Source organism: Diceros bicornis, chromosome 20, assembly GCF_020826845.1.
Source record: "Diceros bicornis minor isolate mBicDic1 chromosome 20, mDicBic1.mat.cur, whole genome shotgun sequence".
Classification (NCBI taxonomy): Eukaryota; Metazoa; Chordata; class Mammalia; order Perissodactyla; family Rhinocerotidae; genus Diceros; species Diceros bicornis.
In genome coordinates, this window is record NC_080759.1 from 3,673,341 (window position 1) to 3,741,906 (window position 68,566).

A 68,566-nucleotide genomic window follows, 5' to 3' on the forward strand; every position below is an offset into this window, starting at 1 on the left:
ATGGCTTTCTTAGCATTGCCATTAAACAATTTTCTTGAGCAAGTGAATCTGGTTGGCTCATCTGCAGTCAGGTAACCACCCCTCATCCAATCAGTGGAGACATCTGCCAAAAGAGGAAGCATGAGTTGGCATGCAAGCTCCCAGGATGGGAGCTCAGGTTAGCCTTGGGGAGACAAGAAGCGCCACCACTACCAGCCCCCACCTTACCTAGACACAGACCAATGACACTGAGTGTTAACTATTCCTTTATTATGTGGTGTGGGTGGTTGGGGCTGTACAATGCAAGGCCTGGGAATTTAGCTACACAGGGATGGTGACCAGAAGCCATATTACAAAAATAGCCTAAAAATACTTCTATTCTGCCATGGGGCTGGGCCAGAGGAGTACAAGGAGGAGGGGGTGCCACCCACGCAGCTCCTTGCCTTCCTACATTTCTGTATTTACAGGGAGACAAAGTGGAATGCACACATATCCCCTGGTCCTCATGTTGCCACCGGCTGCCCCCCTAGTTCCCAAAGGGAGGTAGCCCAGGCTCTAGGGTTGGGAGGGCCTGGGTGTGGGCTCTATGGGCCAGAAGGGCCCTTCTCCCAGCAAAGCTATAGAACAAGTTCCATCTGGAATGCAATGAAGTGAGGGAGGTTGGGGGGAGGCTCCCAAGTCTCGCCTGACCCCTGGCCCTGGAGGGTATGCCTACTTGGTACATACCAGGGTTGTGTACTCAGTACACAGGATCCCGGTCTGCCTGTGTACTTGGTACACAGAATCCAGCTTGGCCGAAGGGGCCCACAGACTCAGCCCCACGGGGGCACTGGGAGGAAGGCAGGGAGGAGGGAGCATGTCCATATATATATTTTGTAAAAAATAACAATAATAATAAGTTCGTTTAAATGAATTTGTTTCTATACAAAACGTAAAAAAAATAATAATAATAATTCACTCGTGTCAGAGCGTGAACAGTGAGAAAGGCCAGAGGAAGTGAGAAAGGAAGAAGGGGGTGGGCGAGGGGGGGGCAGGAGGAGGCCTCAGACACCACAAGACCCAGAGGGTGGGATCAGCCTGCACCCCTATAAATAAAAGAAGACTGAACCCCTAGGCTGGTGACCTATCTGGGTCACACTGCAAGGGGGGTGGGGTACAGGAGGGCTGGTGGAGAGAGGAGGTAATGAGAAGGACTGAAAGGAAAGAGGGGAGAGAGAGAGAGTCAGGATGGGGTGTCTCTTCAGCCCCCCGAAATCCAGGAACTGAGGAGAGTCTCAGGCCAACACCTGCCTCTTGGGGGTGACTTCCCGCTGGGGCCCCAGCTGGGTCTGGGCCTGAGCTAGGGGGCCAGGGACGGACAGGGCCAGTGGCTGGGCAGGCAGTGCTCCAGTGGCTGTGGCCATGGACCCGGTGGCAGTGGCTGGGCTGGGTGTGGAGTCGGACCAGTCCGAGAGGGAGGGAGGCGAGGGGCTGGCCCAGTGCTCGGGGGACTCGGGGGATGGGGTCAGGTAAGGGTGCTCGCTGGGGACCCGCAGGAAGCGGGCCTTGGGGGGGCTGCCATGGGCCCCGGCGGCCGGGTACTCCTCGCCATGTCCCGGGGCTGCCAGGTATGGCGGGGGCCGCTCCTGCGGGGACACAGGGGGCCCGGGGTTCAGCAGCCTGGGTCCCGGGGCCAGCGGCAGCAGGAAGGAGGGGCCTGGTGGGGCAGGCGGGGGCAGCCGGGCCCAGTCGAGGGGAACAGCCACGGGGTTCAGCAGCCCCAGGCTAAGCACGCAGCCCCCGGGGGGCTGGCGCCCAAGACCCGCCCGGCCCGCGCCCCCCAGCGGCGCCAGAGAGACGGCCGTGGCAGCAGCCGCCGGGTAGGGCCCCTCAAGGGGGAAGCCGCCTGGTGACGTGGGGGGCCCCCCGAAGGGCCGCGGGGAGTCCAGCGAGTCCACGGGCGAGAGCGTGACCGAGCTCTCGGCCAGGGGGCCCGGGCAGGCCAGCGTCAGCTTCTTGCCCCGGCCCCGGGCGCCCTGCGGTCCCAGCCCCGCCTTGCCAGGCGGCCTCCGGCTCTTCTTGCCCCCTGCCTGCGCCACCTTGAGGCCCGGGAGGAAAGCCCCAGGCGGGCAGAGCAGGGGTCCCAGGCCATGGGGGCCGGGGGGACTGTGGGGCCCACTAGGCTGGTCCAGCAGGCGTACGATGTCCTGGTGCAGCCGCTCCTGGGCCACGTCCCGTGGCAGCCTGTCCAGGTGATCGGTGATCTCACGGTTGGCGAGGTGGTCCAGCAGCAGCTTGGCAGCCTCGTAGCTGCCCTCCCGGGCGGCCAGGAACAGAGGGGTCTCCTCCTGGGGGAGGTCCAGAACCCACGAGGTGTCAGGGTCACAAGAGCCAGGATCAGCTCCCAGCCAACATCAGCAAGGCTCCCAGCTTCTGGAAAAGCCTAAGAGCTAAGAGTTGGACTTCTCCAGCCCCACAGACCTAGGTTCAAATCCCAGCTCTGGGCAAGTTGTTTCCTTTCAACCATATTCATCAAGTACCTACAAAGCACCAGGCCTTAGGGCCAGGACTAAGGTGAGGAAAGTGAGGTGAGAAAATTTAAGAGGGTGTCAAAAACCTCAGTCATCAAAATAAATGATATTTTAGTGTCACGTTTTTTAAAAAGTTAAGATTAATGCAAAAAAATCCATAATGACTAAAATACGGAAATTTTAAATAAGGACAGAATTGGCCCCTGTATCCCTCTGAGCCTCACTCTTCCCATCTGCAAAATCAAGACAGAGGTACCACCTCACAAGGGTTTTTAAACAAGGATCATATTATCTTTTATTGAGGATCTGCTAAGCACTTTACAAAAGCATTAGCTCACTGAATCCTCAAAGAGGCAATGAGATGGGTACTGTTGCTTCTGCACTTCACAGATGAGGACACTGAGGTTCAGAGGAGTGAAGCAACTTGCCAAAGGTCACACAGCAACTGCTGCACACTTCCTCGCCCGATCTATTGTTGGAACCTTTTGGGCCCAAATCCCACCCCTGAAAGCTGGTTGCAGGCAGAGTGAATGCCCCCACTAGCCCACCCCACCCTGCTCTCTGCCACCTGTGGAGTGCTGTGCCAGGGCTGACCCCCAGGTGGGCCAAGGGCTGGGGCTCACCTTGCTATCCTGCATGTCCTTGTTGGCTCCATTTTTGAGCAGGGCCAAGGTGGCCTCCACGTTGTTGACAGCTGCAGCCCAGTGTAAGGCTGATTTCCCTGGCAGGAGAGGGGAGAGGTCAGGGTCAGGACCAGGCTCATGTCCTGGCTCCCCATGGCAGGGAAACAAGAAGTGCCTGAGATGTGGCCTGCGGGAGGGGCAGAGCTTCCACGAGTATCTGTGCTCCTGTGTTTGGGGGGGTGTGTGTGTGCAGACCTGCAGAATGACTCTCCCTGTCCAAGGGCACCACTGTGCATGGGTGGGCACACCAGTAGATGTGGCTCTTCATACCCGGAGGGCATGGTGACAGCCTCGCTCGGCTATACCTATAGCTATGCTGTCCAGTGCAGCAGCGACCAGTCACATGTGGCTCTTTAGATTTAAAGTAATTAAAATTAAATAAAATAGGTGCCAAGACTATTCAATGGGGAAAGGATAGTTTTCTTAACAAAACTGGGACAACTGGATCTCCACATGCAAAAAAATGAAGTTGGACCCCTACCTCACACCATATACAAAAAATACCTCAAAATGAATCAAAGGTCTAAATGTAAAAGCTCAAACTATAAAACATTTAGAAGAAAATATAGGGGTAAATCTTCATGACATTGAATTAGACAAACAATTCTTAGATATGACACTGAAAACGCAAACAACAGTACAATGACAAAAACATAGATAAATTGGACGTCATCAACATTAAAACTTTTGTGGTTCTCAGGACACCATCAAGAAAATGAAAAGAAAATCTACAAAATGGGAGAAATGTTTATAAGCCTATATCTGATAAAAGACTCATGCCTAGAATACATAAAAAACTCTTATAAATCAATAACAAAAAGACAAGCAACCCACTTTAAAAATGCACAAAGGATCTGAATAGATATTTCTCCAAAGTAGATAGGCAAACGGCCACTAAGTACATGAAAAGATGCTCAACGTAATTAGCCATCAGGGAAATACAAATCAAAACTACAATGAGATAACACTTCACACCCACTAGGGTGGTTATAACAAAAAGACAGACAATAACAAGTGTTGGTGAGGATGTGGAGAACTCTCACACACTGCTGGTGGGAATGTAAAATGGAGCAGCCGCTTTGGAAAACAGTCTGGCCATTCCTCAAAAGGTTAAACAGAGTTAGCATATGACCCAGCAATTTCACTCCTAGGAATATACCTAAGAGAAATGAAAACATATGTCCACATAAAAGCATGTACACAAATGTTCATAACAGCATTATTCATAACAGCCAAAAAGTAGAAAAAACCCAAATGTCCATCAATGGGTGAATAAACAAAATGTGTATATATATAATGGAATATTATTTGGTCATAAAAAATTAAAAATAAATTAAAAGTCCTGATACATGCTACAACATTCGTGAACCTTGAAAACACTGTGCTAAGTGAAAGAAGCCAGTCAAAAAAGACCATATATTGTACGATTCCATTTATATGAAATGTCCAGAACAGGAAAATGCATAGAGACAGAAAGTAGATTAGTGGTTGGCAGGGGCTGGGAAGATGAGGGAATTGGGAAGTGACAGCTAAGAATGAGGGTTTCGTTTTCAGCTGATGAAAATGCTCTAAAATTTTTTGTGATGACAGTTGCACAACTATGTGATCATAATAAAACCCATTAGATTTTATACCTTAAACGGGTGAATTGCATGGTATGTGAATTATATCTAAATAAAGCTTTTTTAAAAAAAAGCAAGCAAAACAAAGGTTAAAAAATTAAATGAAATAAAACATTTAGTTCTTCATACACCCCCAACCACATTTCAAGTGCTCAATAGCGACCACATGTGTCCAGTGGCTATCATATTGGATAGCACAGACAGAATATTTCCATCATCACAGAGGGAAACACATCTGACACATCCCCCCCGCCAGGGGCATTTGGCAATGTCTGGAGACATTTTTGGTTGTCACAGCTGGAGAGTAGCATGCTACTGGCATCTAGTGGGTGAAGGCCAGGGACACTGCTTAACATCCTACACAGCACAGGACGGCCCCCAGCACAAAGAATGATCCACCCCCAAGTGTCAGTGCTGCTGAGGTTGAGAACACCTGCTCCAAAGGATGTTTATGAGCATCTGAGTGTGTCTATAGCTGTGTGAGGTCCTCTGGACACGAGAGCAGGGTGCTGTGAATATGCACAAGTCGAGCCATGTGCAAGCAAGCACCTCCGCAGAGGGAATCGCCATCACATACAGATTTGGCCGATATGCAAATTTATTATACCAGCTGTCCAGCAGATGGCAGCAGAGTAAGTTCTTCTAACAAAGCAAAGGGAAATGCAGCGTCTTGGGGAAGGGCGCCTGTTTCTAAATCACTGAGGCACCTATGGGCTAGCAGCAGCCATAAAAAAAAAATGCATTAAGAGTGTAAGTCTGTTTTGAAACACTGTTATGTGTGTATGAGCTTCAGTGACTGGGTCTCAGTGTGGGTGTGAGTTCACACCAAAAAGATAGTCAGAGCCCAGGTGACACCGTCTCAGGCCCCACCCATGGCTACTTCCCCCGAGCCTACCAAGCTCGTCCACAGCATTGACATCAGCGTGGCTGGCGATGAGCTCCTCCACCATGCCCTCCACCGCCAAGCGGGCTGCCAGGATCAGTGCTGTGGAGCCGTCCACCATGCGGGCATCCAGGTCTGTGGAGCGGTTCCGGATGAGAATCTAAGGGAAGGGGGGAGTAGGAGTCATGGCAGGAACAGGGGACCAGGAGCACCTCTAAGCCTTGAGGTCCCCAACCCCCACGTCCCCTGAAATCAATGAGGTTCAGGGAGCAGCTACTTGCTAGACATCCTACTCCTGTATATCCCATTCTACAAATGAGGAAAATGAGCTCTGGGAGGCAGAACTGGACCTCAAACCCAGATCTGTCTGATGCCCGTCCAGCTCTTAAGTCCAAAGGGGCAGGCCCATCTCACCTGGAAGACACCCTGGGCATCGGCAGTGACAGCTGTGTGCAGGGGGGTGCGGCCCGAGTGGTCCTGGGCATTGGTGTCTGCCCCAGCATCCAGCAGCCGCTTGGCCGCATCAGCCCGGGCATAGCGGGCGGCCAAGTGCAGGGCCGTCTCGCCCGTGCGGTCAGTCCGCGCCCCAAGCTGGGCCCCCTGGCAGATCAGGTCTGAGATGATGCTGGCTGACGTATCTTCTGCCTCATCCTCCTCAGTCGGCATCGGCTCCAGTGCGCCCCCACAGAAGGAGGCCAGCATTAGTGGGGTGAAGCCATCTGCAGGGGATGGGAGTGTGTCACAAGGGAGGTGGGCACAGGGGCCTTTCCAGGGAATACTACTGAGGGCACTGCATTAGGAGGAAGTGGGACACACAGGGCACAGAGGGAGTGGCAAATCTTCCTGTCTGCAGATATGCACGCACGCGCGTGCACACACCCATACACGCACACGTCGGTGCCACGTGCCCCAGAAGCCAACCCACGATGAGGATTCACGGGCATGTGATCTGTCACAGATGGGCGCCTAGGCAGCGGGGGACAAAGGCCAAGGGAGGGAGGAAGTCAAACAAGCACGCAACCTCAGGCAAATTCCCGCAGGGTCATGTCAGCCTAATCCCAAGGGGCACTCTGGAGGCTGAGTGGTACCTCAGAGTTGTCATCCAGCTTGAGGCAAAGGAGCTGTGCCTTTCACACTGCGCACCCACTGGTTTAGAGCCACCCCCAGGACATAAAACCCCAGGTACCTCAGGCCCCCCTAGCCTGAGGAACTCAAAAGGGAGCCCTGGGCGCACAAAGGAGCTGAGGGAGGAATACCCCTAAATGCGGCAAAGAGGGATCCAGGAGGATCCAGGTCATGTGGTCTGCCACCCTCTGCATGCACATGCCCTGGTTTCCCACAGGGAGCCACTTGCACCCCATTCTCCAGCCTCAAGACCTGGGTAGAGCTAAAGCCCCTCCCTCAGGGACAGGCGTGTGGCCCAGGCCTGGGCAATCTGCATATTTTAGCCCCCAGGCCACACTGATTGGTTCAGGGATGGGCATGTGACCCTAGTCCGCCCAATCAGAACTTAATCCTGGTGCAGCTGGGAAAAGGCTTTGTAAGGCTGGTCCCACCTGTGGTCATCATGCCCCCAGGAGAAAGCCTGCTTGGGCTGGAGCCAAGAGGTGGTGAGTCCTGGATCCAAATGTGCCTGCCGCTTCCAGTTACAAGGGCCAATAAATCTTTTGCTTTACTTAAGCTAGTTTGAGTTGGGCTATTATCACTTACAATTAACAGTCCTGATTAACAGCCCCCTCAACAGACAGACACCCAGACACATACAGCTCTCACCAGAACACAGACCCAGATGCAGCCTCGCAAGAGCAAGACAGGTAAGGGGCATCCTGGGGTGGGGGGTGGGGGGTGCCATCACTGACCTGGGCCACGCACATTGACATCCATGCCATCAGCATCCGCGTCGCCCTGCGGTGGTGTCAACGCCATGGCTGGTGCCACGCGGATGTCAGCAGCAACCAGGTGGTGTTGAGTCCACTGGCGGCAATCCACAGCATCTTCAGCCCCCACGCCAGGCTCCTCCACCTGGTGCACAAGGACCCGGGTTCTCACAAGGAGTCAGCAGACAGACAGCGAGAGGGATGGTCCAGGCATCCCCACAGCCTTCTCTCACAGAGACGCAAACCCAGCCTGAGAGAAAGCATGACCATCCTGCTTCTTTTATAGCTAAGGAAATAGGAAGTTGAGTGCTGGGGCTCAGAGAACTCCTAAAAGGAAGAACTGGGATTTTAATCCGGGTTGGAAGGGGAGGGGGTTGGGAACCCAGGGTGGGTGATCAAGGAAGAGACACACCGCACAGCACCCATCAGTACACACCTGTCTATACACCAGACACGGACACACTGAAATGAAACTGAGAAAACAACTCTACTGACAACAGCATCAAGACTTAACTCTTTAGAATTCAATTTAACAGAAGAAATGCAAGACTTGTATTCTGGAAACTACAAATCACTGGTAAAAGAAATGTGGAGGCAGGAGGGTCCTTCACAGATCAGCATTAATCTGGGAAAGGGGTGAACAGGTGGGAGCGAACGAGAGAAGTGGGGAGATGCCCTGGATACCACGTAGGGCTCCCACCCGGTCCCTCGAACAGGAACGTGAGGTCTCAGAATCAAAGAGCCACACACAAATGTATAGATTTAGCTTCGCAAACACAGCACTCGGGCCCCGAGCAGGAGCTGGATAAATTTCAGACTCATGGTCTGAAAGGCATGAGTGATGCTATGGAAACAGAACAGGATATTCTTAACTAGCCTGACAGAGCATTTAAGAGCCTTCCGGCACCTAACACAGAGCCTGATCAAGCCAGACCTGAGCTTACACCCTGTGGGGAGTTGAATTTCAGGAAAGGGGAGAGCCAGGTGATGGAGAGCTAACCAGAAAGGGTCAGGGAGGACAGGACAACATTTGATGAGGTTCCAGTTCTTATACTGTCACCTAGCAGGTTGTGAGCCTGCGCAAATCACATTAGGGCTCTGAGCTTCTCATTAGCAAAATCAGGATGACACTGTCGTTCTGCAAAGCTAAAATGCCGCCAAAAACACACTGCCCTGTCTACTTAATACCTGCTTTGGGATGAGAAAGAAAAAAAATATCCCGGGGTGATCAGGTATCTTCAGCCGTCAATTATAATAGCTGTCTCCATTTCACAAACACTAACACACAGGCGGGGAGAAGCAGCTGGTAACTGAGGTGCGTACCGACAGCTACTGCATGGAGTCCCCATAAAGAGGACATTAGATGCTTCATGTGTCTTCAAGACACTTGGCGAATGTCGAAGTAATGCTAGCAGGAGGCCGTTATGGCCCAGCCCTCAAAAGTCAGATGCTGAAGCCCTAAACGCTAGTGTGACTATATGTGGAGACGGGGCCTTTAAGGAGATAATTAAGGTTAAACAAGGTCATAAGGGTGAAGCCCTGATTCGATAAGACTGATGTCCTTATAAGAGGAAAAGAGACCAGAGCTCACTCGCTCTCTGCCACATGAGGACACAGCGAGGCGGTGACCCTCTGCAAGCCAAGAAAAGAGCCCTCACCCAGAACCAGCCCTGCCAGCACCTCAGTCTTGGACTTCCAGCCTCCAGAACTGTGAGAAAATAAATGACTGCTGTTCAAGCCACTCTGTCTGTGGTGTTTTGTCATGGAGCCCAAGCTAAGACAGAGCCCATGGGTGTGGCCCCGGGAGAGGAAACGGTGCTTGGAACCAGCCAGGAGCACTCTCAGGCTGGGCAAGCTGGACAAAGCTGGACCCAGCAGAGAGAACACAGAGTTGCTGTCTGGGCCAGGGGGTCCCCTCCAGGAAGACCCCAGTCAGGCCTGGCAGCAGGGCCCTGGTTAGAGAAGGGCAGGATGGGGTGGGTGCTCTCCAGAGCTGGGGAGAGCAGAGACTTCCCCTGGGCTCTCCCACTGACCACTGGGGCCTCCACCCAGGACCCCAAGGGCAGGGATGAGAGGAGGGGCACCACCTTCAGTCGCTTGGCCTCCGGGCACTCTGTGTCCATCCAGTCTGTGGCCGCCTCCCCCATCAGACTCTCGCCCTTGGCCATGTTCCTATGGGGACAATGGGAGTGGGGAGGGGAGAGGAGACAATGAAGACACACAACCTGGGAGGAGGATTTGCGTGGGGTCAGAGCAGAGGGGTCTGGAGCTGGGATCCAGGGTCCTAGGTCAGGAGACACAGAGGGAAGGGTCGAGATACTGGGTCCACTGTGGGGATGCAGCACGGAGTCTAGGTCATGGGCGTACAGTCAGGGGTTATGATGGGTGATGGCCAGGGCCTTAAGGTGGAATCAGAGGGGGGACAAGAGTGGGGTCAGGGGTCAGAGCAGCTGGCTACAGGATAGGTGAAGGTCACAAGCATTCAGCAGGGTTATAGAAGATGATGTGAGGGGTCATGGAGAATGGAATTAGCATCATAACAGGTAAGAGATGTAGCCAGGATAAGTGTGTTGAGGAGTCAGGAGGTCCTGGGGTCACAGGAGGGGGTAAATTCAGGGGTTAGGCTAGGGTGGGGTTGAGGGTCTTGAGGGACGGGTCAAGGAGTTGGAGGTGAGGCCCAGGGCCAAGGCTGGGATTGAGGATCATGGGAAATGGACACTGAACTGGGGTGGAAAGGGGGGTCAGAGGTGAGGTCAAAGGTCAGGGTGAATTAAAGCCTGCTAGAGGTGGTATTGAGGGTCATAGAGGATAGGGTCAGGGGGTCAATGAGGGGTTGGGGTGCAGACAGGGGTCATGGGGTCAGCAGTCATGTGGGAACGAATGCTGAGAATTGGGGTGAATTCTGTGAGGCTGGGGTCAGGGTGGGGTCAGGGTGGGGTCAGGGTGGGATTGAGTCAGGGGAACTGGGACATAGGAAATAGGGTCAGGGGAACGAATCAGGAGCAATCCCCAGGAATCATGGAGTCAGTGAAGGGGATGAACACTGGGGTGGAGTCTGAAGTTAGGGTCAGGGTGGGTCAGAGTCAGGTCAAGGTGGCCTCCAGCGCTCACAAAGCCCCCGCAGTCGGGGAACGGGGGAGGGCAGGATCCTCACCTCATGCCCAACGCATCTTGGCCCACAGGTTCCCGCCGGCCCTTGTGGCCAGCGGCCACCTCCTTGTGCAGCGCAAAGCCCTCGGGGAACCAGAGAGTGCTGTGTTCCCGCTTGCGCCGGGCCACCATGACGCCCAGAACGAGGATGACCAGCAGGAAGACAGCGCTCGCAGCCAGCAGGGGCAGCAGCGGCATGCTCGGCTCCGGCAGCTCCAGCGGCTCCCCTGCAGGCAGGAAGCAGGGGCTTCAACCACAGCCCCCACCGCGGGAGCCCCAGCTCCGCCCTGAGCCTGGCGGGCCTCACCCCGCGCCGCCCGCAGTGGGTACGGAAAGTCCAGGCGCTCCACAGCTGACAACGCTCCCAGGTAGTCGGCCGCACTCTGGGCGTCGGGGAAGCAGTGGTCATTCTCGGGCAACTGCAGGCACAGCCGGTTGTCAATCTCCAGCATCACCACAGAGCTGCAGGGACAGGCGGGATCAAGAGAGCACCTGCTGCAAGCCTGGCACCAAACCCCATCCCCCTCCCCAGCGCCAGGCTCACTCAGCGTGTCGTCACAGCCCACCTGCCTCCCATCTGGCATCCAACCCCCTACACCCCCAAAGCCAGTGTCCCCAAGTCATGAACCCGATGGGCATTGGTTTTGTGTCGACGTGTCTAGTGGATGCCGTTGGTGCACATCCAGATCTCCTTCATCCAGCTGGTGCATCCATCTCCCTAACAGCTGACAGCTGCCCCTTCTCCAGAGAACTGGCCTCAGCAAAATGGGCACCCTTCACTCAGGAGGTGACACCTCTCAGGGCCGCCCTCAGCCAGTGACTGGCTGACGTGGTGTGTACAAAAACTGGCCCTCTTGTCTCGGTGGGACAGATTCTGAGTTGCTATTCATGCTCCAGAGCCCTCCAAGTGATTGGGCTGAGGCCCGACCCCGGCTGAGACCACCTCCTGCCTTAGTTTCTCCCCTGCCCACCCTGCTTCCCTCGTTCCCTCCCTCCTGAGAGCACCCCCTCAATACATCGCATATATCTGAATCCCCATCTCAGGCTCTGCTTCCAGGAACCCAACCCTCTAAACTCTCTCTTGCTTTGGGGATCCCCATTACCCCACACCCCGGTTCTCCTATCTCTCTGGCTGCTGCTTCTCCTTCTCTTTTCTGAGCTAATAAGCCCCAAAGTGACCCCTGTTTTTCACCCTGTGTCCTCATCTTGATGAGACTCCCTCCAGTGACTCGGTCACCCCAGCCAGGGACTGGCCCATCAGCCACCCCCTCCAGCTCCCCCATCCCAGGGTACCCAGAGTCCCCACCCCCACCTCTACAATCCCGCCCTCCTCTCTGTCAGGGCTCCACCCTGCTCAGAGGCCACACCTCCCTCCTGCCCCTCTACCAGGCCACCAGCCAGAGTTCTATAATTTCTCTTTCTACAAAAAAAAACAACTACCCATGCCCTAACCACTCTGCCAGACTCTTGCCCCTCTAGAAGGAGGCAGCGCTGGGCCTGGGGCCAGTCTGCTCCCCAGAGGACTCCTGCCACGTCTGGGGGCACTTTTGGTTGTCACCTCTTGGAACGCAGGGAGGGGTGCTACTTGCATCTAGCGGGTGGAGGCCAGAGATGCTCCTGAGCATCCTACAGTGCAAAGGACGGCCCTACAGCAAAAAATGACCTGGCCCCAAATGTCAATGGTGCCAAGGTTGAGACGTGCTGGACATATTGCCCAGGAGCCTCTCCAAGATATTAGGGGGAGTGAAACACACAAGGCCTGACCCACGATGCCCCTCCCGACACCTCTCCCGCCCCGCTCAGGGCCTGCGCAGCTCCCACGGCTCCCTGGGGTGCGGCCGCTCACCCGATCACCTCCGGGGCCAGCTCCCGCCGGTTCCGGGATTTGGAACCAGGACCAGGCCGGTGGTAAGGGAAGACCATGGCCTGGCCATTCTCATCCAGGCGGAAGCGCAGCGAGGTGCGCAGGATGCCGCTGAGCCGCTGCAGGAAGTCGGCGCTGGAGCGCAGCAGTTCCTCAGGCGGCAGCAGTACCGTGAGCACCAGCACACCGCGGGCCAGCAGGGCTGGCACCTCGCCGGCACAGTCCAGCCCATCCCAGCCACACTCCTCCGTGTTGCAACCCTGGTCACAGCGGCCGTCGGCAAAGTGGTCCGCGCAATACTTCTCGTACACCGGGCTGGGGGTGGAGAGGGCCAGTCAGGGGGCCTCCGACCCGCTGCACACACACCACAGAGCACCCACTCCGGATACAGAGGGGCAGACAGCGCAAGCAGAGAACTATACGTAGCCACGTGTCCGGCTTTCTGCAAACCCAGCCATGTGCTCAGTAACTACGAATAAATCAGTGACTATGGACAGATGCCTGCCATGTGTTGGGCACTGCTGTAGGCACTGAGGATATGACCCAGACACAATCCTGGCCATGCCGAGCAGGGATTCCAGTGGGCAGAGATGAATGAGCAGAATGTATAGCATTTCAGTTACACATCGATAAAAGCTACATGTTAACACACACACATTACACACACAGTGCTGTATGGAAGTAAATGCTAAGGAGAAAAATAAAACCAGGGAAGTGCTGGGAGTGGCCAGCGAGGAGCTCACTGAGAAAGTGCTGCTATTTGAGCAAAAACTTGAAGGAGGTGAGGGTGGAGCCATGTAGTTTCCTGAGGGAAAAGCATGACAGACAGAAGGAACAGCCAGTGCAAAGGCCCTGAGGTGCGACCAAGCCTGGGGTATGTGAGAAACGGCAGAGAGGGCAGGGTGGCTGGAGCTGAGTGAGCGAGGGGGGTGGGGGGGATAGGAAGATGAAGGTGAGGGAAGGGTTCTAGGCAGACAAAGGGACACACAGAGGGCCAGAAGGGGCAGAGCACAGGATGGACAGATGGAATACATAGGACAGACAGACTGGGCTCATGAATAGAGAGAGGCAGAAGAGGAGCAGGAATACAGAGGCTGGGGCCTGGTCAGATGGGTGGGCATAGAGAGAGGCAAAAAAGGTGAGTGCATGGACAGAAAGACAGACACAAGAGTCACATGGATGAGCAGGTGGGGCACAAAGATGGACAGATGGACAGATAGATGGGGCACACAGAGGGACAGACTGGCATACAGACAAATAGACAGATGGACAGATGAGGTCCAGGAATAAGCAGGGTGCAGACAGTTGGGTGCACAGAGGGAGGAAAGGAATTCATGGATGGATAGAAAGAGACAAACAGGGCCCAGAGAGGAACAGGTGGAACGCATAGGCAGACAGAAAAACAGACAGGCGGGGCAGATGAATGGACAGGACACAAGGATAGACAAGACACACGGGTAGACAGACAGACAGACAGAAGAGGCATGCGGATGAGCAGACGAAGTGCACAGACAGACAAACACAGCACTGGATGTGCAGACAGGGTACGCCAAGAGACAGACGGGCAAACGAGTGGACAGTCCACCAGACAGTCCAAGGGCGGACTGACAGACAAGGCACGTGGACGGACACGTAGAGTGGCGGGGCCCACGGGCGGTCAGCCGCGGCACACGGAGACGGACGGACGGCTCACTTGCAGGCGCGCTCCCGGCCGCCGGCGCGGCAGTCGAAGTTGTCGTAGAGGCAGGCGGGCGAGCTGCAGGCCGGGTCGCAGCGGCTGTTGTTGAAGAGGCGCCAGCACTGCAGCGCCGCGCACTGCCGCCAGGGGTCGCCCACGCTCAGCGAGCAGTCGCCGCCGTCCCAGCCGCAGCCCGGGCTGTTGCACTCGCGGTCGCAGCGCCGATCCCCGCTCTTGGCCTCGCAGGCGGCGCTCAGGCACCGCGGCTCCTCGGGGGCCTCGGGCGCCGCCGCCGGGACCTCGCAGCGTGACCCAGCCCAGCCCGGCGCGCACGCGCAGCGGTAGAACGGCGCGAGCGGCGCGGGGTGGCAAGAGCCCCCGTGGAGGCAGGGGGAGGCCGCACAGCTGGCGTTGGCGGCCCCCGGCAGCGACCCCCGGGAGCCCCGGCACGCGGGCCCCGACAACCCCGGGGGACAGGCGCAGCGCGGCCCTCGGACCGTCTGCTGGCACCGGACGCCCGCCGGGCACTGCAGCTCCCGGCAGGAGCGCGCCACCCGCTCGCAGCGCAGACCCCAGAACGGCTGGCGGTCCAGAGGGGAGAGGAAAGAAAAGTGCCAAAAGTGCCAGATCAGAGTGAAGGGGAGGAGGGAAGAGGGGGAGGGTGGGAGAGACATGGAAGTGTGGGGAAGAGAATGGAGAGAGGGGAAGGAGAGACGGTCAGGACTTGCGATCGGCTGGGCCTCCCATCTCCCCAGGTCTTGCCTCACCTCTCCCGCTTCCACTGGAGCCCCACTTTGCAGATAATCCCCGCCTTCCCCAGAGGCCACACCTCCAGACCCCAGCCTCACGCACACACCCCCAACCTCCAGGTAATTTCAACATTTCCAGGAAACCCCCTTCGCTTTCACCTCTTCTCCCCTTAAATGCACGCTCTCCCACGAGGCCACACTCCCACCCCGCTCTCAGAGACCCTGATGTGACCGGCTGCCCCCACCTACCGGGACACAGTGGCAGGTGAAGGTCAGCGCACCCCCATGCCCGGGACTAGAACGGCACTGGCCTCCATGCTGGCATGGCTGGGATTCGCAGGGAGACAGGACAGTCTGACAGCGGGGACCTGGACAAGCAGCAGCCGGTGGATCAGCCATGATGGGGGGCACAGGCAGGATCCCAGGCCAGGCCCCTATCCCATGCTTACCTGTGAAGCCAGCTCGGCAAAGACAGTGGAAGCCCCCACCTGGGTCCTGCAGGCAGTCCCGGGTGTGTGCCGCGTGGCAGGCGCTGGGGCGACACTCATTGATGTCTGCCTCGCAGCGCAGGCCAGTGTAACCCGGGGGACAGGTGCAGCGGAAGCCGCCCACCAGGTCCACGCAGGTACCATTGTGCAGGCACCGGGGGCCCAGGGCCAGGGGTGGGCCTGGGCCACAGTCGTCCTCATTAATCTCACAGAGCACGCCTGGGGGAAGAGAGGAGGGGGGAGCAGTCAGGAGGGGGCGGAGACCCAGCCTCCCATCCTGTCCCCCAACCCTGGCCCTGGCATACCCAGCGTCCCCGGGGGGCAGGAGCAGAGATAGCGGGCCACAAGGTCAATGCAGGAGCCCCCGTGCTGGCAGGGCTGGGAGGCGCACTCGTCCACATCATCCTCACAGATGTCACCAGCGTAGCCAGCCGGACACTGTGGTGGGGGTGAGACAGGGACCCACTCAGCCCAGAGGGACATAGATACTCCCCATGAAGACACAGGGAATCCCAGCACAAAAGGACACACACAGTTGTCCACCACCACAGAAACACACACACAGTACAAGAGGACACTCCCAGACATGGAGAGCTACAGACACACACACACATACATACAGATGCACAGGAGAAACACCCAGATACACTCAAGACACACGCAACCAGAGACACAAACTTAGACACTGGCATATGCATTCACACCCAAAGAGCCACCATGCACAGAGAGACACATAGATACACCCAGGAAACAACCAAAGACAGAGGAACACCCAAACAGGCAGAAACACCCCCAGATCTACCCGGAGTGACACCCACAAACATACCCAGAGCCACAAAAGCAAAAGCCCAGACATGCCTAGAGAGAGACACACCCACACAAGGCTGCAGACACACAAAAATGTGTGCCCAGACACATCCGGGCGTGACTAGCTCCCTTCTCCCCTCCTCTGGGCACCTCTTACCTCGCACACATAGCCCCCCATGTAGCCGCGGCAGGTGCCCCCATGCTGGCAGGGCTGGGCCAAGCAGGGGTCCACCTCCTGCTCACAGTGGCTGCCTGTGCGGCCCTCTGGGCACATGCAGTAGTGGGAGCTGTCCTTGTCCACACACTGCCCCCCAGCCTGACACAGCTGCTCCAGCCGCACCCCTGTGCAGAGACAAGCAGGGTCAGGCACACACTCCCCCTCCCTGCTGGCATTACCCACAGCACCACCCAACATCCCTGCTGGCATCAGTCACCAGGGTCTCACCCACACTCCATCAGATTGTCACACATTCCCCCCAAACAGGCACCATCTCAGTCACTCACACACACACGCACACACACACACACAAACACCTTGGCTGCTCACACGAGCTCAATTACACACAGCATTGTAGATGTCACCCCAGCCGTCTCATGGTGTACAGATGCACACACCATCCTGGCCCTGGCTGGCTGTCACCCAACCACACAACACTCAGCCACCCACCCCATCATGCCTGTATGCTGTCGCACCCTCATTCGGCTCACACTAGCAGGAAGGATGTGCACAGACACCCTCCAGCACCCCACACACCCGGCCACTGCACTCCCCTCACCGATCTGGGCTGCAGCCTCCCTGCAGGGCAGGCTCTGGATGTCACAGAGGCGGCCGCTCCACCCCGGGGTACAAAGGCAGTAGAAGGAGGCCCCGGTCCGGGCACAGTGACCCCCGTTCTGACAGGGCACACGGCGGCACCAGTCTACCAGTGTCTGGAGGGGAAGCCCTCAGCATCAGTGCTCCGGGACCCCCTAGAAACTGTGCCCCAGCTTCTCCTCCAGGGTCCTGGGTAGGCCCCAGAACACCACTCCAGGATCCTCCCCCAGGATCCCGAGCAGACCCCTCACCACTGGCCCCCTGCAAACCGCTGCCCAGGATCCGAGGCAGGCCCCTCCCCCAGCACATCCCTTCAGATTCCTCCCCCAGGACCCCAGTGGCCACGCCCACCTGGCACTGAGCGCCAGTGAAGCCCTCGGGGCAGGTGCAGTGGAAGCCAGGGTGGGCTGCAGTGCAGACGCCCCCATGCAGGCAGGGTCGCGAGAGGCAGGGGTCGGCCTCATGTTGGCAGTGTGCGCCAGTGTAGCCGGGGCGGCACAGACAGCTGAACGACTTCACGCCATCCACACAGGTCCCGCCATTGAAGCAGGAGCTAGAGGGGAAGTGAGGGGTGGGTCAGGACCCGGCCTCCCTCCCTGGCCCCTCCTAGCGTTGAGTGGGGGCACTCTGACCCCTACCCCCACCAGAAGCCACAGCCCCAGCAGAGGCCACACCCCATCATGTCCCTTAGCCCGGATTTACCAGGAACTTCAGCGCTAAGGTGGGAGCCACTGCAGGCCCCAACCTGGGCTCACCCCCTCAGGGACCAGCATTCCTCAGGTGACCTCCAAACGGATGCCCTGCCCCTTCCTGGACACTGCTCCATCAGGGATCAGAGTCCTGAGGTGGGTGCCAAGCCGAGGACACCCCCCTTCTTGTCCCCACACCTTCTGAGGCCCTGCGCCCCATCTGATGCCAGGGTCCCTGAGCTCCCAATAGAGGACCCACCCACCTGGGGCTGCAGTCAGGTAGGTCCTGCTCACAGAGGAAGCCTCCATAACCAGGTGGGCAAGTGCAGGTGAAGGAGGCCACGTGGTCGGTGCAGGTGCCTGGGCCACAGGGGCTGCTCAGACACTCATCCACATCATGGGCACAGCGGGGACCAGTGAAGCCAGGGAGGCAGGAGCACGAGAAGGAGCCAACACCATCCTGACACGAGCCACCATTCAGGCAGGGATCTGCAGTCAGAAGAGGGGAGGCCCAGTCACTTGCCTCGCCCGCCATCAGCCCTGCCTGACCCTCCATGCTTGCAAGAAGGGAATCAGAAGGAAACCAGCCTTCAATGGGAGGGCACATTGGGTCAGAGGGATCCAGTTCTGTCCTCTTCTGTGGCCTCATGCCCTCCTTGTCTGGAAGCTTCACCTATGTGGAAGCAAGAGGGCACTGGGGGGTCAAACGGGCCCTCTAAGCAGCCAAGCACGTGCTGCTTGCTGTGTCCTCAGCACAGGAGGCCTCCTCCAGACCTGTGCTGACCAGCAGAGTGGCCACTGGCCACAGGTGGCTACTGAGCCCTTGACGTGGCTGGTCCAAATTGAGACGTGCTGTAAGTGTTAAATACACATGGGATTTCAGATGTTGAAGACAGTATGAAAAAAAAGTAAAATATCTTGATATTTTTTATACTGATTACATGTTGAAATATTGATAATATCAACATTGATATTGATAATGTTGATAATATTTTTATATATTACGCTAAATAAAATATATTATTAAACTTAATATCATCTGGGGTTATTGTTTGCTTTTTTATTTATTTATTTATTTATTTATTTTGTGAGGAGATCAGCCCTGTGCTAACATCTGCCAATCCTCCTCTTTTTTTGCTGAGGAAGACTGGCCCTGGGCTAACATCCGTGCCCATCTTCCTCCACTTTACATGGGACGCCACCTCAGCATGGCTTGCCAAGCAGTGCGTCGCTGCGCGCCCGGGATCCAAACTGGCGAACCCCAGGCCGCCGCAGCGGGGCATGCGCATTTAACCGCTTGCGCCACCGGGCCGGCCCCTTTTTTTGCTTTTTTAATATGGCTATTAGAAACATTTTAATTGCATATGTGGCTTGCATTATTTGTCTATCAGACAGCACTCCTGGAGAACTCACTGGGGGCCTATGATCTCATACTTTACACACAGTCCTAACCTGCTTGCTGCCAGAGGCAGTCTACGGGCTTCAGAGTCAGACCAGCGAAGCCAGGGAGGCAGGAGCACAAAAAGGAGCCAATGCAGCAGACCTGTGCTCCAATCCCAGCTCATCCTCCTAACTTGCTGCGTGACTGTAGGCAAGTCACCTAACCTCCTTGGGGCCTCAGTTTTCATGAGTAAAATGGGGAAATTAGGAGAACTGTGAAGATGAAATGAAAGCACAGTGTGGGCACATGGTACGGGCTTGACGAACATACTCCCTAGGGCAGCACCCCCCCATGAGCTCCACTGAACTCACTGGGGTCACAGTCATCGATGTCCTGATCACAGGAAGGGCCACTGTATCCCCCGTGGCAGGTACAGCTGAAACTCCCCGCCAGGTTGCTGCAGGTACCATGGGGGCCACAGGGTGAGAGGCCGGCACACTCGTCCACATCCTGCTGGCATCGTGGGCCTGGGGGTGGGGAGTAAGGTGAATCTAGAGTGAGAGGGTGCAGGGTAGGGTCTCAGGAAGAACCTGCAGGCTGAGGTAAGTGAATGCAGAATAAGCTGTGCTGTGATTTGCCCCTCGACGTTTCATACATCCTGTCTCAGAACTGCCTGCTCCTTGTTTCAGTGGGTGGTGATGCCTTCTCTGATTGAAGTCTGCTCCCCCAGGAAGCTGTCCCCAAACTCTCAGCCTGAGTCCTAGCTTCTCCATCCCCATATCCTTTCCTCTACTCCAAAACTGACCACATGGGCTGCGAGCATCTGTGTCCAGCGCTGTCCCTTCCTAGAAGGATGCCCGCCTAAAAGGCAAGGCCAGGGGTGAGTCCCCCGTTGGGTTCCCAGCATCACTCAGTATGGGGTAGGGTCCAGAGGTGAAGAGAGGAGGAGGAGGAAGAAGCAGCTGGTGTACCTTGCCAGCCAGGGGGGCAGGAGCAGACAGCCAGCTGGCCAGGGGCAGACTCACAGTGGCCCCCATGCTCACAGGGGTTCGGGGCACACGGGGACAGCAGCTCACACTGACGGCCTGTGGTGAGCAAGCAAAGTGAGATAGTCTTGAGAGATTCCTTGTTCCCATCTCCCCCCCCAGGGTCCCCATCTTGATACCCATCTCCCAAGCTCCTGGGGAGAAAGAGGAAAAGAAAAAAAGGCAAATTCAGAGGAGGAAGAGAGAGTGGAACAGAAGGGAAATGAGAAGGAAGAAGTGGGGAGGTGGGTCCTAGAAGGGCAGGTGGGGACACACACCCTGGACACCAGGGGGACAGGAGCAGTGAAAGCCCATTCCATCACTGGAGCAGGCGCCGCCGGCCTGGCAGGGCTGGGATTCACAGTCATCTTGAGCGAGGCTCTGGCTGCACCGGGGTCCACTCCAGCCAGGTTCACACACACAGCGGAACCTGGAGGTGGAGGCAGTCAGGGCCAGCACGTGGGCAGGGAGGCAGTGGGGGATCGGGGGTTGGGGAGAGGCCTCACCCTCCTGGTGCATCGTGGCAGACACCGTGACTGCAGGGTTCTTGGGCACAGGGATGGCTGGGGGGGAGGCAGAGTGGGGGCAAGGATCCGGGTGGGCAGAGGCAGCGGAAACCGTTTTCCCCGTCCATGCAGGAGCCTCCCTCGCCACACGGGCTGGACGCACACTCGTTGATCTCCACGTTGCAAAGGGGCCCTGGGGAGTATGCAGGCAACCTCGTCCCAGGACAAAGACAGCCGAGCCAACCAGGGAGGGATAACCTTGCCCCATTTAGCATGGCCACCCTCTTGAGCAAGGACAATCGCATTCTCATAATGCACCAGCTCTAGTGCAAATCAGGACAGCCATCTCCTCAACCCAGAGCTGCCCTACCACATCATCCCTGTCCCCAAACTTACATGAAGTCACTTTCATTTCCACCAAGGATTACCTTGGCTCCACTCAGAAACACCCCTCTCCCTGAGTCTGGACACTCATCTATGGTCCCGGATAACCTTGAGCCCATATGAGGACACCTCATGCCAATGAGAGAGAGCACAACCTCAGGGCTACCTGTACACAGTCTCATTTGACAAGTGTGTGCAAGGAGAGGGGCAAAATTCAGCCAAGAAAGATGGGTGACTTCACTCTCACCCCATAAAGACCCCCTTTCCGTGGCAGCCGCTTGCCCACCTGTGAAGCCAGGTTGGCAGACACAGTCGTAGCGGTTGATGCCGTCACGGCAGATCCCAAAGGTGCAGGGGTTGCTGGCACAATCATCGATGTTCACCTCGCAGTTCACACCTGGGGAAAGGGAACAGAGCAGTGGTAGCCACCACTGTGCCCCACCAGGGACACCATTCCCAGCCCTCTGTGCCCCTCCAGATGTACTGTTCCTGCCCCAGCTCAGCCCTTGGCCCCACCTGTGGTGCCAGGAGGGCAGCGGCAGAGGTATTTGTCCACGAGGTCTAGGCATTTGCCCCCGTGGCGGCAAGGCTGGCTGCGGCACTCGTCCACCTGGCTCTCACAGCGCGTGCCCGTGTAGCCCGGTGCACAGGCGCACGAGAAGCTGGCGATGCCGTCCATGCAGCGCCCGTGGTGGCACGGGTCGGGCGAGCAGTCATCCACGTTGAGCTCACACAGCGTGCCCTCAAAGCCTGCGGGGCCAGAGGGTCAGCCTCTGCCCACTTGCCCAGGTCCTGCCCACAGCCGTGGCCTCGGCCCAATCCTGCCTCAGCTCTATCTCAGGCCCTGCCCACCGAGCCAACAGGAGGCGGGCTCAATTCAGGCCCTGCCCCTAGCTGGCCTCCAATCCATCCAGCTACAAGCCCAGGACTCGCTCCTTCCATAGTTAAATCCCACCCCCAGCGTGACCTGGCTTCCAATCCTTACACTATCAGGATTTCCTGTTCTGAAAATGGTGACACGCGGGAGGTGCCTGGGGATAGAAGGAGTTGGACCCACCCCCTCCAGCTACTAGTGCCCTGCATCCTGCGAGACCCCCTCAGCCCCACCCCTAGCCTTACCTCTGCTTAAGTCTATCATTGGCTCCGCCCCCTGGTACTATAATTGGCCCTGCCCTGCTCCTGCCTTGCTGCAGCCCCGCCCCCAACATCAGCCCAAGGCTGTTATTGGCCCTCTCCCCTACTAGCCCCGCCTCCAGATTCTTGCCGGCCTGTCATTGGCTGGCCCTCACCCTCTGCGCAGCGGCACTCGTAGCCATCGGGCTGGTCCACGCATTTGGCTCCATTCCGGCAGGGTGTGCTCGCGCACTCGTCCACATCCAGCTGACACATGGCCCCGCTGAAGCCTGGGTGGGGAGTGGAATGAGCAGAGGCCCAGATAGGGTCAGAGAGCAGTCACCCCTCACCAGCCCTACTTTGTTTGGGTGGGAAGCCCATTTACTTAGTTTTAAATTAATTTCAATGTTTTTCTTAACATGCAGTTTCTCTTACAACAGTTATCCATTAGCATGGTCTTATAGGCCCAGAGCCTCTAAGAGCCTTTGCTCCTGCAGCGACCCGTCTTCTTCAGGCTCCCTGGCCTAGGGTCCTCACCTGAGGGGCAGGTGCAGCTGAAGCCGTTGACTCTGTCCTTGCAGACCCCGCCATTGACACACGGGCTGCTCTGACACTCGTCCATGTCCACCTCGCAATAGGTGCCCGTGAAGCCTGGGGGGCGAGGGAGGGGAATTAGGGCGGTGGGGGTCACCTCTGGTCTGAAGAGAGAGCAAGGTCCTTCCTTTCCCACTCATAGACAGTTCCCCTGAGCCTTGGCCTTACCCCCAGCCCCACCCTAGATTCAGTTTTCGGCGTAGGCTGGACCCTCACCCAGCTGTAGTCCCAACCGGTCCAAGGCTTATGGGACTCCATATGGGCCTTGCCTTCAGACCAACGCCTTCCCTCTCACTGTGCCCTGTCCCCAGCTCCCAGCCCCAGGGCCCACCATAGCCTAGTGCCCAGACTCAATCCCACCCCAGCATTAGGGCCAGACTGTCTGCAGGGGCCACCTCGACCCACTCCAGCCTCTGGTCCCACCCTCATATTGTCCTGGCCCCCCCAGTGGGTCTTAAGGCCCAGACTCCACTCCCAGCCAATCTGAGGTTCTACTGACTCCATTTGACCACGCCCTCAGCCTCCCACAAAGATTCTGTTCTGGCCCCGCCTCCACCTCCTCTAGGGCTTCTGTCTCTCAGGGTCCCACTGCAAATGCAGTTCCACCCTTGTTCACTGCACCCACCCCACCCCCCGCCCGCCTCAAGCCACGCCCACCACGCACCTGCCATGCAGATACAGGTGAACTGGCCTATGCGGTCAAGACACGTGGCCTGGTTGCGGCAGGGCCCGGACAGGCACTCGTTGACGTCGGTCTCGCAGCGAGGGCCAGTGTAGCCACGGCCACACTGGCACAGGAATGAACCCTGTGTGTTCACGCACCGGCCCAGGTGCTCACAAGGGTTGGCACCTGCAGGAGTAGGCACAGGCGGTGTAAGTACGGTTGGCTGAGGGCCCGCCTCTCCCCTCCTTCCCAAACCTAGGACAGCGTCCCCACCAATGGAGCACTCATCCACATCCTGGTCACACGCCCCGCCCGTGAAGCCAGGTGGACAGGTGCAGATGGCCCGGCCGTTCACTGGGTTCGTGTCACAGATAGCATCCTCGTGACAGGGGTTGCTGACACAGGCATCATCCAGATGACACAGAAGCCCTGGGAAAGGGTAGCCAGAGGTCAAGGATGGACCCTCCAGCTGGGCCCAAGTCTCACACCGCTGGCTATTGTTTCCTGTTTTGTTTTTATTAACTTGCAGTGTATTTAGTAGCTATTTTCACCCAATCATTTATTAGGAAAAATTTCAAACATACAGAAAAGTTGATTCATACACCCACCACCTAGATTTAACTATTGTAAGCTTTATCTACCTTTTTTTCTGAACCATTTGAAAATGAGTTGGAAACATCTACATATTGTTTTTAAATCTGTTGATTCTTTCTGATTATAAAAGGGTCCTACCCTCAAACCTTTGCTTCTGCGGTATCTTCTCCCTGACATGCCCTTCTCTCCATCTCTAAGATCCCCTCCCAAACACCTTCTCTCACCTTTGCCACTTCCAAAGGTCCTCTCTCTTTCTCAGTCACAGTATAGCTCTCCATTCCCATGGCTCCTGCCCTGGGCTGTGTGCCAGCCTCCTCCCAGGCTTATCCTTCACCCCAAATCCGGCCTCCAGCATAATCATTCTAACACTCAAGTCAGACTCCATCCTTGCCCTGACTACAGATGGGCAACCATCAATTGCTCCCTGCTGCCTACAGGGAAAACAGCCACTCACCAGTCTTGCCCATGGGGCAGGCACAGTAGAAGGAGGCCACGCGGTCATGGCAGGTGGCCCCATGGAAGCACACGGCCGTGGCACAATCATCGATGTTTTGACTGCAGCTCTCGCCTGTCCAGCCATTGACACACACACAGCTGTGGCCACCAAGTGTGTTGAAGCAGGTGCCCCCGTTGTGGCAAGCATTGGGCTGCAGCTGACACTCGTCCACATCCTCCGTGCAGAATTGGCCTGTGGCACACAGATGCACCAGTCTAGCCACCTGGTGCGTGCCCACCCAAGGTCTGCCACCTGGCTCCCTTCAGCCCCAGTGCCCACCTGTCCACTCAGGAGGGCACTGGCAGTTGTAGGTGTTGACGCCGTCCACACATGTCCCTCCATTTAGACATCGGTGCCCTGGACAGTCGTCCACATTCACTTCGCAGTTCTGGCCCTCGAACCCTGGCATGGGAGGAGGAGGCAAGGATGGTCACTGCCAGGCTGGCCTGCTGTCCCCCCACCCCTGCTGCCTCCCCCAGGTGCAGCTTCCTTACCAGGAAGGCAGGCGCAGTCATAGGTGAGATCACCACTCTGTCTACAGGTACCCCCATTACGGCATGGTGAGGGAGCACAGGGCACTGCGGGGTTCTCACACAGTGGCCCTGTGTAGCCAGCTGGGCACTGGCAGTGGAAGGAGCCAGGCGTGTTGAGGCAGGTGCCACCGTGGTGGCAGGGCCCGCCCACCACCCGGCACTCATCCACATCGCTGCGGCAGCTGCGGCCCTGGTAGCCAGGTGGGCAGGAGCAGATGTAGCGGCCGTCGGGCCCCACTGAGCAGCGGCCACCATGGGCACAGGGGCTGCTGAGGCAGGGGTCTGGCAGGGAGCAGTCGGGGCCTGGAGTGACCAGGAGAGGGTGAGCTTGGGCTGACCACACCCTTGCCTGCCTCGAGCTCCCCTCCAGACCCTCCCTTACCTCGGAAGCCACGGGGGCAGCGGCAGGAGAACCTGGCAGTGCCTGCCACCACCGAGCTCTGGCAGACGCCCCGGCCAGCACAGGGGCCCGAATGGCAGGGGTCTTCCAGCTGGCATCGCTCACCCACCCAGCCTGGCAGGCACCTGTGGGCAGAGACAGCTCAGTGGGGGCAGTACAGGGCAGGACAGCCCCGGACACAGAGATACACATAAGACAGGCAAGAAACACAGGCAAAAAACCCAAAAAACACACACACTCATTCATTCATGCAGTTAATATCCACTGTGCACCTACTGTGTTATTAGCAACAGGAAAGCAGCAGCAAACACAATAAAAGTGGTCCCCACCCTCTTGATGCTCACAGCCAGGTTGGGCAAAGAGAAGACATACAAATAATGAATTAATATACAACATGCCGCCACAGGGTGGTGAGGGCCATGAGCGCTATGAAGGCTACAGTGGGTTGAATGGTGGCTCCAGAAAAGAAAGGTCCATGTCCCAGAACCTGTGACTGTGACCCTATTTGGAAAAAGGGTCTTTGCAGAGGTAACTAAGTGACAGCTATCAAGAGGAAATCATCCTGGATTTTCCAGGTGGGCCCTAAATCCAATGACAAGTGTCTTTATAAAAAAGTGGCAGACAGAGATTTGGGAGAAAGAGGGCAAGGCCGTGCAAAGACAGAGGCAGAGACTGCAGTGTCGCACCCACAAGCCGAGGAACGCCTGCAGCTCCTAGAAAGTGGAAGAGGGCAGGAAGGCCTCTCCTCTAAAGTTGGAGAGAGCGTGGCTGCCAACACCTTGATTTCAGATTTCTGGCCTCCAGAACTGTGAGAATAAATTTCTGTTGTTTTAAACCATCCAGTTTTTGGAATTTGTAATGGCAGCCACAGGAAACTAAGACCCAGGATAAGGGGCATAGAGTGATGGGAGAAGGCAAATATTACATTTTCACAGACTGAAGAAGGTGAGGGAGCCATGGGGCTGTGTGGGGAAGACCGTTCCAGGCAGAGGGAACAGCAAATGCAAAGTCTCAGGCTCCAGAAGACACACACAGGCAGTCCCCAAAACATACAGATACACACCAACTCGACCTATTGCCCTGGCGAATACTCAGACACCAACACACCCACGGATACGGGCAACTCTTACATGGACAGACAGGAGGACGCCCACAAATCCTCTACTCCTTCCCTGGGGGCCACATAACACTTCCTTCCATTGGGGGGAGGAGGTGGACGCCAGTGTGGGCGCCCTCTCTTGAGGGAAGGTCCTTCAGCCTGCAGCCCTCTCCCCAAATCCACCAAGTTAACCTTGTGTGTGAGGGAAATATGAGAACTGGGAAGGGGTTGTTGATCTTAAGCTGGAAACCTCCGCGGGACTCTGGCGGGGTTAGAGGGAGCGGCTTGGAGAGGCAGGAGGGTCCAGGCCCCGCCCCCGACGCTGCCAACCCCTCGCGGGGGTCCCTCCCTCTGGGTTGTCCCAATCGCTTCAGGCTTAACTCAGGCAGCTGACTCAGCCCTTAGCGTCACCCACAAGATCCCCCCCACCAAACAGGTCGGGGCACGGCCGGGCGGGAGTGCAGGAGTGTAGGAAGGGAGGGCCTAGCTCCCAGCGCCCTCCCCAAAGGCTCAAGTAAGGTCACCACGACTGTGCGCCGGGAGGGGGCGCACTGCGCCGGGCGCCAAGGACTGCCGGTCCCACCGGCTGGCTGGGCGCGACCGCGCGGCCCCCTCCCTGCGCCCCGGGCGGGTTCCCACGCTCTGCGCCCCGCGCCTCTGCCGACCGGTCGGGCCGGTTCCAGTCTCCGCCTGCGCCCTGCCCCACGGATTGGGCTTTGGGGGAGACCTACAGAGGCGGGGGGGAGCGGACTTGTTGGGGATTGGCGGGAAGCGCGAGGATGGGAATCGAGACAAGGGCTTGGGAGCCTACTTTGAGGGGGAGACTTGGGGGATCCGTGGAAAGGTGAAAGATTGGGGCCTGAAAGGACACGAGTATTTGGGGCCTTGAGAGAGCCTGGGGGGCCCCCGTGGGGAGTGGTTCCCACGGCCCAGTTCTGGGGACTGAACCCGCTCCACTCCGGGAGATCCGGGCTCCGGGCGCCGCGCGCGCCGGTGAGTCACCTGTCAGGGGGCGGGGCAGCCGCGGGCGCTTTCACCTGTCGGCAGCATTCCGGGCGCGGAGCTCCACTGCGCAGGCCGGCGCCGGGCCCCGCGGCTCCGCCTCCCAGGGGAGTAGCTTCAGGTAAGGTCACACTTTCCCGCACCCCTACATCGCAGACTCGCAACCCAAGGAACCCGCTCAGCCAGGCTAAGCCCCCCACCCAGGTGAGCCCAAGCGGGGCTCCTGTCAGAGTGTATGTGTAACTTCAAAGGGGTTCTCCTGGGTCTAAAAGTCACCCCAGACCCACCCAGCCTGGGCACACATGGTGTCGAATAAATGAATATATTAATGACTCAATCAATGGCTACTGGGTGAACTGCAATTACTGATGATATTATAATAAAAGGAACCAAGCATTTCCCCATAACCTTGAGAGGTTCCCCCTTATGGCATCTATTTCCTGTGTCTCTACCATTATTAATACTTATAATAATAATAATCCCTAGTTATTAAGCACTAACTGTATGCCGAGCACTATGCTGAACTCCTCATGTGAAGTCTTTACAACCAACCCCGGAAAGGAAGAACTATTATTGCCCCCATTTTCCAGATGCAAAAACTGAGGCTCAGAGAGCTCAAAGCACTTGCTCAAGGTATGCAGAGCCCAGAATTCAAACTGAGCTCTGTCTGCCTCTAATCAGCTCTTTCCCAGCCCCTGCCCTGCTTCCCCTAACCCTCTGCCTTTCCTTGTATTTTCCAACAACTGAATTCTTGGGCCCCTTCATGGTCACAAGCCAGGGGAAAGCACCCCTATTTCACAGATGCAGTGAGGTTCAGAGAGAAAAAGTGACTCACCTATGTTACACAGCAAGAAAGTGGCAGAGCAGGGCTGTCTTACAGTCCTCCTGTGCCCCCACCACTAAATCTTGAGGTATGGGAGGGGGCAGATGGTGTACCCACCACTGCCATTGGTCCCTGAAGATCTGTTGATTGAATAATAACTACCTCCATCAGAGGCTTTACACGTGACCTCAGGCAGCCAAGAACTCTGTGAAGCTGGGGTGAGTGGACCCATTTTCCAGACCAGGACATTGAGGTTTAAAGAGTTGAAGTCCCAGGCAGTTAGCAACATGATGTGGGATTTGAACCCAGGCCAAGCGGACTCCAGAGCCTCTGCTCTTAGCCCTGCTTGATTCCAGTGGGGAAATGAGAAGCTGCCCAAGCCACACACAGGCAGGAAGTGGCAGAGGCATCCATGGTGGACACAGAGGCAAGGGGAGAAGACAGACCTCCTCCCCACACAGGGCCCTCCGATGGCTCAGAGCCAGGCACTCACAGGCAGGCAGCCTCCCGGGAGGGCAGCTGGGTGCAGCGACCTCCATTCGCACATGGGCTTCCGTCCAGGCAAGGGGGAGCTGTGTGGGGGCGAAGGGAGGTGGGGGGGTCAGGCAGGCGCCCAGGAACCCCAACCCGGAGTGATAGACTCCCTCCCTCCCGGCAACAGCTGCAACGGGCTGGGGGTGTCTCTGCGGGTGCGGGGAACCCCCCCACTCACAGTTCCCACGGCCCCCTGCCCCAGCCCCAGCTGTTGGGACTGCAGCTGTCCCTGCCAGCTCGGGCCCTGGGAACCAGAAGGCAGGGGCGGGCAGGAGGAGAGGGCAATGTGTGCCAGATGTGGGGGCTCAGGAAGCCGCCAGAATGAGGGTTGCTAAGGCAGGAAGTGAGGGGGCTGAGCGTTAAAGGGACGTCTGGGATTGTGTGCCCTGATCCTGGGGTAATGGAAGGGGCAGGGGCAGGGGCAGGGAGTCCTAGGGCCATGGTCTTCTTTCCCCTGATGTTGGGCATTGACTCCAGTTGGGCAGGTCTGCATGACGGCTCTGGAGAGGGGCACAGCCAGCAGTGGGTGTCACAGGGATAGGCTGTGTGTGGAAGGGAGGGAGGGGCAGCTGGCACAAGATGTATGCTGCCCTGTCCAGCATCCCCATCCCTGAGGGCTGTGTCCCTCTGGGGTGTGGCACAGTCTAACTGTCCTGCTAGACAGGTCTGGGGCGTGGCTGGGTGTGAGCAAGTGAGAACTGTGTGTGCTGGCAGGTGGGGGGCCGCTGTGTGTGTGTGTGTGTGCGCGCGCGCGTCAGAGAGAAAGACAGAAAGAGGGAGGGGGATGGAGAAAAACAGAGACAGACAGACATAAAAGAAAACTAGAAGCAGGCCAACACAGAGAGACGGAGATAGAGAAGAACAGAGGTAGAGAGAAAGGAAGAGAGAGGACAAGTTGGGCTGGACATGACAACGGGCCAACATAACTTGTGGCTCCTCCTCAGAGGACAAGCAAACATGACAATATCACCTGTGGGGGTTTGTGAATTCACACTGGGGACCATGTGACACAGCTGTGGGCTTCCTGAGCCATATGTGTGTCTGCATGACATGCGTGGGTGTACAGATACCTACGCCATATGTGTGCAGGCTGGATCTGCTGTGCATCCATGTATGTGACCCGTTTACCAGGGTATACAGCTGTGGGTCTGTGTGTTCAACCTGTGTGTGCACGGGTGTGTGTGTGTATGGGTTGGATGTGCCTGTCTGTCTTCATGTGTGAGCTAAGTGTAGGCATGCCCTTGGATCTGTGTCTGAGTGTGTGCAGGCAGCACATGCAAGGCCTTGGGCTGGTGATGCACAGTATGGGTGAACATATGTGATTGTATATGCACATATGTCAATGTGTGAGTTGTATGTCTTGTGTGAGCTGGGTGTGGAAGTCTACGGGTGTACTCTGTGTGTGTGCATGTCTACGTCTCTGTACGGGTGACCCAGGGCTGTGTGTGCCTGCTGTGTGTGACAGGCCACGTGTGTGCGCGTTTGGCCCGCGGGGGCGGCCGCTCCTGCCTGGTCCTGTCCGTAGGGCCCCGGGGCTGGGCTGGGGAGGCCGGTCGCTCCCAGCGCCCAGCCCCACAGCAGCGCCCGGGGACCCCGGGCCAGGACTGCTCGGCTCGCGTCCCTCCTTCGCCGGCCAGGCCTCCCTCGGGGGTGCGCCCCTGCAGACCCCGCCCGGGCCCTGACGCCGGTCCGCTTTGTCTGGCAAAGAGAGCGCGAGGCGAGCCGGGGGGAGGGGGTGTCTAGACGGCGCGGCCATTGTCCCAGGCGGGGGAGGGGAAAGCGGGGAGGAGGAGGGGCGGGGGGCCCCAGGCGGCTGGGGAGGGGCTCGGGCTGCCGGGAGGGAGGGCTGGAGCGGGAGAAGGGCACGTGGGCTCGCGCCGCCTGCCCTCCCTTCCCCTCCCAAGGCGAGGACGGGGTCCCGGGGCCGCCCGCTCCCGGCGGCCAGAGCGGGGAGCGGGGCCGCGGGCGGGGGAAGGGGCGCCGGCGGCGCTGTGGCTTCAGCTCCTGCTCCGGCTCCGGGTCTTGCCGCGCTCCGGCCTGGGAAGTTTTCTCCGAGTTCAGGGCTCAAGGAACTTCGCGCCCCCTTCCCGCTCCCCGTCCCCCGCCCGGCCAAGCCAGCCCCGGGTGTGTGTGGGAGGGGCGCTTTTGTGCGAGGGGTCTCCGGCCTGGAGGTCCAATCGTGACTTCCCCAGAACTCCAGACGGGCGTAGATGGGGAGCGAGCCCCAGACTCTTGGTCCCCCCGACAATCTTGAGTCCCTGATCCCTGCACCTCGAACTCCCAGTCCCAGACTTCTGGTTGCCTTCATCCCCAACCTGACTGCTGCTGGGCCCCTGTTCCTGGGGCCTCTAGGGCCCTGCCCCCCCGAGTCCCTGCCTTCCCCAGGACTGGCACGCAGCCCCGGGCTCCTGCACTCCCTGCCCCTGCTCTGGTCCTTGGCTCCCAGGCGCCCCCCCCACCCCAGCCCCAGACTCGGCGGTCCTTGCACTCCGCTCTTACCCTCCCCCCACCCACCCACCCCGTCCCGCCCGCCCGCCAGGTCCCGGCCCCTCACCTGCAGCCCCCGGCCCCGCTAGCAGCAGCAATAGGGGCAGCGCCCGCACGGACGGCAGTGGCGGTGGCCGCGGCGACATCGGGCGACGGCGGCGGCCCCGGACCCCCGGCCCCATGGCTGCCGGCAGAGACCCTCCCTACCCCCTCCTCCCTGCTTCCCTGAGCTCCGGGCGCGTCCAGGGCCAGCCTCCGCGCCGCCAACTTCGCCGAACTGAGTGTGTCGGGCCGCCCCGCCCCCAGCCCTCGGCCGCTCGCCCCGCCCCGGGGCCGGCCCTGCGCTCCCCGCTCCCCGCCCGGCCTCCCGGGGTCCCTGCCCACCCTCCACCCACACATCTGGGGTCCCGCAGACCCTCGGAAACTCAGGCCGAGCATGCCGTGAGACGAGGCCGGAACCCGCAGTGGCAGACACACCCAGGCCTGGTGAACACCCCCGCTCCCAACATACACCCAGAGCCCGGGACACAGAGAGCCACGACACCAACACAGACCCCCAGACACCCTGAAACTGTGACCAGGCACATCCTGAGAGGCTCATGAAAACAGCACGATGCACAAATGCAGACGCATGCACAGAGCTTCATGGGCCTTAAAATCTGAAACACCCAAAACTCAGGCCCAGCCAGGCCTGGAGCCTGGGAACAGCATTTGCAGCCTCCGACCTCACACACACTAGGAGTCTCATGCATGTGGGCAAACACACACACTCCTTCTTACTCTCAGCCCTCCCGGAAAGCAACCCCTTTCCTCACTACCACCTGTGAACCCCAAAGATCCACCCCAGCCCCCCAGCCCCACCCCATACCCTACACAGCTTTGCCCTTGGTCTTGCTCAATTTGATCAACTGTGTTTTCCAGAATCAGTCATGCTGCCAAGCTGCCCTACAGCTCACTCTGTCCCGGTGGTGAGAATGGCCCACCCCCCCCCACCCCACCCCGCCGCCAGGAAAGATCCCACTCCCAGCACTGGAGGAGCCCTCAGTCTGAGGAAGAAAGAGCCAGACACAGACACCCCCAGCACTGCAGGCTCAGGGCTGGGCCAGAGGCAGGGACAGAGTCTGGGGAGGGCACCCAGAGGAGTTTCTTGTTTGTTCATTCATTTATTCAACAAGTGAGTATAAAGCTCCAGCTCTCTGTCCGGCTTTGTTCCAGGGCTGGGGGTACACCTTCCTCCCCAGAGAGGGCTTCCCAGAGGAGGGCCCAGTGGGCTCAGCCTGGAGGAACTGGAGAGAAGATATCCCAGCAGAGGGACAGGCCTGCACCCAGAAGAGAGGGCAGCGTTGGGAGGGAGAGTGGGCAGGCCACAGGTCTGGCAGCCATGAGAAGGAGGAGGAGAAAGAGGCCAGGCTCACCCCCTGGTGTTTGCCTTTGCAGGGAGGAGGGATGCACTGGGGGTGAGGTGCTGAATCTGAGGAGCCTGGGGGTCACCCACGAGGCAGCTGAGCATGGTGGAGCCGTGGTGGGAGATAGTCACATGGGCACCCCAGAGATCTTCAGGTAATTTTTAAATTTTTCATTTTAAAATAATTTTAAATGCAGAATTGTGCCATTTCCATGTGTCTTTTGTCCAGATTCATCAACTCTGCCTATACTGTGCCACATTTGCTTTATAATTTTATATATATATACACACTCATCTATCTATATACTTTTTTTTCTTTGAGAATAAGTTGCAGACATGATATTTCTTTGCCCCTAAATTCATCACTATGTGTTTCCTAAAAACAAGGGCGTTCTCTCACTAAACATCCCACAGTTTCACCCTCAGCCTGTGTCCACAGTTCTCCACTGCCCCAATAATGTCCTCTAGAGCATGTTTCTTTGCTGATCCAGGATCTAATCCTCAATCACATGTTGCAGTTAATCACAATGTCTCTTGGTGTCCTGTAATCTGAATCAGTTCCTCAGCCTTTCCGTGTCTTTCACGACGTTAACATTTTTGGAGAGTTGAGGCCACTTGTTTAGTAGGACGCCCCCCAGCGCGCTGGCCTGCTGGTTCCTCATGTCCAGGTTCAGGTTGTGTGTCTTCGGCAGGGTCTGCAGGAGCCATGCTGGTCCTCCCCGGTGCATCATATCAGGAGGCCCCAGATGTTGGTTCCCAACACTGGTGATGTTAAACTTCGATCACTTCAGTGAGGTTGGCCAGGTCTCTCTGTAGACAGTAAAGGTACCATTCTCTTTCCGTCCTCCTGCCTTGTAATGAATGAATATCCATATTGTGTGGGGAGGCACTTTGAGACTGTGAATATCCTGGTGCCCATCAAACTTTCACCCACTGATCTTGGCATTTATTGATGATTTCTTCTGATGATATTTTTTAATTGAAATAAAATTCACATAACATAAAATTAACCACTTACCATTTTAAAGTGTACAGTTCAGTGGCATTTAGTGCAACCGTCACCTCTATCTAGTTCCAAGACATTTCCATCACCTCTAAAGGAAACCTTGAACCCATTAGCAGTCACTCCCAATTTCCCCCTTCCCAAGCCCCTGGCAACCACTGATTCTGTCTCTACGGATTTGCCTGTTCTGGATATTTTATATACATGGAATCATACAGTGTATGGCCTTTTCTGGCTGCCTTTTTTTTTTTTTTTTGGTGAGGAAGATTAGCCCTGAGCTAACATCTGTTGCCAATCTTCCTCTATTTTATATATGAGACGCCTGCCACAGCATGGCTTGATGAGCGGTGCGTTGGTCCTCACCCAGGATCTGAACCTGTGAACCCCGGGCTGCAGAAGCGGAGGGTGCAAACTTAACCACTATGCCACCAGGCCAGCCCCTTGTGTCTGCTTTTTTTACTGAGCATAATGTTTTTGAGGTTCATCCACGTTGCAGCATGTATCAGTACTTCATTCCTTTTTATGGCTAAGTGATATTCCATTGAATGGCTCTACCACATTTTGCTTTCCCATTCATCCATTCATACCTTGGGTGACTTTTAAAGGCTGGAAGAGGAAGAGGCGAAGGAGGCAGAGAAGACCTGCTAGAAAGGAGAAGCACAAAGAGCCAAGGGGGAAAGATGAATGACTGACCAGGGCCCGGCATCAGAGATGACCCTCAGCCCTGCTGAGGCTGGCAGATAGCCCAGCCTCAGGGGACAGGAACTGAGGATGCTCTGCCACTCCCAGCGTATGAGTTCAGCCCCAATCTGGGAGGGGAGCCATCCACCCATCTCATGGAAGCAGCCCCCATGGGTTGGGGGGGGGTCTCTGCCCATCTTATGGTGACTTCCTAGAGGAAGAGCTGAGATCTGAACTCAGGTCTGAGTGACTCTGGGCCACTTGGAGTGCAAGGGGTAGGGGTTGAGGTTGGAGATTGGGCAGAGGAAAAGACAGAAGTTGTGTAAGAAGGGGCACAGCCTGACTCACAGTGAGTGTGCAGAGTCAGCAGGCCTGTGGCGCAGGCACGGCTTAAGTCTTTGCCCATGCCCATCACCACAGGAGCGGTGGAATCCAAGCCCTCTAGCCTGGGGCACTTGGGCTTCAGCCCCTCTTGCCCCTCTCCTCATCGCACTGACCTCTGCGTTCTCACGGCCTTTGCTCCGGTTCTTCCCTCGGCCCAGGACACCCTGCTAGTTAGAAGGATCCTTTTGCTTCCTCCCTAAGCAGGAACTCACAGCAAATGTGTTCTCTTCGAAAATGCATTTTCTTCTAGTTATGGGGAATGCTCTGCTCTTTCCCGCACATTTCCCTGTGCCTATGCTGGTCCCTCTTTCTAGCATGCCTCCACTCCCCCCATTCCTGTACCTAGTGAACTCCTGTTCATTCTTCAAGATAGCAGCTCCAGGAAGCCCTCTCTGCCTGATGCCGGGCTCTCCCAGAGCCCTCCTGCCCTCTGGCTCAGCCTCGTCCACAAGGGGCTGAGGGTGTCTGTGTCCTGCCCTGTCTCCCTCTCGAGACTGGGGCCAGGCATCACCCAGCATGGGGTGGGCATAGAGGAAGGTGGGTTTAGTGACTCAAGAAGTGGCTGGAGGAGTTGGGATCCCCAGCCCAGGAGAGCCGCCACAGGGGGCCCAGACCACTCTCTTCAGTGCCATTCTGGGGGTCTTTGTTGTTGTTAGTGCTGTTGAGTCACTTCCGACTCCTAGCGACCCTGTGGACAGCAGAGCGGAACCCTGCCCAATCTTTTTACACCATCCTCTCATCTTCTGGTGCTATATCAGACAATGCTCTGCTGCTATTTATAGGGTTTTCATCGCTAATTTTTTGGAAGTGGGTGACTAGGTCCTTCTTCCTAGTCTGTCTTAGTCTGGAAGCTCTGCTGAAACCTGTCCACCATGGGGGACCCTGCTGGTATTTGAACTACTGGTGGCAGAGCTTTCAGCATCCCAGCAACACGCAGCTGCCACAATATGACAACCGACAGAGGGTGGTGTGGTTCCCTGACTGGGAAACAAACCGAGGCCGTGGGGGTGAGGGCACCGAATCTTAACCACTAGACCACCAGGGTTGCCGGGGTCTGGGGGTCCAGAAAAGGGTCTGGTAGTCTAGTGCAAATGTAGGGGCTTCAGGAGGGAGCTAGCTTTTTCCCTGACCCATCTGAGAATGCATTTTCTGCTGAAATGGATGGTCTAGGAGTTGCTGAGCTCCATGTCACAAGGAACAGCCAAGGAACCTGCTCACACATTTTGCTAGGCAGGAAGTCCAGAGTCTGTGACTCTGCTGATCCAGCGGCCCCTGATCTGTGGCAGACAGAGACAGAGACGGAGCAGGAATGGTGAACTCAAGGCTGAGGGCAGTATGGGGGAGTGGGGACAACAGGAAGAAAGCCCCTACTGTGTGCCAGCCCCTTTCAGAAGCCCCCATGACTCCGAGGGCACCCACTCAGCGAGCAGATGATGGGGGTCCTGGCTCCAGGTTCCTGCTGCTGCCCTCCAGCCACAGTGGCAGGACCAGCCCAAGGTATCCGGACCCCTGGGGGACAGCACAGTCGGAAAGACCATTCCCACGGCCTTGCAGCAGGCTGCCGCCCAGTTCCCAACATGGTGGGGGTAGGGTGGGCTTGAGCCTTCTCCCTGCCCCTGCCGGCCGCCTTGGCCAGGGACTGCATTTCTTGTCAATGAGCTCAGTCCCCAGGGACGTGGGACCTGGGGCCAGGCCAAGACACAGCTGCTGGGCCCAGGCCCACTGACCGGGAACCTGAGAACGTGCCCTCGGCTTCTCCTCCAGGGACCACAGTCTCGCCCTCTGCACAGAAGCTGGGGCCAGGCCCTCCTGCCCAGGCAGTGGGCCGTGGGAGCCCAACAAGAACCAGCAGGGGTGAGGGCTGCCAGGTGTGGGGCCTGGGCAAGAGTGAGCAGGCTGGACCCCAGGGTCTGTGGGCTGCAGACCCAGCCAGGTCTCCTGCCCACTACCTCCCTCGAGTCCTTCCTGCTCAAACCCTCCATGGTTCCCCACTGCCCAGAGTGACACCCACCTCACCTCTCCAGCTTCCTTCCCTGTCTCCCAGCCTTCCCAGTCTTTGCACGGGCTGTGCCCATTGCCAGGAGCATCCTTCTCATACCCTGAAGGCTCCCTTCACCTGGTGGCTCACTCTAACCCTCCAGCCCTTCTCACCTTCATTCAGTCATTCAACAAACATTAGTGAGTACCTACTTGGTGCCAGGCCCAGGTAGAGGGGACCAAGACACAGCCAGTTCCTGCCCCGACAGGGGAGACAGACAAGAAAGTAGAAAGCAAATAAGAACCATCGAGTGTGACATGAGAGAGGGAGAGATTTCAATGTGGGGGGTCAGGACAGGCTTCGCTGACAAGGGGACATTAGAACTGAGACCTGAAGGAGGAGAAGGAGCCAGCACTGCAAAGAGCCAGGGGAAGGGTGTTCCAGGCAGAGGGAACAGCAAGTGCAAAGGCCCAGAGGAGGAAGGGGTGGGTGGATGAGAGGAATAGTGAGGAGGCCAGGGTGCTGGGTGCAGAGTGAGCAAGGGGTGGGAGGTCAGGGAGGCTGATGGGGACCAAATCTCAAAGGACCAAAAGGTCTGGAATTCTATCGCAAGCACAGCGGATGCCAATGGGGGCTTTCGGGGGGGGACGCTGAGCTGATGGAGGTTGTAAACGATCACTGGGAGCTCTGCCAGCTCTTCTCCCAGGGAGCCACCCCTGGGGCTTCACATGGTCTCCTCTGGCTCCCACGGCCTCTTCCCTCCATGTGATCCTGCCTGGCTCTCCCATCAGATTCTGGGCTCTGTGGGTACCTGTCTTGCTCACTGCTGAATCCCCAATGTCTAGCATAGAGCGCAGCACACAGTGGGTGAGATAACTGTCAAGCGAATGAATGAATATGCCCAGCACATCTCAGGGCAGAGCAGGACCCGGGAGCTGGGACCTGAATGTACCCAGCACCAACCCTTGGAACGTTCCTGTCTGGGCACAGACACATCCGCCCCCCCACTGGATCAGGGCTAGGTCAGAGGAAGGGACAGGGGCTGGTGGGGCTTCTCGGAGGAGGGTGTGTGTGTGAGAGCTGAATGTGGAAGAAAGGGGAGTGGAGAGAAGAAAATTCACTTCAATTGAGCACGTACTGGCTCTGCAGCTCCGGGCAGGGAAAGAGGGGAGGCCACTCCTTACCCTTCCTGGGGGCGGTGGTTTCTCTGCCTTAGGACCGTCCATTGGGTGGGACATCCAATGCGTGCCTTGGCCTCACAGGCCCTGGGGTCAGGCCACTCCAACCTTCCATGCCCGTGGCCTCACAGGACCCCATCTCTCCCTCTGAACCATGACGCTTTGATGTCCCCTAACTGTCTGTCCTTGCCTCCCTGGCTTCTGAAACTTGCCTTCCTTCCTGAAGGTGTGAACTTGTCCTCCTTACCTTTCCTCGTGCTTCAGAGAAGGGGAGTGCCTCCCCGTGGCTTTTCATTACCTCCCCCTCTTGGCCATAGGTTGAGGTCTCTTCTGCAGAAAGGTGGAATCCACAGTGAATGCTCATCTCACGTTCCCCCCAGCCCCCAGCTCCTGTCTGTCTCCCCTGGATCTCCCCTTACCGCTGGCTCCGTTCTTCCCCTTCTCCAATCCCTCTGTACCCAAGAGGCTGACCTCCTCAGGCTCTATCAATGGACACCCTTGTGCTCTGGCTTCCAGGTGAGTTGGGCCAATAGAAGGCACTGACAGAAGATGAAGCGGGAGGAGAGAACGGGATATTAATCCTCCTGCCTCCCTCCCTGTAGGGCCTCCTCAGCTGACTGTGTCCCTTTACCAAAGGCTCTATCCACACAAATCTCTCTGGCCTCTGCTAACATCCTTCCTTCCCCTTGCTCAGTCAGGGGGACCCAAAGACGGTAATGGCTCTCCACGGATGCTGCCCTCTGTATATGGTCTCTGTAGCAAACCTGCCTTAAATTACCCCATCTGAATGTGCCAGTTGTTTCCTCTAGCCTCCGACTGGGGTCCCCACTCTCCCCACCATCCCTGCGTAGCCCTCGCAGAGCGTCCAAACTCTCTGTCCTCAGCCTCCACAGCTGGGCGTCCTCCCTCACAAACTGCGTGGCTCCATTTTCTCAATTTCTCAGCAGCTTTTGACCCCATGGGCTATGCTCCTCCTCCTTGACACCCCTCCACCCCATTGCTGGGGCACCATGCTTGCCTGCTTCCCTTCCTGCCTCTGTGGTCTCTCTCCTCTGCCTGTCCCTTGGATGTTGGGGGTCCCCAAGGCTCAGTCTCCAGTCTTGTTCTCCACTCTGTTCCGGGGAGACTTCATCCTCTCTCCCAACTTCAGTGCCCTTCTGCCCCACCACACACGGATGCTCGCTGGGCCATCTTTGTCTTTAACTCATTAGATGCTTCTAGATCCCTGCCCCAGGGGTCCAGCCTCCTCAGATTGAACACGCCCCAGACTTGCTTCTGGCCTTCGCTGCATGTCTGCTCCTCTCCCAGTGCCTAAACTTGGGCCTCATCCTGGATTGCCTGGACTGCGCACATCCTCCTTCCAGGCCTCCCCACCGTCAATCTTCCCTCTCTGGTCCTGCCCCTCAGCAGCCCCCAAGTAATAGTCCAGACACAGATCTGTGTGAGACCCTCCCCTGCTGGCTCCCATCAAGCTGGGGATCGAGCTCCTGGCCTGGTGTTTGAAGCCCTTTCCGATCCCACATCTTCCCGTCCCAAACCGTCCCGGTCTCATGGAAATGCTAAATCACCCGTGCACGAGAGGCTTCTGTGGATTGGAGCACATCTTCGCGGGGTTCAGCTCCAAGGCCGCCTCCTCCAGGCAGCCTTCCCTTCCTCCCCCCACGTAAGTGCTCCTCACCAGTTCCTCATTCCACTCTGGCCTGACCACACAGAGCTGGGAGTATCTGTGCCCGGCTCCCGCTCCCCTACCCCTCCTCTGGCGCGGGGCCAGCGGCTTAGAGCGGGTGGCAGGGACAGATGAATGAGTGAATGAATGAGTGAATGATGGAAGGTGGTCTAGAGGCAGGCGCTCAGAGCAGGGAGAGGGAGAGGCCGAGCCTGGCAGGGGCCTCGGCCCCAGCCGCCCCCTTCCAAGCCCTTGGGTCGCCGCTCCCGCCCGAAGTCCTGAGCGCGCCCAGCCGCTTGGCCGGAAGAAAGACGCGCCCGGATTGGCTCAGGCTGGGAGAGGCGGGCTTCTGCGAACCCCGAGTCGCTATTGGCTCACTGGCCAGGACTCTGCCCAGTCAACACGGTCGCTTCCCTCCCCCGCCCCGAGACGCTGTTTTTCTCTAGGCCGCGGCCGTGGAGGCGGAAGACGGCGCCTTCTCGTTACCCTGGCAACCGTCAGCGGACCCCGTCGCCCTGGCAACTCTCTGAGGCCTCCAGTTAGCTTTCGCTTGGGCCCCTCTGGTCGCCCAGACAACCACTACCCGTTCCGGTCACCCATCAGCCATTTTCCCTGTCACCCTGGCAACCGTAGCAAGACCCACTGCCCTCTGGACACACGATCCTCATACTGCCCACAGGCCTCCTAGCCCCCGACCTCCACCCTCCCTGGGCTCCGAGTCCCCCTCCTCTTGCAACCCATCTCCCCGCCCCCAGGGGGCACTGCTCCCGCCCTGACAGGGAGCCTCCCATGATGAGTCGAGCCCTGGGGATCCTGGCTCGGGTCGGGCTAACGCACCCCCCGGTGCTGAGACTGCCCACAGCCCCCGGCCCGTCTTCCCGCTCACACTCCTGCGTGGGACTGTCTAGCCGCCACAGGGAGCTTTTCGAAATGCAAACCCTGTCCCTCCCCTGCTGAAAACCCTCCCCTGGCTCCACTTGAGAATCGAATCCAAACTCCTCCTCGCAGCCCCTGGCGGTCTGGCGTGGCTTCTTCTCCCGCGTGCCTCCTCCCCCGCTCTGCCCTGGCAGCCACTAATCTCCACGTTGTTACTCCAGTCGCCTAAGCTTATTCCTGCCCCCCACCCTCCTATTTAGTGCTCCCTGCTCCCAGAAGTGTGTGCCCCAGGTAGGGAAGCCTTTCCTGAGCCCCGTCACACACAGAGCTCTCTATGCCTCTTCTCTGTTCACACCAGAACGGGGCTGTGTTCTTGCTCACAGGCTATCTCCAGGGCCCAGAACAGTGCCTGACACATTTGATGAGCAGAAGGATGTTATGTTGCGGACAAGGGAGGGCAGAGCGGGGTGACCAGCAGGAAGGTTTCTGCCAGGCAGGCCCATCCCAGAGATAAGAGGATGTATTTCTGAGGTCTGCTGGGTCCCCAGAGAGATGCATCATGCTGCAGGTCATGACACTGTCCCCAAAGGCCAGACAACGGCCAGGGTGATAGAAGTTGATGCTGTGACCAGCCTGGGGCTGGGTGGCCCACCCTCGACTTGCACTGCCTTCATTTGGAGCCTGGAGCCCGGGACCCCCAGCAAGAATCAGCAGAATTTGGAGCAGAAGATTCCAGGGGCTGGAGAGGCAGGCCTCAGACCCAAGATGGCCATTCAGGGAGCTGGTCTCTTTTTGTGCCGAGTCCAGAGTCTCACGTCTCCTAGCAGCAGGGGGCTGTTTGCCAGTGGATCTGAGTCAGGGATCCCAGGGATCTTTTCCAGGCTGTGATCGGAGAACTTGACCTTACAAGGCCTGGAGTCACGACCGGGAGGGAGATCGTGGGGGCTGCCCAGAGCCTGGCTGGAGAGGAGTTTGGACACCCACCTGACTGCCCATGAGGGTCTTCCCTTGACAAGGTGGTCAGGTGCCAGGCAGGGGGGCCCTCTACTCTAGGAATACTCTCATCAGCACTGTCCAATAGAACTTTTTATGTTCATGTGGCAATTGAGCCCTTGAAATATGGCTAGTGTGACTGAGGAACTGCATTTTTAATTGTATTTAATTTTAATTAATGTGCATTTAAATTGAAGTAGCCAGATGGAGCTACCAGTACCATATTGGACAGAGCAGCATTTAGCTGAAGACCCAGGCTGGAGGTGGAAGCCAGGGACAGGAAGGTCAAAGTTTATGGTTTATGCAGCTCTGGTGGCCGACTTTGACCAGAAGAGTGGTGCCCCAGGGAGGGAGAGGTTGGATACTGAGCACCTGGCTCCACAGAGGAGATGCGTACCTGGTTGCCTGGGCTCAAAGTGCTTGCTCACACGTGCACACACTCACGCCTGTGTGTGAGCATATGGGTTGGTGTGCCTGAGGGCACCCACAGATGCACTGTGTGCAGTCCGGGAGTCCACCTGTGTATGTATGTCGTATGGACTCCCAGGTGCATGCAGGCCAGTGAGCGAGGGCCACTAGTCCAGCAGGTCTTGCAAGAAGGCCCACATGCACTGGTGCATTTCCTTGGGGTGGCTCTGTGGGATCCAGTGTCCTGCGCCTGGAAAGATGTGGGCCTCCAGCCGGCCTGGCACAAAGTGGCTGCTGATGGCCCCCACCAGCCCCTGCTCAAAGTAGGGGTCCTTCTCCCCCCACAGCAGCAGTGTGGGTGTGGCCAGCTCCTGGGGCTCCAGGGGGAAGTTCCTGTGGTCAAGACAGACAGGCAGAAAGATGGCTGCCCCCGGTCCCTGCCCCCACAACTCTCCTGAGCTTCTGCCCTGGGTCTGGTCTCACCTGAAGAGGTTTCGGTAGTAGTTGAGGGGCCCAATGAGACCACCGGGCTGTGAGAAGTCATAAAGGAAGGCCTCAAGCTCATTGGAGGTCAAGTGTGGGATGCCCCTCTTGTGGTGGGTGAGGGTGGTCTTCAGGATCTGGGTACACAACAGGACTCTGGCTTCAGTCCCAACCCACTCCCAGCCCACTACCCTCCACCCACCCCTGGGGCCTTCACCCCACTGCACCTGGAAGTCAGACATGGACAGCAACTTCTCGGGCAGCCAGGGAAGCTGGAACAGGAACATGTAGTTGGAACGGAAGAACTGGCCGATGTGGTGCATAGAGTAGTCTGGGGGGAGGGGAAGGCAAACGTGAGGCCTGGGCCTGGGGCGGCCGCAGACCCCTGCACCCCTACACACATCCAGGTCAGGCACACAGGTGTGCCAACACTTAGGAATGTCACCCCTGCCTGCCTGAGCCTGTGAGGACACTTGACACCACTCCCCAGCCCCAGGCACCAGTTTCCTTCTCTGCTGAGTGGTCACTGTACCTACAGAATGGGGCTCTCCCCCTATAGCTCCCAGGAACACCCAAAACCACTGGCGTGCTTTCCCTGTTCAGGCCTGGATGCATTTCCCCTGCTTCATTCAAAAAACATTTATTGAGCACCTACTGTATGCCAGGCCCTGTTCTATACCCTGGAGACAGTAGTGAATGAGACAGACATGAAATAGGAGCTGAGGGCCGGCTCCGTGGCTTAGCGGTTGGGTGCGTGCACTCCGCTACTGGTGGCCCGGGTTCGGATCCCAGGCGCACACTGACACACCGCTTCTCCGGCCATGCTGAGGCCGCGTCCCACATGCAGCAGCTAGAAGGATGTGCAGCTATGACATACAGCTATCTACAGGAGCTTTGGGGAAAAATAAATAAATAAATAAAATTAAAAAAAAAAAAACAAAAAAAGAAACAGGAGCTGATAGTCTGGAGATGAGGACAGACAAGAAACAACAGCAAAAAGAGAGCGAGCGAGCACAGAGCTATGACTACAGGCTGGGAATGAAAACCAGGTGACGTGACTGACACTGGGTAGCTGGAGACGGCATCTCATGCTATTGTGGTTGCTTAGTTATCTATGTCTTCCCTGCCAGAAGAAAGCCTCTCTCTCCTCAGTTTCCCTAACAGGAGCATGGGGATGATAACACTTTCGAAAGCCCAGGAGGCTTGTGTAGGTTACTGTGTGCAGGCTCCTTGTCACAGCAATTGTTACCTGTAAGTGTTCAAAAAAATGTGGGTTACTCCTAAGCATACTGTCATTGATTATAGATTGGGAATGCCACAGGGGAAGGGACCCAGGTTCACTGCTTCACCACCAGCCCCTGGAGTGTTGACTGGTATATGGAGAAGTGCAGGCACATACACACACCCCTTCTCACAGGCACATCCCAGTGTCCCAGAATCCCCAACACACCTTGGTACACCGACATGGGGGCAGCACTGACCACTACCATCCGCTCGACCAAGGATGGGTAGTAGATGGAGAAATTCCAGGCTAGGAGCGCACCCCAGTCATGGGCCACGAGGACGCACTTGGAGTAACCTATGGGTAGTCAGAGGAACTGGCATAAGGGAGATGCCAGGTAGAAGTGAGGCAAGGGTGGGGGGCCAGGGCTGGATGGGGGTGCATCCCCACCCAGGCCCAGAATGACATCTTGGACGTCTGCCATCAGCAGGTCGATGGTGTAACAGTCCACATCCCTCGGTGCATCCGAAGAGCCATATCCCCGCAGATCCACAGCCACCACATGGCAGCGGCTCTGGAACTCCCGGAGCTGGTAGCGCCAGGAGAACCTGTTGGGTGGGCAGGGGAGGGAAGTTGAGTCAAGGTCCCCAGGCTGTACCTCCACCCCAGCAGGGGCCTTTTTCAACTCCACCTCCCTGCCCTGGACTTCCCAGAAGGGAGGATGGGGAATTCCAGGCGGAGGGTGAGCTCAGCTGCACCTTGGATCCAGGGCAGTCTCCACATGGACACCTCTTGGTTCCATCCCTTCCGGCCTCCAGTTCCCGTGCGTTCTCGTGACCTCTGTCCCTGAACACCCCATCTGGGCTCTATTTGCTTTGTACCCCCAGTCTACTCAGCCCGCCCCCTGGCCTCCTGGGTGCCCTGGCGGTCTGAACTCCACCACCCTCCAGCCTCGTGTGCCCCAGGCCCCTGGGCCTCAGACATACCAGTTCTCAGGGAAACCGTGCAGAAACAGCATGAGGGGCCCGTTGCCGCGTCCAGCGGAGACAAAGTGCAGGCGCAGGCCCGAGCTCTGGGAGAGGTCACAGTCTGAGACCCGGGGAACCCCCTCTTCGGTAGGCTTGAAGCCCCTGGCCATGTGCCGACCCAGATTTGGATTCAATCATTTGCTCTCTGTTCACCTCGCCCGGCCCCACACGGCCCCGCCTCCCAGGCTCCTAGACCCCGGAGGCCCAGACCCCGGCCCCACACGGCCCCGCCTCCCAGGCTCCTAGACCCCGGAGGCCCAGACCCCGGCCCCACACGGCCCCGCCTCCCAGGCTCCTAGACCCCCGAGGCCCAGACGGCGCCCCTGCGCTCTCACCCTGAGGGTCAGGAAGCAATGCTCGCCCAGCGTGGGGTCGCTCAAGCAGGCGGGTGGGGTGCGCCGGGGGCGGCCGCAGCAGCCACGCCGGGGCCGGCACAGCACGTGCGTGAGCGCTATGCAGCCATAGACGGCGGCGGCCACCAGCGCCGCCGAGAACACGAGGCTCCACATGAAGGTGCGTAGTAGCTTCAGAGTGAGGCGCGACGGCGCCAGCAGCGCCGTCACCACCAGCTCCGGCATGTCGCCGCGACCCGGGCCGATCTCGGAGCTGTCGTCACGGGCTTGGGCGGGGGACGCAGGCTGCGGCGGCGAGGCGGGATCCGGGCTAGGGAGCCCACCGCCTTTGGTCTGGGGCCCCTCCGTGCCGCCGGGCCTGCAGAAAGCGCCGAGAGAAGAGGCGGGCGAATCAGACCGACACCGCCACCGCGCACGACTCACCTAAGTGCCAGGTGAAACTCGGGCGCGACGGCGAATAGGGAGCTAGGCCCGGGCGCCGGGGTGGAGCCTGCGAGGACCAGGCTTCGGTGGCTGGAAGGAGGCCTTGGGGAGAAGAGGTGCGAGGGGTAGAAGCTGTGGGCGGGGCCTAGGAGGGCTCGGGCGGGGCTTAAGAAGGGGCAGGGTCTAGGAGGACCCCTACAGCAGGTGGTGGGGTCTAAGGTCCAGAGGGAGACCCGGTCCTGCTTATACAGGAGAGAGGAGGCGCCCTGTGAGAAACGGGCGGGGTCTGGAGCGAGGGGCGGGGCCATGCAGAGTAGGTGCGGCCCAGGAGCCGGAAAGATAGACCTGACTTGGCCTAGGAGCGTGTTGAGGGCTGGGGGCGTGGCTTAGTAGAGGGCGGGGCGCAGCCTGGAGAAGGCGGGGCCTAGCGCTGGGCGGAGCAGGCCCCAGGCCAATGAGACGGGGGCTGGGCCGGAACCTAGTATGGCGGGGCGGGCGGGCCCGGAGGCGGAAGGAGGCAGACAGGTAGTGCCCTGGCTGGGAATCAGGCGCGAGGCTCGGACGGTCGTCGCGTCCCCAGGAGGCCTCGGAGCCTCTGCCGCCGCCCCCTGGGAGCTCCCTGCCCTGGAGCGCGGAACCCTCCCCCTGGACTGGCTCGGAAAGAGCTAGCGGCACCTTCACCCCGGCGCGGGTTCCAATGGCGAGTCCAGCGGCCACGACCCCGCGCTGGCCTCCGGTTGGCCCAGGGGGCCCACTGGCCCGCCCTTGCACGGCTGTGATTGGACGGTGGCTGTCATTGACATGCAGGCGACGGGTCCGCCTGGAACCAATCGGCAGGTGCTGAGGCCGAGCTCCGCCGGGGGCAGCCTCTGACTCCTAGAGGGCAGGCTCGGCCGGGAGCAGGAGCAGGGCCAGGCCGGTTGGGTCACTGGGGCTCTGGCCGAAAGAGGAAGCGGGGCAGGGCAGGGCAAGAGGGCCGGCGGGGTAGCGTCTTCCTCCTCCTGTTTTGCAACATTCCCCCAAGAACCTTTTTTTTTTTGGTAAGGAAGATGAGCCTTGAGCTAACATTTGTTGGCAATCCTCCTCTTTTTGCTGAGGAAGATTGGCCCCGGGGGCTAATATCCGTGCCCATCATCCTCTACTTTATATGTGGGATGCTGCCACAGCATGGCTTGATAAGCGGTGTGTAGGTCCACGCCAGGGATCTGAACCTGCAAACCCTGGGCCACCAAAGCAGGTCTCACGAACTTAACTGCTACGCCACCAGGCTGGCCCCTGCAAAATCCTCATTTCAGGATCACTCATCATTTAACCCTTACAACCACCTGAAGCGTAAGTACTATTATCATCCCTGTTACAGAACAGGGAGCTGAAATTCGAAGATTAAGTCATTTGCCTAAGGCCACACAGCTAACTAAACAACACTCCAGGATTTAGGGAGAAAAGCAACAATTTGGATTCCACCTCTCCTTCCACCTGGAGATAGCCATTGGAACCCTTTTACTTTCTTCTGGTGGTTACCTCAATCTCTCTAGATGTGCTTATGTGGCTATTTCCTGGGTACCTATTTGGGGTGTTATCCATTGACTCACTCATGTCACCACCACTGGCTGTGCTGTTTCCATTAGTTTTTCTATTGGTTCCTCTAACTTTAAACACTCCACTCATCCTTTCATTTTTGTCACCTCTCACCCTCTATTCCACCTGCCACTGTTAACCTTACCTTTGTATTGCCAAGGCTGCTAAATATTATACTATCCTGGGACCATAATCATGTCTGTGGATTGCTGCTTCAAGGGGAATAGTGGTTTATGTGGTTCTGCCTCAGTTAACATGCACCTCAGAGTCGAGCAGACATCTATGATTACACTGCCTGTAGTGTACAAACACTTGTCCTCTCTGCACTGATTACCTAGCTTTCTTGTCTTGCATGATTAGCCTGTCATAGCTTTGGTTTCTTCTACACTTTCCATCAAATCAGTTCTCTGACCACTTGATGATCCTGGCATCCCTCCTGCACCCTCTAATCTGCATGGCTGGTGGGTATCTGCAGCCCTCCCTTCTTCCTCTGCTACACAACACTGACTCCCACATCCCCCCAACCCCCAACCCAGCTCTACCCTCAAACAAAAAGACAGCAGTAGTCAGAGGATGGTAATTTTATATTCAGTACAAATGTTTATTTTTGCAATGAGAACTGCACAAAAAAAAAAAAAAAACTTTAGTATAAGTGAAAAGTCTACGAATTCCCTTCTACAAACGTCTAAAGTGTTTAATACAAGTCTCAGATTCACTGACAATTATTGGCCAAGCGATCCGTGCATACAGTACAGTGGGGGCTTGTACACACCTCTTACTCTTGTATAGGACTAAGATTTCTAGTACTGTGTGAGGAATTGGGAAATGGCCAGAGAAGGTAAATAGTAGATCCAAGTTCTAAGCACAACCCAGTTAGAGAAACACCCATCAGGGAGGTGTGAAGAGGGCCATGGCAGAGAAATCTTTAGAAGGAAGGTGCAGATAAAACCATTTCTCCAGCAAAACACTCAGACCTGGCCTGGGGAAGTTTCTGAACAAAACACAGAACAAAAATGAGGGGATGGGATGAGATGGAAGAAACCTCAAAGAATCAAAATAACGTAAGTCACACTTGAACCAGGACAGTGGTATATGAGAAAGTGCCTGTGGAGGGCAAGGGGCAGCGGGGGACCTCTGGCTGGATGCCTGAACTATATCCTCGCTGGGAGGTTTGGCAGATCCCAAACACAAGACAATGCAGGACCTTTCTGGTTGAAAAAGGAGGACGTGGGTTAATAACAGTGCTAGAAACGTTTCCGTCTGTTTGTGTCTCTGCATACATACACATGATAATCTTCCATCTTCCACCCTAGGGCCGCTCTTGGGTACTGCCCCTGCCTGTGGCATACTAGTGGGCACACAACACAGGCACACGGCAGCCACCTGGTGGGCTCTCTTGGGCAGGAATGTGTGTGTGCGCGTCTGCGTGTGAAGGGGGTGTGGATCCTATTTTGGAGGATGTACGCTTATTTAAGAATATCTGGTTAACCCTGAGCTTAAATGAAAGGAGTCAGGGAGAGACAGGCAAGGCGGGAAGAGTGGCCCGAGTCCTCTGGTGAGTGGGGACCAGGACAGAGGGGGCAAAGGGGAAGAACACTGCCTGGAGTTGGCCAGGTTCTGCTGGAGCTACCCACCTAGGACGCCAGGGTCCACAGGAAGAACGGGTACCTGGGCTCCCTATCACAGCTCAGCTCGGGGTGGCAGCTCCTGCCCAGGGACGGCAGGGATAGGCCACAGGAAAGGGCTAGGTGGCCCCTGGTGGTAGTTCTTGTATAGAGGTGGTCTGGGGTCCAGGGGGCCCCTGGGCCTAGCCTAGGCAACGGGTGGTTCACAAAGAAATGTCAGGGAGACGCCAGCATTAAAAAAGAGAGATGTGTTTATTCCATGATCAGTACAGACCAAATGCATATTCACCGTAGGAAAGTCAAACCAGTCAGTGACTCCCAAGTTTGGCCGACACTGAGGCACCAGCATCGTGGTGTAGAGTGGGTTCTCATGGCACGTGTAACCTCACCAAGGGCTCCAATTATAAAATTAACAAAACAGTGGGGGAAAGGGCAGCTGGCTGGTCGGGCTGGGTGCTGGGCGGGGAGCTTCTGCCTCGGCCTGTGGCCCCGTCCCCTAGCACCCACCTTGGGCCCTGGCCCTTCCTTTCCTGGTAAAAACAACTCAAACAGATGTGACGTTAAAAAACAAACAAGCAGCCAACAAATAAGGGGGAAAAAGGAAAAAGAAAACACAGTTTTCTGGTTTTATAATTAAAAATAGACTAATAAAGTTTGAAAATAAGTAAAATATAGGCAGTTTTTTTTGTGTTTTGTGTGTTTTGTATTGTTTTTTTCTGGGTTATTTTTTTTCTGATTTTTTTACACCAGTTCGGTGGAGTCACCAACAAACTTCAAATAAAGATATGCCAACTATGTTTCACTACACAGTACAGCCACGGTCACACACTACCCACGGCGCGGTGGCAGCCGCCGCTCAACGAGGAGACGATCACACCATTTTGGAGATAAGCAGTGCCATTGTGTCTGGAGGAAAAGAGAGAATTAAAAATAAAATAGAATCCAACAAAAAATATATATATAGGAAAAAAACCCAGAAACACAGGTGGGAAGGAACTGACTTTGGTTGGTGGCCTCACTCGCTGGGTGAGGCTGGCCCACACACGTGTGTGACAGTCACCTCACTCCGGATTGCCATGGACACACACACACCTCCACGGCACTATTCCCTTTTGCACAAGCGAACACTTACAGAGAGCGGCTCTCGATTAAAGGCTTGTGGGGGGAGGGGAGGGGTGGGGTCTGTTCAAGGCAAAGTCAGTGCCAGCAAGGGGGTGAGCCGGCGCCTTGGCCTGCCTCCAGCTCACGTGGGCCTGCCCTGGTCTCCTGGGAGCGGGTGGTGGTGGCTGGGGTATAGGGAAGGACTCCCGGCGGGCAGAATGTCACAATCGTCATGTTCTTGGGGACAGAAAACCAGTCACGGTGGCGGCAGCAACAATGTCCTGTGTATACTGTGTAGACATTTGGCGGAGAGAAGGGCCTCTACCCTGCACGCAGGGACGCGGGCTTGGGTCTGGCCGGCACTTGCTCGTGGTGAGGCGTGCTCTGGGCTGACGTCCTGAGGGGTGGCGGGATGTCCGGCTGGCTGTAAGGCAGACAGGCTCTGCAATCCTCAGCTGCCCATTAGGCCTGCCCCGGGCGTAGCATGCAGGAGGGCCAGGCCCGGAGACACCCCCTTGCCACTGCTACCGCTTCCACTGCTGCCCCTAACACTATGGAGAGTCAATGTTTCGCCAGAAAATCAAAGTCAGAAGTCACCGAGGTGCTCTCAGAAAAGATTTTCTTCAAATATTGACAATAGGTCACTCTGGAAATTCATGTCAATGGTAGCTGCCATCTGGAGGGGAGAGGAGAGTGGGAAGGAGTGAGACCCAGTGTCCTGCCCTTGCTCTGGCTCCCATATCTCCCCACTGCCCCTCACCTCCAGCATCGGCCCTTCCCTCAGGGCTCACACCCTGAAACCTCCCAGCACTGGGCCTGAGCCACCTCCGAGGCCCAGAGGCCAGCACTGTGCAGACAAGCAGAAGCCCTGCCCTGAGCACCCACCTCTCACAAAGTGACCACCCCTCTACCCCTCTCTGGGTTCAAGGTCCCCATTCCCAGCTCCTCCAGAAGTGGACCCCTGCCCAGTGGTCCACACCAGAGTCCCCCCACTCACTGCTTCCCGGCGTCTTCGCTCCTGCTCCCGCTTTCGGGCCAACTCCCTCTGCTGGTCCAGCATGGACTGGGGCTGGGAGCTCTGGGGCTGGGGGGCGGCGGCGGCGGCCACGGCAGCTGCCTGTTGCTGCTGCTGCTGCTGCTGCTCCTGCCGCTGCTGCTGCTGCTGCTCCTGGCGCCGGCGTACCTCTTCGTGGGCTCGCCGCGCCTGCTCTAGCGCGTCCTCATCCTCTCGGCTCCTGAGCAGAGCAGGGTTCCTGGTCAGCCTGGCGGCCGGTGCAGTCCCCGAGAGCCACCGTGCCCCTGCCCGGAGCCCACGCCCACCTCATGCGCTCCTGTCGCAGCCGCTCCTTCTCCTTCTCTGCGTGCTCGGCCTGCGCCTTCAGGGCCTTCTCGCGCTCCTCCTTCTCTCGGGCAGCACGGCGGAACTGCTCAAAGCTGTCACTCGAGGACTTGGCTGTGGAGGACGGGGTGGTGGGATGCTTCTGCACCAGGCTAGCCCAGGAACCCATATTCTTGATTTTTAGGTCCTGTGAAGCAGAGACACCACGTGGTGGGTGAGGGGCCCTGCTCTGTCTGGACTCCCCCCTGCAAGTCCTAAAGCCTGAGGGCATGGCAGGGAAGAAGACCTGCCTCAGGCACTTCCCTGGGGTGGGGGTGAGGAGCACTCATGGGCCCACTGTCTCTACCTTTTTGGGTGCAACTGGTGTCTTCGGCTCCTGTTTCTGTTTGTCCTTGTCAGAGGCCCCTGGTGGGGGTGCATTCTGCTCAGGGGGCCGGATCACTGGCCTCCCAACGTCCACAGGCTTCATCTCAGGCCCTGGAACAGAAACAGCTCGTGGGCCTGGGCCCACCCCACCTCAGTGGGGCACGGTCAACTGGCCCACAGAAAGCTCATGTCCAACGCAGGCCTGGGGGCCTCAGCCCCAGCTGGGGGCGGAGAGGGCACTCACGCTGGGGCAGGTGGACTGGGGCCTTGATGTTCTCTGGATGCTTGGGGGGCTCCGGCCGCAGCGAGGGGCTGAAGGGCTCACTGCGGATAATGGGTGAGTGCATCTTCTCCTCCTTCACCACCACCAGGGGCTGGGGCTGGACCACAGAGGACGTGCGCAGCTCCTGGGATGGCACAGGCACGGCAGCCGGTGAGGCAGGTGGGCGGCCCTGGCCCCGGCCCGCGCCTGGCCCTGGGGCCGTGGCCCAGCCCTGCCCTTTACCTGCTTCTTCGGCTGGACGTTTTGCTGGGGTGGCGACTGGTGTGTCAGGCTCTGGAACTGAGGCATCTGGGGGGAATGTATCATAAGCGGGGAGGGGGCTTCGCGGAGGTGACCTAGGAGAGGGGACAAGGAGCCTGTCAGTGGGACTGGTGTGGAGGTGCTGGCCCTGGGCCTGGCCAGGGCCCCGAAGGCCTGCTCAGTCAGGCCCCGAGCTCAGGGTGCAGCAGGGCTTTGGGGAGCCGTGGGCTCAGTCCTGGTGTGTGATGCCCTTGTGGGTCAGGACCCTCAGGAAGCTTTCTGAGGTGCAGGTCCTGATACATTTGGTCCTGGGTGGGGTCTGGGCCTCAATACTTTTTAAAAGCTCTCCAGATAGTTCTACAGCACGGCCTTGTTAAATACAAGGGCCTCGTTAAATACTTCATAGGGCAAAAGAAACCTCGGCTCCCAGTTGTCCCTGGGTGGCTTGGCCTGCCTACCTGGAACCCAAGACCCTCCCCACACAACTCAGCCAATGAGCCCACACAAGGGGGAAGCCTGGAACTAGCCTGCACCACAGCAGAACTGGCAGAACAGGTCCTGAGCTCCTGGCTCTTGCAGCAAGTGGGCCAGCCCACTCACTTTCATCCAACCAAAGCCTGGGGAGACCCAGGCAGCCACAGGGACCAAGCACTCAGCGCAGGGCAAGAGCCCAGAAAGCCCCACTACTGGCCCCTGGGAAAGGCCTGTCAAAGCACTTACGCCTAACACCACAGCCTCACGGGTGAGGAAACAGCCCTAGGTCACAGCGGGCTGGCACCTCAGGACCAGGCAGCTGGAGCAACCACCAAGTCTTGCCCTCCACTCTGCCACCCACAGCAGCATGGGGCACCCTCCTGCCCTCCCGCCTGCATTTCTGCCACATCTTGACCGGCTTAGCATGGGACAAGCCACACTTGTCCACAAGAGAAAGCCCCATCTCTGCAGCACCTCTGCTCCTGGTCCTGCCTCATACCCTCACGCTGAACAACCTAACCTGGGCTCTGCGTGCCAGCCCTTCCATCAACCTCCAGGCCTGCTTCCAGCCACTGTCTAACAGCACAGACACCCTTGGGCCCTCCGTGGGCCCCATGGCCAGAGGTGCCCATTTTCATGGGCCAGGAGTAAACCACAATGCCTCAGGTGTGGTGGACCCCCTGTTCCCTTGTCTAGAGCCAGAACTCACTCCTAACCCTAAAAGGCAAAATAGCTGATTGGAGATGACATGGCGGTGAGGACCAGCCTGTCCCTGAGCCTTGGCCCCCAGCACTATGTGGCTGGTTTTGTGGCCTTGGTGCTAGGCAGCATGAGTCCAGACCTGCCAGCGATTTTCAGGCACAGGACTGCGACAGTCTGGGTGGCTCCCTTGGGGCTGACCTGGGCAATGGCAGGCTCTCAGGCCTATGAACTGTAAGAATCACCTGCCTGCTGGTGGCTTCATCCACCAGCACCTGCAGGGGAGACCCAAGCTCAGAGGTTGTGCCTACAAGCTGGCCGGGTGCCCAGGGATGCCTGCTGAGCTTCCTTGGGACTCAGACAACTTGGCCTTTGGCCCAAAGCCCCCAGCTGGACTCCAACCACATCACTCCCTGTGACCCATACCAGGCCGCAGGAGCTCAGGGGGAGGTGGGCTGGGCAACTTCCAGCACAGGTGGCCAGAGGGGACCTGGCTGATCCTGAGTGCTGGCTCTTCTAAAGGCATCTGCCCATCACTGCCCCCCATAGGAAAGCCTGGTCTTGCTCAGGGATGGGAACGGGCACAGCTGCTGGCTGCCGAGATCAGCACCAGTCTTACCCAGGGATGACAGCCAGCTGTTCTCACTCAGGGCGTGCAGCAATCCTCTTTGCCCCTGGTAGCTTTTGCTGGGTTGAGGAGCAGTCAGGGCCTAAAGTCAATGGCCTTGTTGTTCAGTTTGCAGGCAGCACCCACTGCACCCCCAGGCCAGGCTGCATAGTCTACACTGCCAAGTCCAGGAACCTCAACCCTGACCCTCGCGCATCACTACACCACGAGGCATCAACTAAAACATTCCCCCACCAGGGCCAATCAGGACGTCCTGGTCACAGACACTCAGGAAACAAATCCCCAGGAAAGGCAAGAGGGCACGGCGTGACCAATGCTGTCGAAGGAAAAAGGGTAGCCTGGGTCAGGTTGGAGACAGGCAACCGTTCCAGGACCGGCCCCAAAGTACCTTTCAGCTTCAGCCCAAATCTCCCCAACAAGGTCCTGGCTCCACCAGGTGGGTCTCACGACACCAAAAGCAGAGCACCTGTTCCTGCAGGTTCCCAAAACAGCCCCCCACTGCCCAGACCTGCCCCTGGCTCGGCCTGGATCTCACTACTGTTTGTTAAACTAGTTCTGGCTCATCCTCTGGTCTGCTCCTCCAGGAAGCCTGCGTGGACTCCCAGAGGCAGACTGGGTGCCTCCCCTGGGGTCCTGGCTTCCCCACCTAGCAGGGATCATGATGCATTGTAACGCTCTTGACTGTGAGTTCCAAGAGAAGGGCTGGCAGGGGCCGCCTTCTCGGTCATCTCAGCTTGCAAGCAAGACAGACACCTGATAGAGACACTGCACGAAGCACCAACATCCCCTTTCAGCCACCTCTCTCCAACCAAACCACAGCCTTTGACACTCGGCTCTGAGCCATCTCAGCCTGAAGCACATGCTGACCCGTCTGGCTGCTTGAGGACAAAACTCTGGACCCAGCACCAGGTGCCCCAGAGCCCAGGAGAGGTGAGGACTTACCGGTTGAGTAGGGGTCTGACTTGTGGTGCCGGGGTGACGGGTGATGCTGGATGACTTGCTGAGGCTTGGCTGGCTGCGGCGGGGGTGGCTGCTGGCCTGGGGGCGGATGGGGGGGCTGCTGGCCCGGGGGTGGCGGGGGCTGCTGGATGTGGGTGGGGAATTGCATGGGCTGCATGTGCATGGGCCGCGGGGGGGGCTGGTGCTGCGGTGGGGGCGGAGGCTGCGGCTGGGGGGGCGGCGGAGGCGGCTGCTGCTGCTGTAGCTGCTGCTGCACGGAGGGGTGGGGAGGGGGCGGCAGAGGGGGTGGGGGCTGGGACTGCACCTTCACGGAAGGGAGTAATGGTGTGGGGGGCTGCACCTTCTGCAGCTGCTGCAGGTAGAGCTGCATCTGCATGGAGGTGAGGGGTGGGGCGGGTGGCTCTTCATCCTCCTGCAGCAGCACTTGGGGGGGCTGAGCCATGGGGGGCTGTGGGAGCAGGGGCGGCTGGGCCAGGGCGGGTGACACGGCTGGGGGCCGGGCAGGCTTGGGGGGCAGGGCAGCAGCTCGGTTGCTGGGCCGCGATGGCTGCTGGGGCAGCGCGTTGTGCAAAGCTGTAAGAACACAACAGCGTGGCAGTGAGGCTCACGAACCCCAACCTGGCCTTTCTGCTCCATCCTCAGCTCCCACCAGTCTTCCTCCACCCAGCAACCTCTCCCCACCCTCCTTGACTTCCCACCAACTCCAGAAAAAGGACCATTTCCAGGGAGGTCTACACGATCAGGGCCCCACCCAGTGTCATCCTGCACTGCGCTCTGTGCCCCCACCTTCCTCCCTCCCCTCCAGCTGCTCCCGTTTTCACACTTGCCCTTCCGGTGTCAGAGCAGGCCTTCCCTGAATCCCCCAGGTATGTCCTCTCCGGGATGAGTGTATCCCCAACGACCCCCATCCCCGACTGGGAGCTGCAGAGGGATCACATCTTTTTTCATCTCACACAATGTCTGGCCCAGCAGAAGAACGGCATATCTTCTGTATCAAAGCACTAACTCTCTGCAAAGCCTGTCCTGGGGTGTCTTGGCCCTGAGAAGCCGCTGACCCCATTTAGAGACAAGACAACAGAGGCGGGCTTCTGAGGGTTGCCCAGAGTGCTCAGCCCCAACTCACCTGGAGGAGAGACCACCGAATGCTGGTTGAGATGAGGAGGAGTGCTGTGCTCAGGCGGCTGGGGCAGGTGTGGGGGCAGCTCAGGCTGTGGCAGGTGCAGGATGGGCTGGGTGAAGTGGCCAATAGGGTCAAAGACGCTGCCTGGGAGCTGTGGCTCCAGGACGGGCACCTGGGCAGCGATGAAGGGTGGAGGTGAGGACTTCATCGTGGGGGCTGCCTGCTGTGGCATGGCAGGTGGGGGTGGTGGGGGCGGCGGCGGCTGCTGCTGCGGAGGTGGAGGTGGTGGGGGTTGCTGAGGTGCTGGCAGGGGCTGCTGGGGAACGGTGGCCGGGGCCTGCTGCATCTGCTGATGGTGGTGGTGATGGTGCTGTGGACAGACATACTGACATCAGGCAGGCAGAACCCAGCCAGGCCAGACCCAGGGTCCCCCTAGAGCCCACAAGGCAGGTGGCCACTGCTCACCTGATGGAGGACTCCCCCAAGACCACATACCTTCTTCTGCTCCCTCCCAGGGTGCCCTTTCTTTTTTGACTTCGGAGCCATCTCTGCGGAGGAAAAGAGAAGGTGGTGAGGCTCTGAGAAGACTGTGCGCTGGCCTTGGATGCAGAACGAGGGAAAAACAGAGGATGAGTTCAGGAGAAGGGCCGCTGACAGTGAGAGGATGGCCAGGTTCTGTCCAGGATGGGAGTCGGTCACGGAGGAGGGCAAGACATGTCGGGTCACCTACCCATCTGGCTGCTGCTTTTCTTACGGGGGACCATGCCTGAAAAGCCACCCTGCAAACTCCAGACTACCAGGTCCGTTAAGGGTGACACCTGGTGCACTGGGAGCTGAGCTACCGAGACCTCCTTGCCCAACGTCTTCTCCTACTTGTTGGTCAGAGGCCACTACCAGGACGGAGTATCTGTACCCCAACCTGCTTAGTCCTGGAACAACTGTGATGTCCAAAATGATCATGTCCATTTGACAAATAAGCAAAATGAGGCTCAAAGAAGTTAACGGACTTGTCTCGGGTCAAACAGCCAAAAAGTAGCCATACGGTGGCCTCCAACTGCACTACCCTCTGAGGCTCACTCCTTCCCATCCTCCTGAGGGAAGCAGAGATGTGCGAGCTGGGTTAAGAGACCAATGGTATCAGCCAGGGTCAACAGCTGGCCACAGAGTGAGCAATTTAGGGGAGGGAAGAAAGGAAGGAAGCAGGCTAGCTGGCCAGCCTCCCCAGGACGACCAGGAGCAACGTGGGGGGTGGCACTCAATGCCATGGCCAACAGAGGAGGAGGTTGCCAGCAAACTTCCCCTTCCTCGCAGGAGACTGGCCTCAGGGAAGTCCCCGTGTTGGGACACAGGCAATGTGTTGCAGGAAGACAGTATGTGTCCTGGTTCCTCAGGGGCCAATAACTTGTTACTTCCACTGCGTTGACACGACTAGGGTGTGCCTGCCTCTGCAAGGAGTGCACAAGAGCCAGCATGCCCCCTCTGTCCCACTCCAGAGGTTTATGCTAAGGAACTTTTGCCAGCTGGATGCCTCCCGCCAAACACCACTGGTATGCAAACCCCAGAGAGGGACAGGAGGCCCGGCTAGCAGTCATGGGCTAGGAAATGATGAAGTCGCCAACCACCAGGTGGGAGGTGGGGGCCATGGGGCTTTTTGGATTCCTGTCACCAAAAGGCACCTCATGGCTTTGCCTGACATGCCGTGAGCTCCTTGCCAGGATCCCAGCTCTTGCTGCTGGTGTCAGAAAACACATGTTTTACCCAAAGCAGGGCTACCTCAGCTCATGGCTGTTTCAGAGAGGGCTGTGCTAAGCTTCTGTGAGGTGCACAGCCTCAGGGTGCAGCACGCCACAAAAAAGGGACCAGTGAGCAGGGACCTCATGCCCTGTGAGACCTCACCACTCCATGCAACAGACAAGACAGCAACACAGACCTCAGCAGATACAGACACATGTCCTCATACAAATGGCAGCAACTGGGGACACGTGGGACACAAGACCCTTAGGCCCGGCCCCAAACTTGGACACTAACGATGTCAGGGCACAGGGCTTAGGACTCTTGGTCACAATATGAAACCTGGTGAGAGGGTCACTCTGTGGTGAGACACACAGAAGGGGACAGTCTGGGTGATTTGCAGGATCAGGGCCATCGGGCATCTGGCAGCTGTGGGTGGGGGAGGAGTACTGGACTGGGGAGGCCAGAGACCCAGAACCAAAGGGACCCTGCATGTGCTGACGGAAAGAATGGTACTAGAGGCCGCTGAGCCAAGAGAGTGGGAGGAAGAGGCCCGGTCGTTCCTCCAGGATGGTCTCCTCTCCCAGCATGGATTCCAGCAACAGAAACTGCAGCTTGAAGGAGGCTGGAGGCAGCTGCTGGCATGCTGGGCATGCCTTCAGGGGGCCTGGTGGCGGTGGTGGTATTTGGTGGTGGTGGTGGGGAACTGGGGGAAGAAGGGGGCTGGTGGGAAAAGTATGACCAGCAGAAGACAGTACGTCATGGGGAGAAGGCTGTGCAGGACCAGAGGCGGCTGTCACTTTGTGGCTTTGGGGGAAGCACTGTTTTTTCCACCATAAAAGAGGGACGGTGGCTCTGAGCACTATCTCCCCGTAGGCCTGGAGCAGAGAGGACCACATGAGAACTTGTGGGGACCAAGTGCAAATGGGGCCCTGGGGGTTCCAGGGAGCAGATCTCGGCTGCCTTGGAAAGATCACTGGGAGTATCCCAAGGCTCCAGGGAAGTGCCGGGTGGGGCAGGCCTAGGGTGGGAGAGGGTAGAGGTGAAAAGCAGATTCCCAGAACCAGAGGACTGGATCGCCAGCGGTGGGGACCAAGGGGTGCTGGAGCAGTTCGGGGCAGTCGCATCTGACCCCCGTGGCCTGTGCCAGAGTTACCGATAGGAAGACAAGACAGGAAGTGCACAACTTCATGACACACCAGCCCCAAGACACTCCCACACAAAACTCTCTAGAAAGGGTTACATGAAGATGGCCTCAAGTACTCTGTGATCTTTATTCCATGAAAATCTTGAACTCAACACAAGTTTCATTTTTACATAGGATGGTAATTGTACAAAGAATTAAAACGTTTTTGAAATATCTGATTAAAACACTGATTCCTCCCACGCCCCCCACTCCCCCAACTCAAGGGAAGGAGACAGGATGGAAGACAAGAGCAGGGCAGAGGCGCAGCGCCCCTCACCTGAATTGACTTGGGAGCCTCAGCGCCAGCGGATGCCTGGGCCTCCCACCCCTCCTACCGCAGCCCCTGAGGCCCCACAGCCCAGGCGGTACGTCAAGGCCTGACTGGCACCTCCCACTGCCCGCACACAAGAGGCTGCCAGTAAGGAATGGGCACTGCTCTCTCTGCTCTGTTCCTGGGGCACCAGGCACAGGTGACAATTTGCATCTAAAGATCAAGTTCTCTGCCAGATGGAAGCCCCACAGGCAAGGAGGACAGGATCCCTGGACAACAAGCGTGCAAGGATCGTGCAGGAGAGCCGGCCTGTGGCTACAGTCTGTGTGCACGCGTGTGAGACGTCACATAGGCTGACACTGTGGGAATCCAGGCTGCCATTTGTTCCAAGACAACAGACTCTTCCCAGAAAGACAATGCCAGCAGCCTCCCAACTGTCCTGTGGGAATCTCTGGGCACGAAGCCCCCTGGCCCCAGCCAGGCTCGAGTTGCACTGGGAACACATCAGGCACAGGCCAAAGGGCAGCTCAAAATAGTCTGTTTGGTAAACAGAGCTTGACTACAAGTCGCCGGCAGAGGATCAGGGAGCAGCCTAGGAACTGCTAAGCATCAGTGCAGGCCCTGGAGGCTCTGGGGAGGCTATGACTCATCAAGGCCAAGGGCGACTGGGGGCAGTTACAGCAGCTTCAACCCAAGACCCCAAAGAGCTGGGGCAGGGGTGCCAGGTTTCCACACAGGCAGTAGCTAGCACCCGAGGGCCTGAGGGTGGTGAATTGCACCTCCTCAAGCCTGCTTCCAGCTCCAGGAGAAGGCAGGCTCCAAGATGCCAGGACATGGCCAAGCCTTGAAGAAGCACACACAAAATACACTTAAGGAAAAAAAGCTCCCTGCCACACAGATGCTGTTCCTTAGGGGCTGTTCATGTCAGACAGTTTTCTGCTGAGATGCTGGATTCATGACCAAAAAAGGGCTGATGTTTATTTTTAGAGCAAAAAGAGCCTATTGAGTGCCTCTCAGAGGGCTTGGATGCTGTGGCCAACCTGGCCTGCTCCACCCCAGTGGCTGGATCATTCTAGGGGACTGAAGACGTAAGAGGGTGCTTGCACTGGCAATGCCCCTCAGAGATGTGCACGGAGCAGGCCCTGAAAGCTCTGATGGCCTCCCCACTGACTGGGTCCAGCACTTCAAGTTTGGAGAGCCCTTTCCTGCCCACTAGCCCAGATCCCAACTCCACTAGAGGCAGGGAGGTCAGCTGACATGGCTGCTCCTCCCCAAATGCCTCTCACCAGTGGCCTGCCCGGCAGCTCCTGCCTCCTGCAGCCTGCTTCTAATCACCTGGGAGGGCCTGGGAGGCAGCCCAGGACATACTCACCCTATGTGACTTTAGGCAAAGAGGCCAAAGAAGTTGGGAAAACGCCCAACAGGCAACAATGGGAACAATGAAAACGGAAGGAAGACTCCACGGGGCTGTGAGTCAGCTGTGGCTGGTGACAGCCTCTGGCCGACGGAGCCCCCACGGAGCCTCCCGGGCCACCAGAGAGCAGGCCTGCTGAGGGACAGCCCCGCCAAGCTTTCGGGCCCAGCTGGCCTCACCTCTAAAGCCCCTGCTCCTCACTTGGGAAAGCTCTAGATGTGAGAGCTCTTCCTTATGCTGAATGAGATCTTCCCTGGGCTAATGTCACTGCAAGGTCCAGGAGGGAAGCAGTTAGGATCCAGAATCCCAGAAAATGAGGGAGGGATGAAAAAAGAACACACACTGTGATGGGGCCTTGCACACAGAGCAGCAGCACACGTATGCGTGTGCGGGGGGGACTGTCATCACCTGCCACCCACATGACCCCAACGACCAGGGAGGCTGGGCGGGACAGGCAGGCAGTCTTTACACAGGAGGCAGCCTTCCCGGAGGCGGGATTAGGCGTGTGCTCTGGACATGACTAATCCACCCTGGGGACAGGCCCAGGGCTCTGAGGAATTCCATAACTCGATGGAGTCCTGTCCCTTTCACGGAAGAAAATGGACTTAAGCTATAGCTTGCTGGGAAGGAATCTGGAACTGAAGACCGTTTTATTAAGAGTCCGTGTCCAATGATTAGGCAGGACCTACATAGAGGGAGAGAGAAACCAGTGTGAGAGAAATGGTGTGAAATGTACCGTTCAAGTCACAAGAACAGAAGAACTGCAGACCAAGCCAGCCTCCTGTGACTTGCTTGCTAACAGGGCCCGAGAGAACGGGGCCCGAGACTAGGACCCTACCTTCTGCCTGGCCAGACGTGGGCGGGGCAAGACCCACCTTCCCCTCAGAAGGGCTGTGGATGCAGCACACGTGGATGTCTCCAAAACCGCCCCAGGCCTGTGTGTGCTTCTAGACAGAACTGCTTCCAGTAACGAGTTCCACGTGTGCCCTGAGTGCACGCACACTGGCGCTTCCTTTACTGGTCTTTGAGGCAGCGGTGCCCCTGCCTGTCATACTTGCCGATGTCACTCCTGAAGACTAGCCTGGAGTGACATGCCCTCAGGCACCCATGACTCTGAGCTTATCACCACCCCTACACACACCCCTCCCTCGGTCTGCTTTTCTGCACCTTGTCTGTCTCAGGGAGGTGATGCTGGCCCTTCCTCAGAGCTTGGGTAGAGCTAAGAAAAGCCCCCAAGAAAGGCGGTCTGGAGTACAGCAACTCCAGCTAATGGCCTCGTCTCTGCATTCCTACAAACCCCAAGAAACAAAAAGCAAATTATAAAAGGAGAAACCAGTTACATACACTGTTAAGGACAGAAAAAAATAAAATAGGCCAAGGAGGAAAGTCATCCTTTCCTTTTTCCAGGGCGTCAAATGCGACCCCCTTGACTGAGGAGGGGCATGGGACTGGTTCCCACCCACACAGCAGAGCAGACGCCTCTGCTAGAGCCATGGATGCAACCAATACTGCACTCCCATAATGCGCAGGCGTGCGCGTGGGAAAAACCCGCCCACTTCATTCAGGGCACATTCCACAAGGCTTTCCCTCCCCTGTGAAGCCCCAGAATCCCTCCAGCTGCGACCCCTGTGTGTGTAGGTATGTGAGGGGTCACCTGGGGGTGCACGCAGATGGCTACAGCTCCATTCTCCAGGCCTCTTCCCACCCCCACCCCTGCCAGGGGCCTTACCCCTTCCCGAGAGCAGGCCCCACACCCTTGGAGCAGGCAGCAGCAGGCCCCAAGATGGGACTGGAACTAAGTCCCTCAAAGACCCTGGGGGTCGGAAGCTGAGGCTGGCTGTCTGGGAAGAACGCCCCATGGCCTTTGTCTGCACTTTCTAGCTCAAATCTTTCCAAAATATCAAGCATTCCTTTTTCCCCTAGAGCTAAGAAACACCCACATGCTCTAACCCTGGGAAAAGAAAACCAGGACACTAAAATAGCTAGAGTGTGCACCCACTGCAACTACAAGACCAGGCCCAAGTCCAAGAGAATCACCCCACACCTCCCTGAACCCGTGTCCCAGCCCAGGTAGCTGGGGGTGGGGGGTGCTCCTCAGAACACACGCTTTGTGTCCACCTCCGTCCAGAATGACCTGTGGCATCTGACAAGAGCAAGACATCAGCAATGTGATGGGGTGAAAGCTGGACAGAAGAGTCTTAGGACATCCCTGGCTCCACGAGCAAAGCAGACATGATCCCAGCACTGGTGACGGAGGCCACAGCTCTGTCCACAGCCCACCTGAGACAGCAGTGGAAAGGGGAGAACCAGGGCACCAGCCTCCGCCTGCCCAGCTGAGGTCGACAGATACCTTAGGAGCAGCGGGAAATGGCACTTGTACCCTCCCTCCTAATACTGAGCTCTCAAGCAGATCTAGACTTTAGCCAGAATGGGATATCAACTAAAGACCACAACCCAAGTAATAGCTGGGTTCAGAGGATGTGGTGGGACTGACTGACAGTGCTGCTGCTCCTGGGCGGGGGGAGGAACACGTAGTGTCCTGGGACTGAGCCAGGAAAGAATCTGTGGGTGCACCACCTCCCTGAACTGTAGCCCGGCCCCAAGGACCAGCCCGTGGTTGGAGCAGTCCACAGCATCCTTGACTACAGACCGCAGCCAGAGGAGGGGTCCACATACCTCCCCTTCTAGCCCACTTGAGTGCCTCCGTTCGGTTTCTTTTGGTGATTCATGTCTCGGGGCTGTGTCGGCAAAACTGACCCTTGGTACATATAACAAAAATAGGCCCTTTCAGGAATTTCGGCTCCAATCCAAGTGGAAACACAAGAACATGGAGGGCAAAACAATTAAGCCCCAAAAGTGCAAGGGAAATATCTTCAGCGCCCCCACCCTTCCCTACTCCAAGGCAGAACTGCCTGTAACTGGTCACAGAAACCGGGGCTGTCTGGCTCCACGGACCCAGCATGAACAGCTGCTGGAGGAGGTACCCAGGAAGTGAGTGCAGTTTCCTGTTCAGGATGGGATGAGGGATGGCCACAACATGCAGTGGTGTAGGGGCATAGGCTCCCGCTTTGGGATCCATAGTGCCTGAGCCACATGGCACAAACCTACGGAGTGGGTCCCTCCTGAGAGCTGAGGCACCCAGCCGGCCCATGATAGAGCTCTCCAGTGCACAGACGGCAAAGCAAAAGCCAGGACCACTAAGACAAAAGGGAGGCCCGCAAAACCCAAGATGGGGAGGGCGCCTGGGAAGAGGGATGAGCTGGAGGCAGCCAAGGGAGCCGCCAGGGCCAGATCACTGGAGCCTGGGAGCCTGCAGGTCGGCAGCTCCGAGACTGTAAATCTCACCCTCCTTCCCGCCAGGACAGCTGTTCCCAGGACTCTCAGATTACTTGTTGCACAATCTTTCCACTTTCTTTAAAAGAGGGAAAAATGTGAAAAAAAATCTCAGCAGCAGCAAAGAGCTGCTGGAAATGCCGTCACAGCCGCCCCACAGCAGGCGGGGTGCAGGGCGCTGAGGAGCAAACGCACCCTGGAGAGGAGCTGAGGGGCCAGTGACAAACTATACAGTCAGAGACTCACAATCAGGACATTAGGATGTGATGGTCACAGCCCCAAGGTGTCACGCTGAGGCCAGAGCAGTTCCCACTAGGCCAAGCCATGCTGTTTTAATAATCAGGTCCCCTGACAATTTCAGCCTGTGGGGTTTTCTTTCAGTCGCTCAGATCCTTAGACAAAAGGCCCTAGCAGAAGCAGCCTGCTAGAAAACACAGGAGATACAAAACCCCAGTGCACAGGCAAATCCGGGGCACGGCTGGCACCCAAAAGGAGAAGTCAGCAGTGCCACCAGGAATGCTAACTGGGCCCAAGAATATAGCCATTCACCCTGCTGAGGGCGGTGGGCCCTGCAGGTGGGGGCACAGCGCCCTCTGCTGGCTATTGGATAAAAAAGCAACAGGGGAGTGCTGGTTAGGAAACAAGAAAAAGAGAGCAAAGGCTGGTGATGAGGCCCCAGCAAACTGTTCACAGCAGGAACTCAAGAGATACAGAATATGGCTTAATGAACTTCATCTCATTTGGGCCCATTGAAAATAAGGTAGTCCAGAGCATCTGGAAGCCTGGAGACGCCCTAACTCACTCCAAGGTGAGCCCCCCAGTCACCTGGGAAGCCTGGTGCCCTCACTGTAAAAGGAAGAGGAAATAGAGACAGGCCCCAGGGTCCCCTGGACAGAGGTGGCTGAGCCCACATGAGGACCTGGGCAAGCACACGCCTTGGAGCTGCGTCATTCTTCCCAGCTGCTCTAAGTGATCCTCAAACTTCCAAGGTCCCATTAGGTCACATTATTTACATGACCTGATTAAGCAGGGCTTATCATTTATTTCCAGTTAGAATAAACTAACAGACACAGGATAGGTCCATGAAAGAACATACTGGGAGTCTTTGTTTCCCAAACACTTTCCACTGTGGATATACATAGTGGCAGCTTGTCTGGAGGGGCGTGCCCGAGGCCTTGGGCTACCTCTTGGGCAGTCTGCAGATGGTATGCTCAGCCGATGGAACAAGACCTGCCCAGGGGCCACCCTGCTCCCCCAGACACAAACACCAGCTACACCTCACACAAAGGGTTGTTGGCCAGGCTTCTTTCCTAGCCTCTCCTCTGGGTCAGTCTGAGTATCTGCTTCCCTGAGAACAATCAGGAAAGCACACATCTGAAGGAAGGGCCTCCCTCCCCACCACTGTGCAGCTCCTAGCATCTCCACCTGCCCCCACCTTCCACACCAAAGCTGCTGCTCAGGTGGGCAATGGGGTCTGCCAAGGCACTAGGGACACATGTGCAGGCCCACACAGCATGGAGAGAAGGGACTGTTAGAGGTACAGGATGTGTCCAAGTGCGTGCAGAGTTAGGGGCAGCCAACACAGCAGTGAGCACACTCTGGGGAGGATGGCAGTGCCCTGAGCCCAGGTGACAGCAGGGCCAAGAGTAGGCTGCTCCACATCTGCTGAAGCACATCACCTGGAAAGGCCACGCTGCATGCGACCGTGATGCAGGGAAGACTGTGGGGCTGGACAGCGTCACACTAAGATCCACACCACCACGCTCTGTCACTCATCCTCCCCCTAGCCCAGGCAATGGGGGGGACACCGTACCAGTTAGTGTTAACATTGTGGCTGGGTAGACGGATAGGTGGGAGGGCCCAGCCAGTTCTTATGACTGCTCTAGCACCTGGACACAGGACCGAGCAGTGCTGAGCATAGGCAGGAGTGTGACAAGACGCCAATAAGAGGCCTAACCTGTTTCAGAGTCTTCGCTATCAGAGGAGCTGGACTCGCTGGTGCTCTCAGACTCCGAGGATGAAAAGCCCTTCATCTTGGAGGAGCCGGCAATCATGTCAACTTTCTCGGCTACAATAAAGCAACAGTGACTCCATCAGGCAGGGCCCCGACCCAGAGGGCTGCTGTTAGCCACAGGCAAAACCCCAACCGCCCAGAGGAAGGGCCAGTGGGGAGTCCGTGCCTTGTGAGCCAGAGGCCTGCTCCTAACAGCCAGCTGTGATCGTCCCAGATCCAACGGACCCCACATTTCCCAGCAGTAAGGTGCTTAACCTATTGCATGACAGCCAAAAACCTGGCTTATGCTGGAGTTTCAAGGTCCCTCCAATCTTTCAGAACACCCTCTGCAGGCTTCATCAAGGAGTAAGAGACAAGGCAGGAGGGAATTCCCCAACACGACAAACTACTGGGCTTGGACTCCCTTAGCTACTTTTCTGGCAGTGGGTGAGGAGAACCCAAAGGGGACACGAAAGCCAGAGACAAAGTAAGACATGGAAAGAGCCCCGCGGTCTCCCAACACCTCAGTGTGCAGACCCCAGGGTGGAGTATCACTGTCCAGGGCCCTGGGGAGGGGGGCTCAAGACCCCCAGGAGTCAGTCCAGGCTGGGACAAAGGCTGTGTGCCACACCCTGATGTGGATCCTAAGTCCTATTGGTCTTAAGACAAAAACTATAAGCCAAGACAAGGCATTTATAACATAGAAGAGCTGCCTGGGAGACTGCTGTAGAGAGAGGACCACGCAGAGCTGAAGGAGGACAGCATGTAGGCACAGTGCCCACCTAAGGCCTTTCTTCCTGGCCATGCCCCTCAGAGGCCCCAAAGAGGAGGGATAGCTTTTGGGGAAGACTCAGCAGCAGGCAGCTGAGGATGAAAGAAGCTGCTGCTTAGAGCAAGGCTTAGGACACCGAGGTCCAGGTGGACCCCAGACAGCCACTAGGCAGAGAGCGCGAGAAAGGCACCAACAGCCCAGGGTCGAGTGCGATGTCACAACCCTCCAGAGGTTTCTATGTCTAGGACACAGATTTTATAACTGGAAAAAAAGCCTGCAGATGGGGAGAGCTGAGTCTGGAAGGCAAGAGGAAACAGCTCAGTCCACCTGCCCAGCACCCTCCCTTGGCTGGGACTGGGAACACCCCACCCTGCCCCAGGGGGCCCAAGAGCACCTTGAGGTTTCCTTTTCTTCCGCAAACAGGAGGTGACGTAGCGCTCCAGTTCCCGCAGGGTGGACGGCTTCAGGGTCTCGAAGTCGATCTCGATCTCGTCAGGGTTGGAGTTCTTGAGCGAAGGCTCCCGCGATTGGATAATGTGCACCACGCGGCCCAACTTCTCGCCAGGCAGCTTGTTGATGTCCAGGCTGAGCTGCCGCTTCTCCTCGTACGACATGGGCTTGCACTTGTCCTCCTCCTCTGACTCATATGCGGGAGGGGGCTTGCTCTTCATGGGAGCCGCCTCCTTCTTGCTATGAAGGGACAATACAGACACCGTCAGGAACGGGTTCCCTGGCGAAGCTGGGCACCCATTCCTCCATGTGGGGCTTGGGGAGGCTTCCACACCCCACCTGCCTCGTCTTCACAGGAAACCAGAGATGCTGGTGATGCCTTCCCAGGGACACAGCACTGCTGTGGCCTGTCCTGGCCACCTGAACCACACTACCTGCTATCCTCCCTCCCCTGCCAAACACGGTGAGCGCAAGGCTCACCCGAGAAAGAGGCACAGAGGCAGCCTCCCCACCCAGCATGGTGGGCGGGGCCCACCCGGTCGTTCTCAGGAGGCACAGACCTTGCGTTGCTGCTGCCGCTGTTGTTTTTCTTGGTCTTTTTGGGAGGCAGCTCCTTGGCTTTGCTTTTCTTACTCTCCTCCACTTCCTCCTTCTTTCTGTGCTTTTCTTTTTTCTTTTCCTTCTTATCTTTCTCCTTTTTCTTTGGTTTGTTCTGCTGGGGCTGCGAGAGGGCTGCAAGCTGCTCGTGCACGGCTTTGAGCTGGGGAGAAGACAGGCAGGACATGTGCCTGTCACCCTGGTCTCTGCGAGGACTGCCAGGATGTGGATGAGGGAGGCAGGGGAGGGGACTAGGCCTCAGCTTTGAGACCTGCCATCCCATCAGACTGCCAAAGTGCTCACGCCCACCCAGACCCTGGACTCCAAGGGTGGCCAGTGTCCTCGCCAAAGGAGCCACCCAAGCAGACAGATGTTGAGCCCCAAGGCCATCCCGGGCCCAGCAGGAGGGTCCCTAGGAGGCCAGGCAGGAGCGCACAGACACACGGGTCACTAACAGCCTGAAGGCCAGCTTGTAGGGAGAAGAGCAACCAAGCAGCCCCAGGAAAGACAGACATCCTGGCTCAGCCCCCTCCTTCCAGAAACTGGAAGGATCGAGATCCAGCAGTCTCGCCTCGGCCCAGAGAACAGCCATGTCTCCCTGCCTCCATACCCACAGTGCACATATGTATATGTTCAAAACGCCCGTGACCTAGCACAAGGGGACCAGTGGGTAGAGCCAAAACCACCTTATGGAGACCTGTGGGGAGACGACCCCAGTCCATGGATTCTGGGGGCACTGGGAATGGGGCTACCTGTGCCCTCACCTGCTCCTGGAGCTCTGCCAGCCGCTGGGCTCGCTCCTCCTCGGAGTCATCAGTTGAGCTGTCACTGTCAGAGGAGCTATCACTGCTGCTGTCACTGGATGAGGGCGGGGCCGCAACCTTGGTGGGTGGTGGC

General features: G+C 57.5%; 3 protein-coding genes across 6 annotated transcripts in view; all 3 read right to left on the reverse strand.

Annotated features, from left to right (window-relative positions):
- Positions 1-232: 232 nt before the first annotated feature.
- NOTCH3 (notch receptor 3) lies at positions 233-31,614 on the reverse strand. Of its 4 annotated transcripts, XM_058563548.1 has the most exons (33): positions 31,496-31,614; positions 28,901-28,979; positions 25,466-25,608; positions 25,045-25,386; positions 24,830-24,952; positions 24,509-24,742; positions 23,734-23,889; positions 23,461-23,646; positions 22,740-22,853; positions 22,379-22,492; positions 21,606-21,839; positions 21,376-21,486; positions 20,706-20,898; positions 20,478-20,629; positions 20,146-20,259; positions 19,546-19,701; positions 18,057-18,282; positions 17,456-17,657; positions 17,067-17,220; positions 16,448-16,632; positions 15,789-15,921; positions 15,445-15,702; positions 15,245-15,363; positions 14,262-14,827; positions 12,551-12,883; positions 11,012-11,166; positions 10,709-10,931; positions 9,642-9,726; positions 7,537-7,699; positions 6,092-6,396; positions 5,690-5,837; positions 3,113-3,210; positions 233-2,306 (listed from the first exon to the last, which is right to left on the reverse strand). In XM_058563548.1, the coding sequence occupies exons 1-33, from the start codon at positions 31,608-31,610 to the stop codon at positions 1,254-1,256; spliced, it is 6,972 nt and encodes a 2,323-aa protein (XP_058419531.1). In that variant the 5' UTR covers positions 31,611-31,614; the 3' UTR covers positions 233-1,253. The 4 variants fall into 4 exon arrangements, with proteins under 4 accessions (XP_058419531.1, XP_058419534.1, XP_058419532.1 ...); XM_058563551.1 differs by lacking the exon at positions 25,045-25,386; XM_058563549.1 differs by lacking the exon at positions 19,546-19,701.
- A 9,062-nt stretch (positions 31,615-40,676) lies between these two features.
- EPHX3 (epoxide hydrolase 3) lies at positions 40,677-45,770 on the reverse strand. Its single transcript, XM_058563567.1, has 7 exons — positions 45,069-45,770; positions 44,692-44,777; positions 44,156-44,313; positions 43,934-44,062; positions 42,711-42,814; positions 42,484-42,620; positions 40,677-42,393 (listed from the first exon to the last, which is right to left on the reverse strand). Exons 1-7 carry the CDS (start codon positions 45,309-45,311, stop codon positions 42,168-42,170), a joined length of 1,083 nt encoding a protein of 360 aa, XP_058419550.1. The 5' UTR covers positions 45,312-45,770; the 3' UTR covers positions 40,677-42,167.
- A 3,175-nt stretch (positions 45,771-48,945) lies between these two features.
- The window catches only part of BRD4 (bromodomain containing 4), an 84,641-nt gene continuing 65,020 nt past the window's right edge, over positions 48,946-68,566 (reverse strand). The window contains exons 8-20 of the mRNA XM_058563576.1: positions 68,434-68,566; positions 67,633-67,832; positions 67,017-67,312; positions 65,815-65,925; positions 56,418-56,470; positions 55,926-56,292; positions 54,785-55,375; positions 52,024-52,136; positions 51,763-51,925; positions 51,499-51,629; positions 51,134-51,339; positions 50,811-51,048; positions 48,946-50,489 (exon numbers count right to left, since the gene is read on the reverse strand). The exon at positions 68,434-68,566 is cut by the window's right edge and continues 77 nt beyond it. Coding sequence (XP_058419559.1) covers positions 50,421-50,489; positions 50,811-51,048; positions 51,134-51,339; positions 51,499-51,629; positions 51,763-51,925; positions 52,024-52,136; positions 54,785-55,375; positions 55,926-56,292; positions 56,418-56,470; positions 65,815-65,925; positions 67,017-67,312; positions 67,633-67,832; positions 68,434-68,566 — 2,671 coding nt within the window. The 3' untranslated portion in view covers positions 48,946-50,420. The remainder of the gene's footprint in view (positions 50,490-50,810; positions 51,049-51,133; positions 51,340-51,498; positions 51,630-51,762; positions 51,926-52,023; positions 52,137-54,784; positions 55,376-55,925; positions 56,293-56,417; positions 56,471-65,814; positions 65,926-67,016; positions 67,313-67,632; positions 67,833-68,433) is intronic.

Bases quoted from the DNA above. Each gene is read 5' to 3' on its own strand.
- NOTCH3 (XM_058563548.1), bottom strand. From the start codon at position 31,610: ATGGGGCCGGGGGTCCGGGGCCGCCGCCGTCGCCCGATGTCGCCGCGG. The intron at 24,953-25,044 runs GTAAGGAAGCTG...CTCCCATGCCAG, and splicing joins TGACTGCGCCTGCCTTCCTG to GGTTCGAGGGCCAGAACTGC. The intron at 23,647-23,733 runs GTGGGGACGCTG...CTACTCCTGCAG, and splicing joins TGTGGATGAGTGCTCCATTG to GTGCCAACCCTTGTGAGCAC.
- EPHX3 (XM_058563567.1), bottom strand. From the start codon at position 45,311: ATGCCGGAGCTGGTGGTGACGGCGCTGCTGGCGCCGTCGCGCCTCACT. The intron at 44,063-44,155 runs GTGGGGATGCAC...GACTACCCATAG, and splicing joins AGATGTCATTCTGGGCCTGG to GTTACTCCAAGTGCGTCCTC. The intron at 42,815-43,933 runs GTGTGTTGGGGA...CCCTCCCCCCAG, and splicing joins CCCCATGTCGGTGTACCAAG to ACTACTCTATGCACCACATC.